This window comes from Callorhinus ursinus, unplaced genomic scaffold (genome assembly GCF_003265705.2).
Source record: "Callorhinus ursinus isolate GAN/ISIS: 27379988/994484 unplaced genomic scaffold, GSC_fseal_2.0 scaffold2, whole genome shotgun sequence".
Classification (NCBI taxonomy): Eukaryota; Metazoa; Chordata; class Mammalia; order Carnivora; family Otariidae; genus Callorhinus; species Callorhinus ursinus.
The window spans coordinates 31755166-31826897 of record NW_027397064.1 but is presented as its reverse complement, the minus strand read 5'-3'; the positions used below and the strand labels follow the sequence as shown (position 1 = coordinate 31826897).

The following is a 71732-nucleotide window of genomic DNA, read 5'->3' as shown; positions in this document are numbered from 1 at the left end:
AGGGCAAGCTGAAAAACTAAGGCCAAAATCTCCTGGAGGCCAAGTAGCAGGGTGAGCAGCATTCTTTTTACAGCATAGACGGTCTTCTTGCTATATTTCTACACACATCTTACTACCTTGGAGAAATGTTGTCCTCTAAGCTCCTTCTGGGAAAGAGGTCTTATTTGGACCCAAAGAATGAATTCTCAGTGTGAAGAGACTGTCCATCGTTGGCTGGCAGATCTTTGCACTGTCACTCTAGCCTACCCATTGAACCATGCCTTCCGCACGATTATTACAAACATTTGGAGAATTCGACGGAAGTGGTTTTTTTTTTTAGGTTTCAGGTTTCTCCAATTGGATCAACCTAGAGGTGTCCGAGTAAGATTTACAAAGAAAATGTGGTCTGGCTGGCTGTCATTCAGTTGCTGCCTTTGAATTGAGGACAACGACAAGGCCTTTCCAGGCTTTCCTGAGCGCACAGCCTGTAGCTAAGACTTCGCGGGGAACCTCTCAGGGTGCGCCTCACACGGATATTAAATGGCCCCGCTGATTGATGAAAATAGTCGCAGTCTCTTCATAGGGAACAGGAAGGTTGTTTTAGAGGTAATTTTCAGGGCGAAATGCCCTGTAAGACTGAAGACATGAAGGCAACAGTGGCCTCCGAGGGGTTGTTGCTTTGTGCTTGAGCATAAAGTAATTAAGAATGTGAATAAAGGACAAGCTACTGCCAAAACCTCCAAACACCATCAAGCAAATGTTCAGCTGAAGCATTACAACTGCTATCTCTGAGGAAGGCCTTTATTTCACCCCGTTTATTTCCAACTCTGAGGCCCCCATTCCCATTCACATAGACTGCTCACTTCCCCAAAGGTCCCTGCAGCTCCCAAACCCCATAGCTGGAGGAAAGGAGCACCAGGCTTCTCTCAAGGACTCCAGACTTCTGCAAAGTCTCCCTGCACAAATCTCCTTGAGCCTTGTCTCTGGGCTGCACATTTGAACATCTTATCTCTTCAATTAGGAAAAAGGAGACTTAAATGCCATTCATGCACACAACGAATATACATGGATCACCTGTCATGCTTCAGGCACTGTTCTAGATGTTGGGGATGCAGCAAAGAACGTGAACGACCCGTCCCCGCCCTGGGAAAGACAGAAGAATAAACAGAAAATTGGGAGCACATTCAGGAGGGCTCCCTACCCCAGTCTTGATGCATTGACAAGAGCCTCCCAGAAAGCAATGGTTCAGGTGTGACCTAAAGAGGAAGTAGGAAATACCTAGATCAGGGTTTGGCAACGTTTTTCTGTAAAGTTCCCTATGGCACCACGACAGTACAACAGCCCGACTGTAAATATTTTAGGCTTTGTGGGCTTTATGGCATCTGTCGTAACTTTCAGTTCTGTGTGGCAGCAGAGAAGCAGCAGCCACAGGCAAAGTGGAAACGAATACGCCTGGCTGTGTTCCAATAAAACTTTATTTATGGGTGTGCTGGAATGTAAATTTCACATTATGCTCAGGGTCACAAAAATAATCTTCTTGCTTCGACTTTTTGTCTACCATTTTAAAAAATGTAAAAATCATCCTCAGTTCCTGGGCCAGATTTGGGCCCTGGGCATTTGCTTGCTCATCCCTGATGTGGATGAAGGGTATTGGTGATTGGTGCAGATGTGAAGGGTGGGGTTCAGGGTTTTCCAGCTGAGGGAAGGCTGACGAAGGGCGGAGAAGGCAGCGGGTGAGCCTCAGTGGGACCCTGTGAGCCCTGGAAAAGAATTTGGACTTTATCTATAGCTCAGTCATAGATTTTCAGTAGAAGAGCCATGTATTAAACAAATATTTATTGAGTGCCTACTGAATGCTAGGCACTATCTAGGGGGCTACTTTAGAATGAACAGCAAGGAAAGGTTTTCTAGGAGTTGGCATTTGAACTGAGACCTGAACTACAGGACTGGTTTATGGGGTGATATAACCCTTAATTCTTACAATTAACTGTGTGGAAGGAGCAACTGATGCTCATTTTACAAGTGAGAAAATGGAGACTCGGCAAGGCTTACTAGGTTACCCAAGGTCACAGAGCTAAGAGGTGGCAGACAGCCAGGATTTCAACTGCTCTGGGTTCAAACCCTATCTCTGGCATTGATTGACTACATAATACTGACTAGTGACCATCTCAAGAGTCCCCATACACTGATTATGAGTTCCCTCTTTTTTTTTCCCATCAAGAAGCATGTCTAGTGAAGTTTGTACATTCAAAAAATATGTACTCAGGGACTTCTATGTGCCAGGACTGTTCTAAGTGCTTGGAACGATGAACAAAAAAGAGCCCTACACCCTCAGAAGGTAGGGAGAGGGAGCTGGAATTTTTAGATAGTGTGGTCAGAGCAAACCTCACTGAGGAAGTGACATTTGAATGGACTCAAAAGAGATGAGGGAGTTAGCTATGTATTTCAGAAAAGAGTTCCAGGCAAAGGGAATCAGCCAGTGCAAAGACCCTGAGGTTGGAAGCCTGTCGGGATGTTCAAGGAACAGCTAGGCAGTCAGTGTGGCTGGAGGAAAATAAGAGATGTGGAAAGCGGTGGAAGATGATGCCTGAGAGGTGATATGGGGATGGTTGGGAGGGGGTCAAGAAAGCTCATTTTGGTTTTACTCTGAAGTTCACTGTCTCGAGCCTCAAGATGTAGATTCCAATTAGGAGTCCTTGAAGCACTGTGAGTCTGTGGTTCTATGACAGAGAGAGCAACATCCATGCCCACCGCCATGCACTGTTACCGTCAGCCAGGTTTGCCCCAGCAATGAGCTGTCACTCAAAGAGGAAGACTGGCATTGGGAAAAGACTGGGAGAGACACTTCATCAGATCCCAGACTGGAGAATATTAAATAATGGGATGGTCATCTGCAGCATGAGTTGGCCTAGGTTACACAAATCTCCCTAGATCCGAAAACTCCCTGGCTCTTAGAAAGTGGGATACATTACTAGGACATGTGGGGTTCAGGAATTATGAAGGAAAGTTTCAAAGGCTTCTTTTCTTGGCCTTCTATAAGACTCACCTGGTTCTAGCCCAATCCCAGGATGATAAGAATACAGAGAGGCAGGCTAGTGTCTGGGCTGCTCTAGAAAAACCCTAAAGATACCTTCCCCCCTTTAGTTCTTGGTTGAGAAGTTCTGGGGAGGGGGCCAGAGATGGGGTGGGGAGGTGCTTCCAAACCACTCTGGACAGGCATAATGTTCCTTCCCCACTCCTATTATGAATCTAGTTGACTCTGTGCCCAAGCCTTCTGGGTGTTTCATTTGGGGAATTTGTTTTTATTTTCTTCTACATCTGTTTCTAAATTTAGCTCCTTTGCCTTTAATAGATCAGTAATGGCCTCAAACTGGGTCTAGGGCTGGGACTCAGACCACTGGGATTTCTAATGGCCTCCCTCAGGCTCCATCTGTCTCCTGTTGCCATGAGGGAAGTAGCAGACAGCCCAGGAGCATGCGACTGCAGAAAGAGGAGGTATCCCTCATGGAGCTGGTCTTGAGACAAATATAGTGACAGATCTTCTTGACTATCCAACAGAAACAGACTTTTATGTGAGTCCCAGGGAATTTCTTCTGTCCTTAAGGAATCTGAACATTGAAACTAGACCGGTTCCGCTTCTGCCAAGAAATCCACTTTTCTATTCAAGGAAAATTCTTGGAGCCAAAAGCATGCTCCACCACCCCACCCCAACATGCACTACAGGGCACCTGTAAATAAATCCACTGTCTTGTCTGAGCTCAGTGTAAATTCCTCAGCGGTTAAAAACGTTGGTTTGTTTTTTCCTGCTCTTTACGGACTGGTATAATTTCATTAGATACATATCCTTCATTCCTCCCTTGCTACTCCCAACCAAGAATCCCTTTACCTTTTGACATCCTCCTTTTTTGCATCTCTGAGATCCTTACAGGGCATTGTCCTAAGTTATTCCCCCACAGAGAATTGTCACATAACCAAGTAGCTGGTCCACTTACTGTTCCATTTACCCCTTAACACTCTAGGAATGCACTCATTTAACTGAGGTTTTCTGAAGACACATCTAAGAGGGTGTGGAGATGCACAAAGAGACAAAGATAGCTTTTTTTTTCTTGAAAAATTTTATTTTTAATGGCATAAGTCTTTTCTTTCAACATTCAGGATGCAAAGAAATTGAGTCCTGGGGAGAAAGATGACTATTCCCGAGCCAGCAGGGAAAGACTGTGGCCTTTTACCTCCTTTGTCTTCTATCTGGGGCTCTACTAGACCATCTTCCCTAAGTCTTTGAAAGAAAAGGCTCTTGTTGCAAACACCAGAGACCAGCAGGCTGAGAAATGGATTTTTCAACCCTGCGAGGGAAACTCTGGTCTAAATAAAAGCCATCTGAAGCCTTTATTACCTTAGCCATGAAGCCTCACCAGCCTCAAGGATCTCAAGACCTATAAGAAGGGGAGATACAGCTGCCTGCCCTGGGGACAAGAGTCAGAGTGGCCTGTCGCTACACCTGGTATAATGAGGCCAGACAATCTAGGAGTTAAGAGCAAGGATGCAGGTTTATAAAGCATGTGCCTGGTTTACAGAGCCTGCCTCAACTTCTTTCTGTGTTAGCTTGGGTAGGTTACTTAATGTCTCTGTGCCTCAGGCTCTTTGTTTATAAAATGGGGATAATCAAAGGAGCTACCCCTTAGGGTTGTTACAAGGATTAAGTTAGATAATATATGTAGAGTAATTAAAACAGTGCCTGGTGCATCGTAAGCATTATATAAGCATTAGCTATTTTTAATTATCTTTGCCGTAATATCTGATAATAGATAAAAAGCATATGTCTCTCCAGTGGGCTCTACAAAGCAAGGTTTGGGCAAATCCTTCATGTCTTCAGATATTTATATGCACAGAGCACAGCCCCAAGCGCCAAGTCTTTATAAATCCATCAGCCCACGCCGCGATGCTCGGACCCCAAGTTGTCACTGCAAGGCTGTCCTCTTGCTTCCTGGCACTGAGCTGGCAGCCAGTCCTAGCGCCACATCAAGGTCAGAGAGGAAAGCAATGGAAGGGCAGCTGCTTCATCTCCTTCAGCCTGGCGGGGGGCGGGGGGGGGGGGACGTGGCAGCAGGGAGCAGCAACAGTTGGGACTCTGGCAGGAGGAGTGAAGTCCCCAGCCAAGGAGTGACCAGCCAAGCATGACACAGAGTCTTGCTCTCCTCCTGTCACATACAACCCCCAGCACACACACTCACAACACTATACAACTCAACAGACACACACCATCCCCAGCACACAGAACACCACCACACCCCCAATACTATACGACACCACACCACACACTGGCAACACCCTCAATACTACATAATATATCAATACACATAACATCCCAGCACACTCCCAATACTATACAATACCCGACACACACAATACCCCCAAGAGTAGGTAATACCTCAACACACGTACATCACCTCAACACTACACAACACCCAACATACAGAAACACTGACAAAGCTGTCCTGTTCTCTTTGCCATTTTCTCTAGGACAGACCTGAACAGGGAGGCACTCTTTTTTTTTTTTTTTTTAAGATTTTATTTTGAAGCAATTTCTACATCCAACATGGCGCTTGAACTCACAATCCTGAGATTCAGAGTAGCATGCTCTACCACCTGAGGCAGTTAGGCGCCCCCAGGGAAGCGCTCTTAACTCTCATCTGTGATGTAGGACTAAAGCAGAGGGTGAAGGAAGGCGGCAGGAGGGTACACAGCCCCCGGAGTTACAGGGACCACGTGAATCTGGGCTCATCTGTGTACTAGCTGTGGAAAAGGGAGTTCATCTCCCTGCACTTCATAATAATGCCTTGTCTACAAAGTCATAATAATGCCTACATTCGAAGAGTATTGTTGGGATTAGCTTAGAAAATAACGGGAATACGTTCGACCCAGGGGCCTGGTCTGCAGTCCTTCCCCTGTAAACGAAATGGTTGTGGTTGTCACTATTGCTGAGAATAGGGCAGGCGCAGGGAAAGAAAAGGGGATGCTGAGGGGCTCCAGTGAACCATCGAGGGAGGGAAATCTCCCCACCCCGGGAAGAAACCAGCACCCTTTGTCCTCTCAGTAAGTGTCCACAGCATCCCAGAAACCCACATCTGTCGTGATCCCCACCTTGAGTCCTCAAAGGGGACAAGCCACTAGTAAATGTACTAATTAGTGTCATATTATTGACCCAAACCAGTTATTTGACCAGAAGAATCCTTGCTTTGTTGTCCCAACTGCCTGTCAGCAGGAGACAATGTGGTTGTTTTACGTGGTCAGAGAGCACCGGCCCCCATCGTGCTCTCACACAAGACATTCCCCACAGCTGAGCCCTGGGCGGGACCCCAATTTACTCATTAATGGCCAGCCCATGTTGGGACATTCACCCAGGTTCTTGTTCTCAGCTATGGCTTTCCCACTGTCCCCTCTGACAATGGCTCTGCCCCTTTTAGGGCCCCCGACCTCTCTGAGAATCTGGTGAAAGAGACCAACTCTTCCTTGCGATTCTGTCCTGCCTGGCTCCTGGCACCACCCTCGCCAAGACCCCTGTTGCGGGAGACGCGGGGCATCGGCACCTGCTTCCTGTTCCCTGCAGAGCAGCCTGGAGTTTGGCTTCCCTGGGGGTCAGAGAGCTCTTCCACCTGGAGGCCTGTTTAGAGCCAGCTTGGTCAAGTGAGCTCTGGATTCTGGCAGTGAACCCCAAGAGGGCCAAGCAGGGTGCACACATCCCTTCTCTTCCTCCAGAAGCAGGGAGGGAGCTGCAGAAGCTTGGGTGTCTGTCTGCACAATTTTCAGATTTGCTTAACTAGCCCACATTTCCAAGGGAAAAAAAAAAAAAAAAAGACTAGGGGGGAAAAAAAAAAAGGATAGGCCAATTCCCCAGCATTCTACAGCCAGAGAGAAGTATTTGGCCCTGACCAGGTGCTGGGGGGAAGGCACGCTCTCACCTCCGCCGTAGCCCAAGTGGGAGCTCACAGTAAGAACCAACATAAACAGGTGCTCCTTCTCTGCTGCAAGCCATGGTAATCATTTAGCTGAATTCCCTCAACAACCTATGTGGTCGAAACCATGATTATCCTCATTTTATAGATAAGAAAAAAGAAACACTGAAGTAAAAATAACCTGCCAAAACCCCAGCACGCAAGAGCTAGGATTTGGCCCCAGGGAGTCTAACTCTTAAGCTCAAACTGCTAACCTCTACTACGTTCTAGCACCTCGGCTATCCTTTGCCTCATCACTGTTATTATAGAAGCAGTGAAGGGAAAACAGGGAAAAAAATAAACTTTCCCACAGTGCTCACCTCTGGTCCTCACCATGACGTCACGCTCCCAGCGGATTTGAATCTAGACAAGTGAAGGAACTGTGGAGCAGGGTAGGTTCCCTGATGCCCTCTGGTCTCTCCCACCCAGAAACAGAAGACACAAGAGAGGGACAGGTGTTGAGCTCAATCTCAAAGGGCTCACGTCTCTACCAAACTGGGGCATCCAGGTTTTTCACATGTGGACCAGAGGACCTCAGCCCCGCATTTCTCCACCCAGACCCATTCCTTAGGAAAGGACTTTATCACGACTGCAGGCCAATCTCTACGCTACCTCCACATTCGCCAGTATAATGGTAGGGATCAAGACTCTTGGGCGCCTGGGTGGCTCAGTTGGTTAAGCGACTGCCTTTGGCTCAGGTCATGATCCTGGAGTCCCGGGATCGAGTCCCGCATCGGGCTCCCTGCTCAGCGGGGGGTCTGCTTCTCCCTCTGACCCTCTTCCGTCTCGTGCTCTCTATCTCTCATTCTCTCTCTCTCAAATAAATAAATAAAATCTTAAAAAAAAAAAGACTCTTAAACACATATCCTGGTGGTCATCAGAAAAGTCACCAGAACACTTTCATCTGAGTTATGGAAATTGCTTTCCACCCAAGAACTAAAAAAGAAGATGCTCTAAGCCTAGGCATTATTATGTCCTAAGTCACCTGTCACTCACAAAGGACCTAATTATAATTCCTGCCCCAAATTCCTGCTGTGAGTACATTCCCTAAAGTCCAGTAGGTACAGAAGGCCAATAGTATACTTCACCATCACATCTCTACCAACAATATCATGGTGTTGTAAACAAGACTATATTTTTTACCAAAATCACATATTTTTAGACACCTGATAATGCTAGCAGCAGCTTCTACATCCAAAAATGCCAGAGGGGGTGCCTGACTGGCTCAGTCTGTAGAGCATGGGACTCTTGATCTTGGGGTCTTGATCTTGGGGATCTTACAGCTTGTGTTCAAGCCCCACATTAAGCACAGAACTTACTTAAAAAAAAAGAAAAGAAAAGAAAAGCTAGAGGGCTCCTATGGAGATAGTCCAGATTGATTTTTTGATTTTATAACCATTCTGATTGGCGTTTGAGAATAACATGGAAAACCCATCTTTGTCACCATGTTGGGGACTTCACATAAAGCCCTAGAAGCTACTGAGATATACAACTTGATTTCTTTCCATGCTCCTGACACCCCTTTGACTGACTTTGTCTTGTGAAGGACCAAAATGAGAGAACAATTGAGAAGATCCGAATGGAAGCTTGAGAATAGCCTTCTTCTGCAGATTTGGAAACTGAGACCCAGAGGAGTTAAATCATATCACTTAGAATATCTATTGGGAAGGTCCCTGTGTTTGGAGACAGAAACTTGGATTAGAGTCGTAGGTCTGCCTCTCTGACCTTGGTGCAGTTATGTATAAGCCTCAGTTTTCCTGTCTGTAAAAGGGGGCCATAAGCCCCATCTCACAGAACAGATGCAGGGATCACACGGGATACTGTAGCCTGTGGAAGGGCTTTCTAACCTGAAACAGGTTGTGCAAACAGTGAATTATGAAAGGCATGCCCCACCACACCACTCTTGTTCCTTTCTCTATTGAAAAGATCAGAGGAGCAACGGTGGATGATGGGAATGTTTGTGCTGGCTTTACACACGTTGGGTTCTCTTTTAATTAAGATCCTATCTTTTCTTTTCCTCAGGATGGGGGAGAGCCTGGCCCAGCCTTAACAGCCTCCAGACCTGCATATGTCACTGCTGTCAGCAGAGGACAAAACCCAAAAGGAGAAGGAGGAAAAATAAATCTTTTGTTTTTGAAGCTAAATAGCCCAAAATGCAGCTCGAAAAGTTCCATAAAGGTTGGGCTTTCACCAACACAGAGTGGAAACAAAGCTGACCCCTCCCCTGGCCATGCCCTCTGACCCCTCTGCCGGGATGACTTGTGCTCTCTCAGCCTGTGGGTTTTCCTTGGGGGCTGTTTGCCTTTGAGGGTTGGGGAGGGAGCAGTTGAGCACCAGTTCCGGTTTCCCAGCGGCTGGAGGAGTTCACAGATTAACATTCACAAAGGGTACTTACCGCTGTGGTTTCTCCTGCAATGTGTTACAGAAATGATCCTCCTGCCACCACTTTTGGAAATTCAGGGCTCAAATTGTACATACTTAACAGGGTGAACCCCCTTTCCTTCTGTTTTCTCCCCCCAACCCTGTATATATTAAACTCATCTTCCTGTGTAACAGGGGTCACTGTGTTTCCTCTGGGCTCCGTTCAGTGCGGGTTTATATCCATAGATTCTCAGAAAACATCCATAAGTCCCTTTAGCTGCTTTAACACAATTGATAGTAATTCTTTGTTTGCTGTGAAAGTTGCCACTGGCCACAAATGTGCAGCTGGGAAGAACATGGTACCCTTCCTTCAGACACAGCCCTCTGGCCAGGAAGCCCCAGGCCCCAAGGATGAACTCAGGAGCAACCAGAAAGTGATTCCCATTCCTGGGGGCTGGGTATTCCCTCTTCCCCAAGGGCAGTGGAGTATTCTAGAGGCAGGGACATCCACCCTGGCAGCAGGTGAAGGCGGAACAAGCAGGGGGAGCTGGGAAGTAGAGGACTCGGTGTTGAGGCCCATCTGTGAAGTTTTCTCATTAGAAAAATGGAAGAAAGGAGAATTGCCTTCTCTACTTCCTAAGAAACGGGGAGGATAGAAGGTGGCGGTGATTCTGGAGGCATTCGGTAAACAGTCGTGTCGTGCCTGGGCTGCAAAGCCCTGGCTTCCAAAGTCTTCATGCTGTCGCGTTGCCAATGGCACAGCAACCATCGAGTGATAACACAGATTCGGGGACGGACATGAGCAGCGGCCCCATGACAAGCGCGTCTCTTGGATTATCTCATTTAACTCCCACATTAGCCTGTGGTTTGGGAACTTCTCTTATTCCCCCACCACGTGGTGAGGAAATAGGCCAGCAAGGGTGGGTAACTGGCTGAAGGCCACACAAGGCAGCGGTGGCGTCAGGTCTCGAACCCGGGCTTCCTGCGTGACCCCAAGCAAGCAACTTCTCCAAACCTCGGTGTTCTCACCTGCCAAAAATAAAGGAGCTGCGCAGGATGATCTACAAGACCCCTTCAGGCCTAAGGATACTGGACTGCCATTCTTGACGATTCTGAGACTGTATCAAAAGGCCAAGTCCACGTTCCAGTGGACTTCACGGAGGTCTGTGGGGTGGATGAATTGGTGGCAGGGTCAGTCCAGCTGCACATCCACACTCCCGCGTAGGCCCCTCGCCGGCTGCCTCTTCCAGGCTGGGCGGCTCCTGTTGGTGACAGCAGAGATTCGGCCTTGGGGGGGGGGGGTTCTATGTCGGTGACAGGAAAGCTCCTCAGTCAAGAGACCACGGGTGGCAGAGCAGGCCAGATGGATGCGGCTTTTCCCCAACAGAGGAAATACTCTCCTGGCACCCAGCCTCCCTGGCTCTGTGAGCAAACCCTGAAGAAAAGCCACCCTGTAGCCTGCTGACAGGCATTGTGATGGCAGCCAGCCAGCTGGTGCCCACATCCCTCCATCGGCCCATTCTCCTCACGTCTTCCCTGGGGCGCTGCTCCGCTCCTCTCACAGGGTCCCAAGAAAGGAAGCGGGGCTGGAGCAGATTGAGGCAATCCTGCTCCCGGGCCAGTCTCTCCACAGGGCGATTTCAAAGGCTTGACTCTGTGGGAGTTGCTGGGGAGGCTCCAAAACTGGAATGGCTTCAGAGCCTCCAGAAAGATTTCCTGTCTCACCTTCACCCCCGCCGCCTGCTCTTCCCAGAATATGAGACGCATGTATTCCGGAAAGCTCATGCTGACATGAGATTACCTTCTGAGGTGCCATAAACATACCAGAAGGGAGAGTCATGTTGCACTTAGAGGAAAGGAACTTAGCCTCAACTGACTCCCTTGGCCCAACCTTCCGTGGAGACTCAACAACTCTTGGCCTCAGTTTCCCCCAGGGTAAAAATGAGGCCCAGTCCACTCTGTGGCCAGCCTGACTGTGGGGGTAGCTCTGAGACTTCAGTTTGTATAACCAGATACAACATGACCCTCGATATGAAGACCTGAATTTTTCTTTTTTCAACTTTACTGGGATGATTGACACATAACATTGTGTAAGTTTAAAGTATACAATATGTTGATTTGATACATTTATAAATTACAAAATAATTACTACCATAGTAGTAGCTACCACCTCCATCCTATTACATAGTTATTTCTTTTTTGTGGTGAGAACATTTAAGATCTCCTCTTGTAGCAACTTTCAAGTGTATGATACAGTATTATTAACTATAATCACGATGCTGTCTATTAGATCCCCAGAACTTATTATCTTACAACTCGAAGTTTGTATCCTTTGACCAATATCTTCCCCCATTTGCCCCTCCTCCAAACCCTGGTAACCACCACTCTACTCTCTGTTTCTCTGTCTTTTTTATTTTTTCTTATTTTTGTTTAAAGATTTTATTTATTTGCGGGCGCCTGGGTGGCTCAGTTGGTTAAGCGACTGCCTTCGGCTCAGGTCATGATCTTGGAGTCCCTGGATCAAGTCCCGCATCGGGCTCCCTGCTTGGTGGGGAGTCTGCTTCTCCCTCTGACCCTCCCCCTTCTCATGTGCTCTCTCTCTCTCATTCTCTCTCTCTCTCTCAAATAAATAAATAAAATCTTTAAAAAAAAAAGATTTTATTTATTTGACAGAGAGAGACACAGCGAGAGAGGGAACACAAGCAGGGGCAGTGGGAGAGGGAGAAGAAGGCTTCCCGCCGAGCAGGGAGCCCAACGTGGGACTCGATCCCAGGACCCTGGGATCATGACCTGAGCTGAAGGCAGTTGCTTAATGACTGAGCCACCCAGGCACCCCTGAGTTTGTCTTTTTTAGATTCCACATATAAGTGGTATCATCCTGTATTTATCTTTCTCTCTCTGACTTACTTCTATTAGCATAAAGCCTTCAGAGTCTATCCAACTGGCCACAAATGGCAGGATTTCCTTCTAGATCTAATTACAGGATAATACAGGATAATAAAACTTTTTTTCTATTTATCAGTTCTTGTGTGATGCTGATCTCATGGCCTATGAATATCCTGACCAAGTCCCTGAGATTCAGGATAGAGAAGGCCTTAGTTAACATTTTATTAGGCCTGATCCAACTTAGAGGAATTAATTTTTCTTTTCTTTAACCTCAACAGAACAACCTGTTCCCTGCAGCAGCTGGGAAATGAACGGCATGTGAGAGGTGTTGATCAGTGTGGAACCCCACCATCCAGTTATAAAGTACAGGGGAAACTCCAAGTCTTCATGGACTACCCCAGAGACCAGTTAGCCACAGGCTGAGCTAGGGCTTCTCCTCAATCCCCTTCTTCCTTCTACATGATGCAGAATATTCTCTACAAAGACAAAGAAAAAAAACAGGCCCTAGAATGTTTTTCAGGTTCCTCCCAATCTCACCTTCTTGCTTCTAAGCAATCCCTATTTTCTCCATTGGCCAATAGCAAGGAACATGTATTACCAGGCGGGGTCCAAGGATTTAAAGGCACTATTTAGATAAAAAAGCATCTCTGTGGGCATGAGGAGAGCCAGGCTGATAACCATAGATAAGCAAGTGATTCATGTGGCTGTCCCTGCTTCATTTTTCTCCATCTGTAAAAAAGGGAGATGTGCTTCCTTAGCTCTTTGGGACGATAGAGAAGCACATGAAATACCAGGGTAAGACAGATTAAATCCTACTTGAGGATTTTAGGGATATTTTAAAGCTGCTTTCCTTTGATAAATTCAGGAGAGAAAATGACGATTTTGTGCCCAAATTTGCCTGGACATCCATTGTTATATGGATTTGGTAAAAGTCAGTTGGGTAGTTTTCCTTTCCAGGGGGCTTCACAGATCAAATTCTGCTACCACAAAACCATCACCCTGCACCCCATCCCTATGCAATCACACTCCCCACCTCCGCCATGACTATGTGATCTTCAGATAAAGCAGCTGGCTTTGAAACAACTTCAAGCAGGGGTTCTAGGCCCGTTGATGGTTCTGTGCAAACCCATTCATCTCAAGTGGTCTCCTTGGAGGCCATAGTCAGGTTTGGCCAGGCGAGGCTGGTCAGGACGAGAGCCCAGAGCTGGAGTTGTGGCAAGAACAAAGCTGACAGGGGCGCCTGGGTGGCTCAGTTGTTAAGCGTCTGCCTTCAGCTCAGGTCATGATCCCAGGGTCCTGGGATCGAGCCCCGAGTCTGCCTCCCTGTTCCGCGGGAAGCCTTCTTCTCCCTCTCCCACTCCCCCTGCTTGTGTTCCCTCTCTTGCTGTGTGTCTCTCTGTCAAATAAATAAATAAAATCTTAAAAAAAAAAAAAAGAACAAAGCTGACAGATTCACGTGGGGCAGGAACCTGTGACCTCAGGCACAGCTGCCAGTAATCAACTAGGCTGAGTCAGCCATTCCCCAGGGTAAAGACTAACAAGTCCCAAGGCAGACTTAACCACAGCTTAAGCCCTTAGATAAGGCCACTTGACCACCCAGACCTGAAACTACAGCTCTTTATTTATTTTACAGATTTTGGCATCTCTCTATAAATGTGTTTTCCAGAGTTTTTTCTTTTGCAATCTAAAAAACTTTTTTTTTTTTTTTTTTGCTGGTATACATTAGAAGCCCATGACCAATGCCCAACACATGAGTAGGTATGTAACAAATACTTATTTAAAAAATAAATTCATTCAGGGGCACCTGGGTGGCTCAGTTGGTTGGGCATCTGACTCTTGGTTTTGGCTCAGGTCATGATCTCAGGGTGGTGGGATTGAGCCCCATGATGGGCTCCGCGCTCCATGGGGAGTCTGCTTCTCTCCCTCTGCCCCCCGCCCCCAACACGTGGTCCCAGGCTTTCTCTCTCCTCTCTCTCTCAAATAAATAAATAAATCTTTTTTAAAAATTAAAAATAAAAATAAATTCATTCATTGATTCAACAGATATTTACTGTGTACCTACTATGTACCAGGCATTATTCTAAGCTTTAGGGGACACTACAGTGAATAACACAGACAACAGTTCATGGCATCCGAGAGCAATAAACAAATAAATATATAAAGTCATATAGGAATATGTGCTATGAAGATAAATTAGACAAGGTAAACTTGTGAAGTGGTGATAGAATCATAAGGGAAACTGAAAACATTTGAGTGAGGAACTGAATGACATGAGGAAGGAAGCTACAAATGTATCTGAGAAAGAGCATTCCAGGAAGATGAAACAGCAAGAGCAAAGGCCCTGAGGAAAGAAAGTGCTTGGCGTATCTGAAGAACAGCGAGGTGGCCAGTGGCTGGAAGAAAAGAGGAGTAAAAGGGGATGACACCGAAGAGGCTGCCACCAGCCAGAACAGGGTGGGTCTTGAAGGCCCCAGTAAGGCTGTAGGGTTTTATACTGGGTATGGTGGGAAATCACGGGAGGGTTTTGAGCAGGGATGTGGTATGTGGTTACAGTATGGACAATATACTGCAGGAGAGGGGCGCCTGGGTGGCTCAGTCTGTTAAGCGTCTGCCTTCAGCTCAGATCCTGATCTCAGGGTCCTGGGGTTGAGCCCTGCTGGGCTCCCTGCTCAGAGGGGAGTCTGCGTCTCCCTCTCCTTCCGTTCCTCCCACCCCAGGCTCGTGTGCTCTCTCTCAAGTAAATAAATAAAAAAAATCTTAAAAAATAAAAAAAATAAATAAATAATAAAAATCAGGGCGCCTGGGTGGCTCAGTTGGTTAAGCGACTGCCTTCAGCTCAGGTCATGATCCTGGAGTCCCGGGATCGAGTCCCGCATCGGGCTCCCTGCTCAGTGGGGAGTCTGCTTCTCCCCCTGACCCTCTTCCCTCTCGTACTCTCTATCTCTCATTCTCTCTCTCTAATAAATAAATAAAATCTTAAAAAAATAAAAATAAATTTAAAAAAATAAATAAACTGAAGGAGAGTAAGAATAGAAGATGGGAGACTATGGCAGAGTCCAGATGAGAAATAATGGTGCCTTGGGCCAAGCTGGAAGCTTGGAGGGTAAGAAGTGGTTATATATGGGACATACTCTTAAGGTAAAGCCAATAGAATTTGCCAATAAATTGGAATGAATGAATCGAAACTACTAAAAAAAAAAAAATCACTCAACAAGTCAACTGGGCCCCTTTGAGCTAAGAGGCTCTTTATTTATATATTCACTTTCCTTAATTTTATTCAGTTCCTCAGTCATGGGCTATTAGATTTACTACAGCAGTAAGTGGAGTTTAGTTATATACCCAAATCAGGCTCCCCTTGACCATGTTTCTCATATGCCAGGCCCAAGACGTTAGGACCACACAAATTCATTCATTAGAAATTCCAGTACTAATTTGCTTATTCTGTAGGCTACCCTAAGATAAGTAGGACTAGAAATATTTAACTTCTCTAGAAAAACATCCTGCTAAACTTGAAGACATCCATGAAAAGTATTAATGGGAATTGTGGTGCAAAGGCTGTGTGATTTTTCTAGCAATAAGAACTATGGGAAAACACTTGTTTTTTAAAAGAAAACATTTTAAAAGTTTATAGTCGTGAAGGGAAAAATCTATTCTGTTTCAGAATCTAGGCAAAACAAGCAAAAGTAAAACAAAATCAAAAAAAAACCTCATAACTTGATTCCTGATGTCACTGTGAATTATCCTCTTCGGCATTCCTACCCATAGCATCATGACAGACAAATCACATGCTGGAGGTCACAGTCCAGGCTGAGGCCTAGACCTCCCAGTTCCCTTTTTCCTAAATGAGACATAACTGAAGCAAGACGAAAGGATCTAAAGGAGACCTGGTGAGGATAAAAATAATGTATCGGGAGCATAAATATGCTACTGATTGGTTTTAATACAAGATGCTTCATCTTGTTCTTTATACAAGGTGTACTTGTATAGCAGAGATTATATCAGAATAGCAGAGATTATAAAAAGGTGAGGGTGAGATTTTTCCTGCCTAGAATTATAGAATCACAGATATACAAGAATGTTGAGATTATCTGGTCCAGATTTAAGACATCTGACAACTGGAACGTCAGACCGGAAGACGGCTGGCCCCCTGGACTGGTGCATACTGGTTCAACATCAGCCTTGAACCCTGGAGGAGCTTGACGTCTGGGGACGTGTAATGACCTGACCGTGATCACGAACCAGGCTAACAGACGAGCTTGTCCAAAAACCAGTGCTTTTTTCATCATAATACGCTGTCCCTTATTTAAAATTAAACATCAAATATCAATACCAAATTTTGAGGAGAAGGGGAAGCAGAAGATAGAATGAATGCTCTGCCAAAATATCCAGGAGGCTGTATGGTGATTAACATAACAATAAAAAAATTAAAAAAAAATATCCAGGAGGCTGGATAATGTTGGCAGGGCCTGAGGATTTAGGGACCCTTGTCCATGCTGTTGGAAGTGTGGGCTGTCACGATAGTTCTGGAGAGCAACGCGGCATATTTGGTGAAATTAAGTAGAGGTAAACCTTATAACACAGAAATTCCACTTCTGGGTCTAAATCCCAAATACATTTTCTAACTTTTCACACTGATTGCAGCCTCATTCATGGCAGTGGGAAATGGGAAGCAATTGGAATGTCCATACTGGGAGAGTGAAAAAGTAAGGGTGGGAAACACACACCATGGAATATTCTGCAGCACATAAAATCTTGGTGCTAAGCAAAAAAGAGCAAAAAGCAAAAGGCAACATGAGATATGTAGTAATACCATTTATAGAAATAAGAAATAGATGCTGAGAAAATTTAACACTGCAACTTTCACAGCCCCTGATCCCTCTGATTCCCCTTTTCTGGATTATTTTTCCCATAGCACTTAACACCTTCTAACATACTGATAATTTATTTATTTTTATGCATATAGATTATTGTCTCTTATCTCCAGTTAGCATGTACAGTCCTTGAAGGCAGGAATCCCTTACGGTTTTGTTCACTAATATATCCCCAAACGCTGGGCACACGGTCGGTAATCAACAAATGCTTGAATGAATCGATGAAAAAGACAACAATATACATTTTGCAAGAATGCCATATAAACCAAAAGTTCCACTTTAAGCACATGAGAATAGTGCTTAGATAAGAGCTCAGGCAGGAGGAGCATGAGGGATGAGACAGAGACTAGAGGGGCCATGCTGTGGAGAACATTCTGGACTAAGAAGCAGATCAGTGTTTTCTTAGTTACATTCTCTCCCACCTCCCGGTGGCTGGCCTGGACTTGAGCTCAACCATGCCTAACTTTCCCAAGACATCAGTCTTGAAAACATAAGCCTAATGATCATACAGAGTCCTGTCCTGGGAGACTAGAATTCTGAAGGATTCCAAGTGAATGGCTCTCCCCAACCCTATTTTAGAAAAGGTGTGAGCTGCAGGAGTCTGTCCTGGGGTCTGCTCAGGCCCCTTAGAAGTGGGGCCAATTTTTGGATTTGGAATTCCCAACTGGTTCACGTGCATTAGCAGGTTTAAAACAAAACAAAGACTGTATTCATCCTAGAAGGTACCTTATAAGTCATCAGTTTCCTCACCGGTAGCATGAGAAATATCTGGGGAGCTTTGGAAAACAAATTCTCAAACTTAATCCCCACAGAGATTTGAATTCAAAAGATCTTAGGGGGCCCAGGAATTTGTTATGTTTTGTTTTAACTCCCCAGGTGACTGTGGCCCAGCCAGGACCAGAGCTACACCCCCCCCCAACCTGCCCCCCCACCTCCCCAGGCCGGCAGTCAGAATCCCTGTCACTCCCCCACAGCCAACCTTGCTCTCCCCGGGGAGGCAGGAAATCTGTGCTTTCCTCCATCCCCCTCAGGAATGCTAGAGGGGGCTTCAGGAGGGAAGCAGTCAGAACTCCGGGTGGAGGTGGGCAGATAATGTGCCAAAACACCCCCTCAGCCCGGCTCTAGTATCAGCATTCCAGGCCCACCCACCCGGGCCCTTGGTCACCAGGAGACCTCACGCGCACACACAGGCCCTAACCTGCCCCTGCGCCCAGATCCGGCACTTCCCAAACAGCTCCCTCAGCCTGCTTTGAACAAAGGTGATTGTTCTCCCAGGAAAGGACTGCGGAGAGAGGTCTGTCCACCCCTTCCCTTTCTCCCCATCCCTCCCGATTCTGCCCCCACCTTGAATCCCTGGGAGGGAAGGTCGCACAACGTGACTCTGGGCTACTTTTTTCTCTCCAACTGGGGAGTCAGTCACATGCTCTCCTGTGCGGTTATTTGTGTATGAATCCCTCCCAAGGGAACACCCTCCAGGCAATCAGAGGCACATTTTTCCACACTGGAGGATGCAGTGTGGGTAGATGAGGGATTTATAAAAATACACATTTGGAGTTGCCAACCTTCCTGTGGGAATCATCCTATTATTTAAAGGATGGATTGTGCCTGTCCCTGCCCCCACCTGATGAAGCAGTAAATTGTAACAAGAGAATCTGGCTAAACAAGTTTCCGATTCAAATGTTATCTTGTGGACAAAGAACTCTTTGAATACGGTTTCTGTGTTTGGCTTCTTGTGACGAAGTAGAAAGTTATGTTTTCGCTGTTGCTAGAATTCTCTCCCTTCAGCAGTGTCTGGCTGCCGTTCATTGAGAGGGCAGTGTTGAGCTGGGTGGGGGCGAGAGGGGCCACGTGGCCAGGAGGGGGGGCATTTCCTGCTAATTAACACATGGATATTGATAATATTTCTCTCTCGGAAGCCGCCACTGATAAGAGAGTCGATCCCCTTGGGCCACACCACGTCATCAATAAGCAGAGGGCCCCTTTCTCGAAGAGTCCATAATCCAAACATGCTTGGGGTAGGTGATTGATAGAAAGCTCCCATTTTAAAAGGTTTCCAAATCCAAACAGAGTGTGTCTGGTCACTGACAAAATTAAATTACCCTCTGCAGGAGGAACTTCTCCTTCCAGTGAAGACAAAGTTATAGTTACAGATAAAATAGAAACTCGGGCGTAAATTCTTAGAGGCTTCTAACAGCAAGCAAGTGTGATTGTTAACTTTACGGGCTAATTTTATTTTATGTTTGTCCCGCTTTGATAGACTTCATAAATGAGAAGGTACGAGAGCTTCTTTGGGTAATATATGAAGGGTCAGAAGTCCAACAGACTCTCCTTGAAAGCACCTAGAGGCTCAGGGTTTACTGAAGCCTCTTCTCTTGGCTGCTCTGGGAAATACCTCTTCTCCCCAGGAGCCCAACAACTAGCTTGCCCAGGAAAGAAGGAAAAGGTAGAAACTTCCTGTGCTGCGTCCTGTCCTTCTCGGAGAAAGCTTACATTTGACACTGCGTTTGTGGACATTTCTCATCAGTCTTTCTCCTCACCTCTCCTCGCTTCCAGAAACGTAGCAAAACTGTAGCCCATGAGGATTTCAGTTTTTCTAACTGGCCAACAGGAGAGCTGTTCCAGTCAATCGTTTTACTTATCCGATGGGTCTTTGTTGAGTTTTTGCCTCAGGATGCCACAATTCCGGGCTCTGAGAGGGGTCTAGCAGTCTTCAAGGGATCTAATGTTTGTAAAGTACATTCCCGTGTACAACAAGCTTTCACTCGCACTCACTCACTCAGCCGGATGCCAAGAGAGGGAGGAAAATGTCCTCTGGATTTAAAATGCTTAGTTAGGGAAGGGGGGTCGGATTGCAGAAAAGAAACCTCCAGAGAACGGTACAAGGCCTCGCTTAATCCAGGTCTGACCCGGGAGAGACTTTTCAAAAGTGCTGCAGCCCCAAGAAGAGAATTCAGTGAGACCCGGGCCCCCAGGTGCTCTCTCATCCAGAGTCTAGAATTTCCAATTCTCTGGGTTTGGTGTGTTAAGTGTTTCAGCTGGAAAGATGTCTTCCTCTGAGACCCAAACCTCACCAATAACGCCCCTCTCTTTCCTTTGAAGCCAGTTTCAGATCTCTTCCCTGACAGAGAAACTCTATCTCCTACATCCTCTGCACTCTTCTTGGTTACATCCATGGACGTGAAGCCGGCGGGTCCAGCTGGACCCTGCCACGGTTCTGTTCTGAAGAGAGACATGTCATCGGCGTGGGTGTATGTTTGGGGGAAATTTGCTTTTATTTTGTTTTTGATTAATGTGCTAAGCTGTTACATTAGGGAAGGCGCCCCTCCCTCCCCTCCGTTTGTGGGCCCCACGAAGCTGGTCGGGTTGTCGGGAGAGCAGCTGAAGCAAATGTGAACATGAGCGTTCGTTCCCAAAGCTTGGCAGGGCTGCACGTTTCGAGGCAATGGCTCTTCCATCACACTGTCATCGCATTGGAGGAAACACCCCGAACAGAGAGCTGACCATGGGAGGGAAAGGCACCCAGCTGAGCCCTGCTGTCCTTCACAGCCTCCCTGCGATGCCAGTGGGAGGTGGCGGGTTCTTCACTGGCCACAGGACCACCGACCCATCACTGGGCTGGATCAGTACTCAGATGCCATGCTGAGCAGTCTTGTGAGGACTTCAGTGCGCCCCAAGTTACCATCTCTACCATTTATTACCACGGTGACTGAAACCACCCATCCCTTGATGTGCTCCAAGACAGTCCACCTGGGCCCCTTTTCAACCAGATGGTCATTCCTTAAACTCCCCCTGTGTTGAAATTGCAGAGCCTTGACTGTTGGTGTGGCGGGGGTTTTAAAATTCAATTCAATGCAGAACAATTGAATGAGCATCTATGATCTCAATTCATTTCACCTTTATTGATCACCTACATGGCTGCCAGTACCTCAGTGAATGAGGCTGGCCTTCAAAGTTTAGCAAAGGAATGGCCAGAGCAGTGCTAGTCATTTATTCTTCAATCTTCCTGAGAAATTCCCAGATGCTCTCTCCACATTTATTTGGCTCCCCATACAAAGGTAAATAGCCCTAACACTTGGCTAGAGTACTAAAACACAAGAGTATAAACGAGTGCTTATAGTTAATAATACTGTATTGTTTATTTGAAAGTTGCTAAGAGTAAACTTAAAAGTTCTCATCACAAGAAAAAAATTGTAACTATGCATAGTGACAGATGGTATCTAGACTAACTGTGGTGATCATCTTGCAAAATATACAAATATCAAATCATTATGTTGTATACCTGAAACTAACACTATGTCAATTATACCTCAATAAAAAAAATTCTCTTAGAGTGTTCAAAGTCAGACATGGGTTAGGGTGCCTGGCTGGCTCAGTCAGTAGAGCATGCGACTTTTGATCTCAGGGTCATGAGTTTGATCCCCACTTAGGCATAGAGATTACTTAATTTTTTTTTAAAGATTTTATTTATTTATTTGAGAGAGAGAGCATGCATGCACCTGCGCATGCATTCGAGGAGGGGGGAGGGGCAGAGGGAGAGGGAGAAGCAGACTCCCTGCTAAGCAGGGAGCTCAATGTGGGGCTCGATCCCAGGACCCTGAGCTGAAGGCAGACACTTAACCAACTGAGCCACCCAGGCATTCCAAGCATGGAAATCTTGATCTCTGCCTTGCGAGTTCAAGCCCCACATTGGGCACAGAACTTACTTAAAAATAAATAAATAAGTAGGGGTGCCTGGGTGGCTCGGTCGTTAGGCATCTGCCTTCAGCTCAGGTCATGATCCTGGGGTCCTCGGGTTGAGCCCAGCATTGGGCTCCCTGCTCGGCGGGAAGCCTTCTTCTCCCTCTCCCACTCCCCCTGCTTGTGTTCCCTCTCTCGCTGTCTCTCTCTGTCAAATAAATAAACAAAATATTTAATGAATAATAAATAAATAAAAAATAAAGGGTTGGCAAATCATGATAAAAAAATCATCATCTAAAAATGCTTTATCTGTGAACAAGTATTGTTTCGTTTTTCATTTTTCCCTTTTTTTTTTAGCTTGGGGAAGTTAGTGCAACAAGGGAGAATTACAACTTTTCTCCTTCCTTCATCACCTTAGACAAGCAAAAAAATAACCCTCTGAGTTCACCCAGGAATCAGTGCATTCAAACCAGATCAACAGTTTATAGCTGAGCTTATAGTGGTCAGCACGCAAAAATATAGAAAAACTTATGTGTTGACCTGAGTTTTATTATACAAAAATGATTTTCAGTTTTAAAGATAATCTTTAGGGGTACCTGGGTGGCTCAATCAGTTGAGCCTCCGACTCTTGATTTCAGCTCAGGTCCTGATCTCAGGATTGTGAGATCAAGCCCCATGTCGGGCTCCACACTCAGTGTGGAGTCTGCTTGAGATTCTCTCTCTCCCTCTGCCCCTCCACACTCCCTCCCTCTCTAAAAAAAATAAATAAATAAAAACTTTAGTTTTGGCTTATTAGGCCCAAGAAGATAAACTAGACAGATACTCCACATGCATAAAACAATTTCCTTCAATCAACAAAATAACCATAAAGTGGTTTTCATGACATTCATTTTCAGATTTGGTATTGAGACCAATTCACAATTTGAGTAGAGTTTTCCTATTTTTATTGCCAATACATTCATATGTATATCTCTCACCGTTTAAATCAGAGGGAGAGGTTTCATCTAGGATTATTTTCACTCATTAATTTTAATTCATGTGCCTCTGGAGAATGTATCTTTTATATAATTTTATTTCCAAAAAGCCAAAGGAAAACAGAAGATGAGGAGCTATTGGTTAGTTCCTTTAAAAGGTTGTTTGGAGGGGTCTCTCCTGAGCTGCTTTTTTTTTTTTTTATAAGTCATATTTCAAGTCTTTGATCTTGACAGCCCTGAAATACTACCTTACCATTACATCATAACTATGAAATGGCTTTTGTTGGCCGGCGGAATGACTTTTCAAAAAGTTTCCAGTAAATAAACAAATATTACAGCGAAAAGATGTCAGATATTCCAAATGATTAGTGATGGTATTAAAATTGCCAGTATTGCTATATATTGTACCCCTAAGAATTTAGAATATTTATGGCAAGACCTTCACCTAAGTAGCCTATTGGGGTTTTTTTCTCCTTTTTACTTTTTTTTTCCTTTTTAAAATGATGAGTAATTTCTCCTTAGTCTTTTTCACATGCTTTACTATTTGAAAGACATTTAAACCATTTTTTTCAGCTGATATTCATACAAGAGTCAGTAGAGCCACTGAACCAAATAATATCTACTACCATCTCAAATATTTATTAATTCAATAAATATTTACTGTAGAATCATAACATATCATATGATACAAATTCAACTATGCACATTTGGCCCATCCCCCCCCAAGGAAAGAGAAAGAAAGATAACACTTTCAGCCACCCACCCACTCATTAGGTAACGGCCCAGCATGGGCCAGCTGTCAGCATGCTTGGTTTTACTTCCCTTGTACCTCTCAGAAGTAAGGCTGAATGTCAGGCTAGGGCTTGAAAGTGAAGTGTTCAGGGTACATCAGGGCCTCTAAATAAGAGCTAGCTGATTCATGTGGTTCCCAGCCAAAACCAAACAAAACAGTAGTCTGATCCATTGTTGGAGAAAAACCTGGCTCTGTTGGACCCAGCGAGGGCTGTCCTTATATTCTATTTCATAAGCCATTAAAGAGATTTTTCAAGAATAATCTTTCCTCCAAGGTACTCTTGCCCTACTCCTCGTGGTAGATACTCAATACAATGCAGTTAAGTAAGGTGCACCTGCTGTATACAAAGTTTTGTGCTCAAATTACAGGGGAAATTTCCTGGTTCGATTAATGGGCATTTTAGAGGCATAAGAACAAGTTTATTCATACACACACGCATATACATACACACATATAACTTGAGGATGAGTCACATTTTTTAGAGTGGGCCGATCTTGACATGTTCTTTCTAACCTAATAGTTTGTTTCACTAATCTTTACTTTCCTTATTAGGAACTGTGAACATGTCAAATGATATAAATTTAAGAGGTGAGATAATAATAAGAGGTGAGATAATAAAAAATATTTATTTTTAAATTTCTGTTTTTAGAACTAATTATTGATAGAGCTGGAGATTTTATGGTTGTTGGTGGTGACTTTTTAGAACAAGCTAGTGACTTAAAAACAGAAGCATGGGGCACCTGGCTGGCTCAGTCGTTGGAGCATGTGACTCTTGATCTCAAGGTCGTGAGTTCAAGCCCCATGCTGGGTGTAGAGATTGCTTAAATAAATGAACTTGAAATTATTTTTGAATTAAATCTTCAAAAAAGAAGTGTAAACACAGAGTTTTATTTATTTGCTGATCACTGAGACACATTAGCCATTGGGAAGGCTTTTATCAGTAACATATATAATATGTATATACTGTATACTCGTGTGCCGTAACATCAAACATTAGCTGATACCTACATGCTAGGTTCGGTAAATTGCCTCCTTGCCCCCAGTCTCAGTTGTACCAAATCTGAAAATCATCATGCCAAGAATTTCCCCCTAATTGTTTTAACGAAGGATCTTTTCAAGAAAAGTTAATCCACCTGTTTCTAATTCAGTTACAGCTTATTCCCTTAAGATGTTACCTTGCCTGAGCTAGCTCTATTAAAAAAAAAAAATCTTTTTACTCTCTTTTTTAAGGTTTCTTTGCAAACAGGTGGTCCTTCAAACGGCTGGAGGCCTCCCCAGCCCTCAACTCATGTTTGATTCAAGCTCAGAATGAGCCTTGTTTAATCAATTGGACTCCCCAAGAGGTTGGAAAACATACCACCCCATGATCGAGAGGGGAAAGCCGTGAAGCAAGCATTGAATTTTCTCACAACTTGAACCTAATCCTTTCCTCTCTCCTCATAAGATCAAATGGAAATTGCAAAGGTTACATGCAATACCTCATTCCAGCTGACCTTTTCAGTTCAAGAGAAACGAGGGTGTAAGATAGGGAATGTGACTTTTAGACAGATGGCCATCTTGTCTGGGGACAGAATCATTGTGAGGATTACATCAACAGATCTTGGTAGCTTTATTTTAGAACTAGAAAGGATGGCAGGAAAAGCAAAGAACGTCCTCATTAAAGCTGATTTACTGGAGAGGCTCAAAATCCTCCTTTCCCCTTTGGTATCACCCAGGTTACTCATGCCAATTTGTGGAGCTGCACATCATTATTTTAATTGTCTGCAGCCGTTGGGTGAGTTTTAATAATCTCACTAGTCTGGCTACAAGCAGGACTCTGGACACTACAGTTAAGTTTGCACAGAGATATTAGGTGGTCACCAAGTCAGGTGAAACTAAATGACTATATTCATTGACAAGCTTTGGAACAAGATTTGGGGTATTTTTTTTCCCTAATCTTATAACATTTGAGCTGATTGTCCTCTGATACAACAGATAAATTGGAATCAGGCGGGGCAAAGGTTTTATTTGATCAACAAAACACTGCACAAAAAATCATCCTACATTTCCCTGCTTTCTATAGCTCTCTCTTCTGTAAGTTCATCCCTCCAGAAAATGTTCCCTTTACTCAAACCTTCCCCCAATCATTCCTAGAGGAAAAAGCCCTAAACAAAAGCTCCCATTGCTCTAAGCATCAGGCAACACAGTGTCAGTGAGTTAGCTTCAGAGAAAGAAATATTTAGCCAGGGCAAAAAGGAAATCAGCCTATGCTGGAATCAGCTATACATATGTCCTTTCTATTCATTTCTCCTTATGTACCATCATACCTCTTTCGCCCTGGAGAACCCTCAGGAATGTATCTCAAATACCCTCCCAAGAACCCAGCTAGAGAGCTGATAACCCCCAGAGCCCAGTTGTAGATTCCACCCACAGCCTTGGGTGTGTCCTGCCTGAACTTCTGCTCTTTCCTCAAAGCCACTTGATGAATGGAAACTTCAAAACATTCTTTGGGTGCTCCTGATATTCGAATCTCTGTCAAAATGGGTTTGACATTAAAAAGTTTGGAAACATTTTTAAGAGAGAAAGGGAAGAAGGTAAGGTCAAAGAGGAGAACCATCTGTCCCAAAGTAGGTAAACATCCATTATCCCAGAGCAGAACCACACAGTCAGCCAGACAGCGTCTTTGGGAAAGAAAGTGTGGCGTGAGTCACAGGTGGATGGCCCCATCAGAGACCGTGATGACTGTTAATACTGTCGCCACCCTCTGTCTCTACATTTCTTGTAATATTCAGCACTGCTCCAGATTTGTGTGATTCTAATTCTCTGTGTCTACACAGAGAAAGATGAAGTCCAGCTGAAGTAGAAGTAAAAACATTTTTTAAAAATTTTATTTATTTATTTTTGAGAGCACGTGTGAGAGCATGGGGCGGCACAGAGGGAGAAGCAGACTCCCCACTGAGGGGAGAGCCTGTTGCAGGACTCCATCCCAGGACCCTGGGATCATGACCTGAGCCGAAGGCAGACGCTTTTTTAAAATTTTTTTTTAAGATTTTATTATTTATTTGAGAGAGAGAGGGATAGAGCACAAGCAGGGGGAGCAGCAGAGAGAGAGGGAGAAGCAGGCTCCCCGCTGAGCAGAGAGCCCGATGTGGGGCTCCATCCCAGGATCCTGGGATCATGACCTGAGCCGAAGGCAGACGCTTAACCGACTGAGCCACCCAGGTGCCCCCCTTTTTTTTTTTTTTTTGAAGGCAGACGCTTAACCAGCTGAGCCACCCAGGCGCCCCTGAAGCAGAATTAAAATTACCTTCTTGTAGTTTTGCCTTTAAGTGAGTACTGAAAAACAAGGAAGTTGAGAAGGTGAGCTGGGCTCTCTAGAGAATCTCTTGGACTGTCAGACAGGTGTAGTTAAGGGTAGCCCAACAGGAAGTTCTCCAAAGTAAAGGGCAAGATCTTCACTGCCCTCTGAAGTTGTCACAGAAACTGGCACAGAGGAAGTCATCCCAAAAGGGCCTTATTAATAAATACCTCAGATTTACTACCACACACAATGCCGGGGGATCAATGTGACATGGCAATGGATACAGAAAATGGGGTGAAGGCAAAGGGGGAAAGTGAAGTAACCAGAGTTACATGGACATAAAGATCCAACAAAGGACTGCAGAGTAAATGCTGAGGGGTGGTTATTGTGGAGATTCAGAAAAAAACAAAAAACAAAACAAAACAAAAAAAAACCCAACCTTTCTTTAAACAAATCAACAACATATTCCTGCCGTGAAGATAGGAAAAGTGGTGATGAACCAGCCCAAAATAATCTCCAAGGGCACCCATCTGTTTGATTTCCCAATACTCTCCCTTCTGTTCCTTACAGTGCAGACTGACGTTGATTTATTAAGCCTACATGAACCGAGGTTAATTTAATTTTGAGGATTTCTCAACAGGCTTCAGATCATTGGAGACATTCTAGGTTGTTGTGAAACTACAGCGGCAAGTCCCTGCCATCCCACAAATTGAGGCCCAGAGGTGCAGACTGATCACCTCAGGACAAACACAAGAGTAGAAACCCCCTTTCCCAGGTACAAGTAAATAAAATAAAAAGAAGCAATCCCTTTTTTTTTTTAAAGATTTTATTTATTCATTTGACAGAGAGAGAGAGAGAACATGAGTGGAGGGAGGGGCAGAAGGAGAGTGAGAGGCATACTCCCCGCAGAGCAGGGAGGCCCATGACATGGAGGCTCCATCCCAGGACTGATGCCAGGACCCTGGGATCATGAACTGAGCTGAAGGCAGACGCTTAACCGACTGAGCCACCTGGGAGCCCCAGGAAGAAGCATTCTTATTTAATAACAATCTCATGGCCTCTGAGATCTAGCCTTCCAGCCTCCCACTGGGGTGCTAGCCCCGCCCACCTGAGGCTAGGACTGCTGTGGGATCAGAGACAGCCAGTTAAAGGGCTGGCTAAGAGCCCTCAAAGGTAAGTCCAGCAAACTGGTAAGTTTCCCTAAACAAAGAGCACACACAGGCACAAGCACTTGACTGAGGACCAAATTCTATAAACGTTGCCTTCTGAGCAAAGTTCATGGCACAGGCTAGCCTTTCCCAGTAGAGGAGAGAGATGATGGAGACAGTGACACTGACTGGTTATCTTTGTGAGGTCATGATTTTTCATTATTTGCCAGAAGTAATAACGTACACACTGAGACAGATAAGCCATCTAACAGGAACACCACTGAGCTTACAGCCCAATCTCCTGTTAGGAAAGAAGTCTCTGAAATTCTTCCGCCCTGAAATCACTCCTTCCCATGCCTCCAGAGCAGGCTCTTCAGGGAACAGCAGGGGCTGTTTCAATGCTCTCCAGCTCCAGGCTACACCTAAAGGGGAGATAGAGAGGTTCAGCTTCATCTAGGAAAACCGGACAGCCAACTCCTTACTGAGTATCTGCCATCTGTGCGTCCGGTGGTAGGGGCAAACACAGAGGAGCGGTACCCAGTTCCTGCCCTTGAGAAGTCCATGGTTCAGTCAGGGAGCCAGGCCCGAGGCTCTACACATGATAGTTGCTCCCAAAGGGGCGCCATGGTTGCTAGGCAGCTGGTCCAGAATAGCTATTCAAGTTGGGAAGTCAAGTCCTGCTTTTAGCTCTGCCCTTTGACACGTGACATAAGTCAATGGTCTCAGGATCCTCTGCCTACAGTGTCATACATATAATTAGGAATTACTTAACATCTCTCCTATAATGAGCCATAGTTGCATTGCCCAGATATATTTTAATGATTCAAATTAAAAGGGAATATAATTCTGTTCCCAGGTCATCTTGAGTAAAATCCAAGCACCTTTTCCCACCAGTCTTACAGGTCATGATTATATTTCTTTGGTGTTCTCCGAAATGTCATTCACAAATTCAGTAAGTATTTGTGAGAGAATGAGCAAATGACACAAGGATCATTTGGATTTCTTTGAATCATTTGCTGGATCCTCAGGCTACAACATCTAGCACTTAGACAACTTTGTCCTTCACACTGTTGGGGACATCTGCCCAGTATCCATTTCCCATTTTTTCTAGTAATTTGGCTTTGGGAACTATCCCTCCTTATTAGATACAATCATGGTGATTCCTTTATACAAACCTAAGATAGGTGAGAAACATAACAATCGTGAATGTTCCTGAGGATGGTTGGAGTTCAACGGAGACTGAAGTATCCTGAAGAGATTATTCCTTAGTTCCTGTTGTCTGGACCCCAGGACCTGCCCTGGCTGTGCACTTATATTTTCTGCTTTCCATTTAGTTCTGTGACCTACCTTTATATTCTTAATAAATACCTTTCGTGCTTAAATTAACTAGAGTTGCTTTCTGTTGCTTGTAACTGAAGTAGTCTAACTGCTGTACAAACCTACAGAAAAGGTCCACGTAATTAAACTGGGATACCAAAACAGAAAAAGAGAACTTTCAGAGCTAAGAGAAGTCTTCAAAATCTAGTCCAACTCTTTTATTTTGCAGACGGTTTAACCCAGAGAAGTTCAGTGACTTGATCAAAATCCTAACATTGGTTAGTAAGAGTCAAGTCCAGAACCCAGAAGACCTGGCTCCCTGTCTAGGAGTCTTTCTACTTTTTCACCATTTCCTGTCCTCAGGTCTCTTCTAAGGGTATTGTCTATGGCTGTTTTCACTGACTAGTTACAACACAGGACATGTAATTCACAAAGCCTAAAATATTCACTATGTAGTGCTTTACAGAAAAAGTTTACCTGTACCTGACATACACAATATATAAATGAGTGAATGTGGATATGTTCTAATAAAACTTTATTTACAGACACTGAAATTTGAGTTTCATATCATTTTCATGTGTCTCAAAATATTCTCTTTTTTTTAAGATTTTTTATTTGTTTATTTGACCGAGAGAGAGAGAGAAAGTACAAGCAGGGTGAGCAGGAAGCAGAGGGAGAGCGAGAAGCAGACTCCGGGCTGAGTGGGGAGCCCCATGTGGGGCTCAATCCCAGGACCCTGGGATCATGACCTGATCCAAAGGTAGACGTTCAACCAACTGAGCCACCCAGGCACCCCAAAATATTCTTCTTTTGATTTTTTTTCAAACATTTAAAAATGTAAAAACCATCTTAGTTAATGGACTGTGCAAAAACAGGCAGTAGGCCAGATTTGACCCACAGACTATAATTCATCAGTTAAGCCAGTTTGAATTAGGGTTTCTGCTACTTGCAGTTAAGTACAATCCAGTTGGTACAATAAAGTCATCATACATTTAGTGATTGTCTACTATGCACTAGGCATACAATAAAGGATACGATATAATCCCTTCCCCCAAGGATTCAAGGCCTTCCATAATGATAGCCACCATTATTGAGAACTTATTATAATGTGCTAATTGCCTTGCCCTTTACATGAATTATCTCATTTAATCTTCATTAACAATGCCACAAGATGGCTTACAGTATTGTTCCTACTTTATAGATGAGGAAAGGGAGGCTCAGAGGTACCATGTCCAAGGTCACCTAGCTCGTGGGTAGTAGAGCACGACCTGAACCGAGGTTGTAGGACTTTGAAGTCTGGGGACCTAACCACTGTGCTAAATGAACACTCCATAGGGTGCCTCCAACCCACACTGTGATTCCCACTGTCCACCTCTGCCTTCTCTCAGACTGCAGGGCTCACCATGACCCACACCCGTCCTGCGGTTCAGCTCTCCATCCCAGTCTTTTGACCACCCCAACCGCCAGTTCTTAGTAACCACTCCTTCTGAACACCCATACCAGTTGATGTCTAGATCACTCATCTTACACCTGTAGAGGGCTCTGATTGTCATTTCACTCTCTCTGTGTTTGCTCTCTCCCTCCTAGCTGTATACTACCCGTGTCAGGGGGCGGGAACTTCCCTTTGCCTCTTCAGGTAACCTCAGGGACAAGTGCACAGTGAGCTCCAAGTTGGGGGGAAAAAACAGCATAAGAATGAGATAAAAGGATAGATTGGGCTGCTAAAGAAACCATTAAAAACCAAAACATCATCATCTTCTATAAATAGGAAAAAAAAGGCATAAAAAAGACTAGTACCGCCCCCCCCCCCAAAAAGAAGGAAGAAAACCAAACACGTTTGGGAAATACTTGAGGAATAAAGGATAAAGCAGAGGGACAACTCAAGGATAAAGACAACTATAGAGAAAGGGATAAAGGGGCGCCCGGCTGGCTCAGTCCGTAAAGCACGCAACTCTTGGTCTCGAGGTTGTGAGTCCGAGCCCCACAAGGGGTGTAGAGACCACTTACAAATAAAATCTTAAAAGAATAAAAAAAGGAAGGGGCACCTGGGTGGCTCAGAGTCAGTTAAGCATCTACCTTCAGCTCAGGTCAGGATTACAGGATTCCGGCTCCCGGCTTCTCCCTCTGCCTGCCACTCTCCCTGCTCGTGCTCTCTCTCTCTCTGACAAATAAAGAAATACAATCTTTAAAAATAAATAAATAAATAAAATCTTAAAAAAAAACAAGGCATCAAGGATAGGGAAAGAGTTCTTCAAGCATATCCAAGCAGAAAGTCTAAGGGATCTCCAAGGGGAAGATGATAAGCCTGGCCTCACCCTTCTAAATAGCAACATTCAATGCCAGAAGGTAATGGAACACTGCCTACAACGTTCTGAGGGAAAGAAAAGGTGACTCAGGAATATCACACTCAGCAAGCCGTCATTCACATATAGAAGGGGAGCAGTCAGACATTCCCCAAAATGAACGAATTCAGGGACTACCAATGAGTCCTTCTGCAAGGGGAAGTGGGGGGAAAGGCTCCTTGACAATGAAATGCAGCCATTCAAGAAACTGATCAAATTAGAGAATTAGTCATGCAAAATTTTGATTAAAAGACTAGCAGTAAACACTGAATCCAGAGAACTCAACCTCTGGAAAAATAAATGGACACAAATCAGAATGTAGGTGCTATAAACCCAAACAAATTAAAAATAATAGGAGCATCAAAATCTGGGAGACAGGAGGAAGCACGAGAGCACTAATACATCTAATCATCTGATCATCAACCAAAGATACCCACCCAACTTTTCAATTGATTTTCATCATCTATTCTTTTTTTCTTAGTCTTGGAGTCATTTTTTAGGAACTAATGTAACTCGTCATTCAGGAACTAACATTCGAAGTTTACCAATTTCACCTGAGTTTCTTCTATCTGTTAAGTTCAGGTAAAACCAAACCTAAAGTTTTAAATTATTTTTAAAAGCATGCATAATGGGATCCTGTTACTATAAAATTATTTCTTTTTTCTTAAGATTTTATTTATTTATTTATTTGACAGAGAGAGAGAGACAGAGACAGAGAGAGAGGGAACACAGCAGGTGGGGTGGGAGAGGGAGAAGCAGGCCTCCCGTGGAGCAGGGAGCCTGGTGGGGCTCGATCCCAGGAGCCTGGGATCATGACCTGAGCCGAAGGCAGACGCTTAACGACTGAGCCACCCAGGCGCCCCTAAAATTATTTCTGTCCTATATATGCATACAATGAAGTCTGGAATATATCTCCTAAGTGTTATTTATTTGTTATTTTTGAATAGTAATAGTAACAATAGCTAATGCTTACTATGGACTATACAATGCGTCAAGCACTATCCTAAGTGCTTTACCCGCATCTACATGTTTAATCCTCAGAAGATTCTTAAAGGATATATCCTTTCATCACCCCTACTTCACAGGTGAGGCATGGGGTTGCTTCCTCTGGCGACACAGATAGTGACTGGGAGAGCTGAGTCAAGTCCAGAGCTTCAGGCTCCAGTCTGTGCTCATCACCATCACCCTACAATGCTTCCTGACAAATGGATAGGTAAGTCATTTGTTTTTCTGAACTTGAATTTTTAACTGATGATTATGGATCATTAAAAAAATGTCATCCCCAAACTTTAAAAGAGCTTCTACATGAAAAAACAGGATGAATACGCCCAGGTTTAATACAGGCCAACTGAGCAGAGCCTAAAATACCTCCCCTCCTACCTGTCCCTGCCAGGACACCCCACATCCCTCTCTCCTGACCACTGACCTATCTAGCCTTACCTTGGAGGGAGAAGGCAGCATCTAGAGGATAAACTCCTCAACAAACTAGCACAGACTCTGGAACAATAGGGGGTCTGAAACTTTAATGGTAATCACTGCAACGGGGTGAATCAAAATTCAAAACAGCATACCTGTATTTTACTGGCTTTGGGCAGATTAGCTGGAGGAAATAAGCATCCTTAAGGGATCACCTCTGAGAGAGAAGAAAATGTGTAATAAACAAAAGGTCTAAAAAGCCCCTGGTGTACACAGTCACGCGTCCAGGTTACTGGATCTCTGAACAATTTGCTGGACTGACACGACTTCATTTTAAATGACATACCGTAACCAGCATGCTGCATTCTGCTGTCCAAGAGCTACATAATAAGGGTGGTAATGGGGAGCAGCTCCCAGGAGGGCGGAGGAACAGCTGTTTCTGTCACCGGGGAATGGCGCCCACATACAAATCTCATCTCTTTGACGATTCTAAAGTCCCCCTGTCACTGTCACTCACCCACAAAATTAATGACTAAAGGGGAGAAGGAGAGGAAATGCCTAGCCCCTGAAACAGAGAAAGACTGAGAGAGGGACAGAGCAAGTTAATAAATAAAACAAGAGCCTGAAGGGAAGAGCTGCTTTGTCAGAATATAAATATTTCCCTTCCCCTTTTATCTCTAATGTAGTGTGAGAAGCTTATTAAAGGGAAATGCATCTCTGTCCCTGGAGCCCTCGCACAAGCCTTGCGGGGAGCTGCCTGCAGAACGGGCTCGCCTACCCCATGCTTATAAACTCTTCCCTGCTAGAAGGGAGCGTAAAATGCAGAGCAATAAAGAAGGGCTGAGGGAAGAAAGGGAAGCCATTGTGGCCATTAGGGTCCTTATCTTGATGGGCCTGGTGTCATGTTATGTTAATCGCTGGGAGATGCTGAGAGACTGAAGATGGGGAATACCTGTCTGCTCAAAGACTTGGCTTGAGATTCCAAGGGAAGCTGGCATTGCCAGACTTATGCTCCACTCCATGAGAGGGAACAATATCCAAATTTAGACAAAGGGGAATTTGTCTCCAAGAGTAAGACAGACTTAGAAGCCGATGGGGGCAGGGGTGGGGGGCTCTGTGAGTATTCCTCCTTCCAGCTGCCTCTCTCAAAGACCTTGGTTCTGATCAGGATTTGGGTTCCACCGAGCTCTGGGGCTAACACATCCTTTCTGACCATTTAGAGATATTCAGCCATGTGGTTACACAAGGATAAGCCACCCACTCATCAGGTGCTGTGGTCTAGCCAAACGTGGGGGTGGGAGTCGGGGCAGAGATAGCTAAAAATGGCTGTCAAAAGGTGCCTCTCCTTCATTCTTCTCGACTGAGCTTTCCAGAGGAGCTGGCCCCAGTTGCTTTACTGCTATACCCATTCCACAACATACCCAAGCATTTTTGTTTCTACAGTGTAATTGATGGAGAGGACATAAAATTTTTTTAATCGGCCTTTCTGGCTCTCTTGCCAGGGTATTCATTTATCTCCTTGCACTTAGCAAGGGTTTGCTGCTATTTCAAACCCATCACGGACCACATAATCACTCCTGCCGCAGAACCTACTTTGTATCCCCAGGCAGGCTCCTCCCCATTACAATGTCTTTTTCAGTCTCATCCTCGCTAATTTTGTGCATCTGATTCTCTTTCCCGATGAACCTCACCTAGGTTGAAAATAGACTCAGCTATTGCTCAGTCATTGCTATTCCACTGCGACTACCACTTTCAGGACCAATTAGGTCTCATGGCAATGTCTGTGTTACCAGGAAGTACGTAATTCAGGCACAGGGAGCCATCCTCAGCTGGACCCTAGGGAATCCCCCCCCCCATTCTAAACATTGCCTGGGAGCTATTGACAACACGTACCTAATTTAACTAACATTCCACCTCCTGCATAAGCCCTGTCTCACCTCCCTGAAGCCTCAGCTGGCTGCTTTGGGGGCCTGGAATCTTGAGAGGGTCCATTTCCAGTGTTCCCACAAATAGTCTGGAGGAGCAGGAGGTGTGGGGGGAGGGTGGCTCACACTTACCTGAGGGGCAGCTGTACGGAAGAGGGATTAAATTTGTACTGTGAAGATCAATGGAAGCCTTGGAGAGGCAGATTTCAGTTCAATATCATGAAGGACTTTCTAACAATTAAAGCTGTCCAAAAAATGGGAACCCTTGAAAGACACCCTTCTCTCCCTGGAGTTCAGGCAGAGGGGAGATCTCTCCAGCCTGAACAGCGCAATGGCCAGCGACACACACCCCCGATGTTTGCCAGTGTGACCAACAGTGCCTCTATTTCCTGAGCCAGACTACCTGGGTTCAATTCGCAGCCTAAAACCTACTAGCTCTATGATCTTGGGCAAGTTATTTAGCCTCTCTACAAAATGCAGATAAAAACACATTAGTCTTTCTGGGCAGTTGTGAGGGGTTTCTTTTGTTTTGTTTTGTTTTGTGTTGTTGTGTTATCAAATGAATCTGTGGTTTTTGAAGAGTAAGATAGTGTTCTAAGCCTTTGTGTGCTCAAAGCTCTTACTGATTTATAGAAGTCATAAAGAGAGGCCACCATTTATCAGCAACTACAACATAAAACAGCATTTGGTAATTGCTATTTTACATACGTACATAAACACAATGTTAGTGTTGAAGCTTTCAGAAATTGTGATGAGGAAAATTCTCTTAAAGCAACAAATTGAACTGCATAAGGTAAAGAAAGGTAAGAAACAATAGCTCATTTATTCAGCAGGTATTTATTATGTACCCACCTAGTGCAAAGCCTCTTGGGAAATGCCAGTGCAGCTTAAATACAGCAGCTGCCCTGCTGGGGGCTGGCCAGGTAGCAAATAATTGCTTCTGACCCCCCCCTTACAAAAATGGGCCGCGTTCCACCGGCTCTGAAAATTTTAAGTGCTCTGTAGGACCTTTTGAATTGGTTTGTATTCCAAATGAAATGGGCAGGGCAATATTATAAAATAATAGTAGAAAGCGTGGTGGGAAATGGACCGCTTAAATTTTCTCCCTGTTTTCCATTAGACATTCAGTTTTTCTAAAGATTGTGATCACGCTGATAAACTGTATGTGCATATTGCCTAAGAATGAAAAATAACTTTTTCTTTCATTTGCACTTAGCACAGTTCTTGGTTCTGAAAGCCCAATGCCTAAAAAGGACATTGGTAGGAAGAAACATGAGATGCCCAAAATATCTCTTTCCTATGGGTTGTAGGCATCCAGATTTGGAAAAGAAAGCTTTCGCTTCAGTAGCTCCTGTAGCCTGTAGCAACTGTCAAATATCCATTTCTCCAGCTTATTATTTTTTAAAAGATTTTATTTATTTATTTATTTATTTGGGAAAGAGAAGGGGTGCTAGCGCGGAGGTGGGGGCAGAGGGAGAGCATCTCTGCACTGAGCAAGGACCCCTGAGCAGGGCTCAATCCCATGACCCTAGCTGAAACTGAGAGTCGGACGTTTAACCAACTGAGCCAGCCAGGCGCCCCTCAAGCTTATTAATTCACTGGAAATATGCAGACAGAAACATGACTTTCCCTGGCCCTGCCATTTCTACAATATTTTCATTCTCAACTGAACGTAGAGGACGCTGGTGGCTTTCTGAGAAACCAGAAGTTTCAGCACTCATCTGCCTAGACCAAACTGTCTCTTTAAACCACTAAAGAACAGTAATAATTATCCTTTATTGAGCATTTACAACATTCTAGGTACTAAGTTCATTGCATTATCTCATTTGTACTTCACAGTCCTATGAGGCAGGTGCTGATATGCTCACCATTTTACAGATGAGAAAACTGAGGCCCAGAGAAGGAATTGGTCTAAAGCCACATAACAAGCAACCAAACAAGGATTCAAATCCACAATACCTGTGCTCTCAACCATTATACCAAACTGCATCTCCAAAGAAAGGGGAGAGGAATCCCCACTACAAAAATAAGAGCTTTTCAAACAATTAATGGAAAAATGACTTTATCACTCCCAGCAGACTGAGAAACAGGAGATGGCTACCCAGGGATGCCCAGCATCCCATGGAGGTCTGTTCCAGCTTTGGGACATTCTCTTCGACAACTGGCCACAGAGGAGGTGGATAGAAACTCATCCTCATAGAGGTTTCCATAGAAAACACAAGCCCACCCCGTCTGTTTGCTCTCCCGGGGGCTTTCTCCAGGCCAGACATACTTAGGGGCTTAGGACACTCACACTCCTAGGAGCAGACTCAACTTCCCTTTTCTTCTTTCCTTCCCACAAGCTTCTTTTTTTTTTCTCCTAAGTGAAACCTGGGTTCTTTTATTCACTATCTGCGTAATTTTGGACCTGTCTATACCTTGGTTTCCCCGTCTGCAAAAACGGGTCCAATAAGTAGTAGCCACTCAAAGGGTTGTTGTGAGGATAAAGATTCAAGGAGAGAGTGCAGGTCAAGGTCTTAGCACAATGCCTGGCTAAGGGAAGCACTCAGTAAATGTGAATTGTTAGCAAAAACAGCAATGATACAACTAATAGCAGATGTTGGAGTCAGTCAGCTGGCTTTCTCTTCACTGCTCCCCTGGCATCTATGTCAGGCTATCATCGGCCCCGGGTGCTAAGAAACAGCAAGACCAATATGGCCCTCAGAACGAAGGCCTTAAAATAATGGCTAATCTCTGAGTGCCAAGGACTAGCTTTATAAGTTTTAGGCGAGGGGAAGAGGAGGAGTGAAGTTTCACAGGTAAACCAAAGCCCCTTTTGCTAGAGTGAGAAGTCTGTCGCCTATTTTGTTGATCTCTTCTCTAAATGTTTCCTCTCCCGCCTCCTGGGCTGTCTTCAAAACTCCTCCGTTTTGGTAGCAGCTCTTCACAAGTCTGCTGGAGGCCACAGGAACAGGCCAACAGGCCTCTCCCCAGCTCAAAGGGCCGGCGGGAACAGCCGCAAGTGCCTCCCCCTGCCTGGGTCCGAGGCCCCACTGAGGTTTCTGCAACTCCCCTTTCAGCTGTTTCCTGACAAAGCACAGCTGGGGAGAGAGGGTCAGCTCCGCCTGGGGCCCCGCGGAGCCAAGCGCGCGCGGAGTTGAGAGCGCAGAGCCGCCGCACTCACCTGCTTCCCGGAGATCTCCCGGGCACCAGCCCACCCGAGGCCCCTCGCTCAACCCCGCACTCCCATTTTTCACTCCGGAGCTCACACAAGCCATTTCCAGAGTGAGGTGAGCAGGAAGCAGAGATAAATAAATAGATAGATAGATAGATAGATAGATAGATAGATAGATAGATAGACAGATAGATAAAGTTGGGCCATGATGTGCAAAGCTCTTGGACAAAGCACAGCTCTAGGAACCAAAAATGCGGATTCTTGTTCCAGTTCTTTCTGGGAACTCTTGGACAATTCCGTCCACCATCTTGGGCTTTGGTGTTCTCACCTGAAAAGTGAGGGGAAAGAATTACTGAACTTGGATGTCCTTTCTGAAAAATCCCCAAACCATCGGAGAGTGGTTTTTTAATTACAGGGTGGGCGGGCTCCCAGCTCTGGGCCAAACTCCCATTACAATTTTGAGACAGACTCAAGGTCATCACAGAAAACCAGGTTCGTTTGTTCAATAAGACTGCAAGTTCCATAAAGGCAGGGACACAGTATATTCCCAGGACCCTGCCCGGTGCCTGGCCCATGGTAATGTCTAAAGACATTTAAAAAAATAATAAATGCAGGCCATGTGCTTTTACTTCATCCGTTTCAACTTAAAATGTACCTTATTCATTCCTGCACTCATTCATTCATTTACTGAGCACCCATAACGTGCCTACCACTGCATCCCACTGTGGTGTAACTACCTGGGATTTGAATAAACTTCTGTGACTACTTATAAACAAAACTGGTGACTAAGGAGGGGAATTAAAAGCAAGGAGAAATTCCTCAATATACTAATGAGTTAGCTAAGAAAGAAAGGACGTCTCTGTTCCCACCCAGAGACTTCTGATAGCCAACATTCTAATAAAAGTTGCTTGAACCAGCTTCACACTTTCAAAGCCAAAATTAATGCATACAACGAAAGGCCCCAAACAAATTCAGAAGGTAAGACCTGAGCCAGGGAGGGTGTCCTATTTACTAAAGAAGAGGAAACCTCAAAGCCCTCTCTAGTCTCAACCCAGCTCCCCTGCCCTCTTTTAACCACCTCATCAACCTGCCACCTCCCTTGGGGACCCAGCCAGGTGGCTCGGGCCCAGCCAAGCCTTGGCTCCTCCCTCAGGTGAGGCCATTCTCAAATTAAATCACAAAGAGGAGCAGCCAGTCTGCAATGATCTGTGTTTATTTAGTAAATGGGTTGATTGCCCTCATTTATGGAGATTAAGAGTTAATTTCCCAACGCAAAGAGAACAGATTTCTCGAAGGGCAGCCCCAGATAATTAGGAGGAAAAAACAAAAATTCAAATACCCCCCCAACCCCGCCCCTTCCCACCTAGTTTTGGCCTCTCCTTGGCCTCTCCAGCCAGGTAGCCCCAGGCCCCCGCCTCACTGAAGTTCTGACTGAGGGGAGGGGGATTTGGTCAACAAAGGCTTAGGAATTCTTTAGGCTCCTTTTTAAACTGACATCTGGCAAATTCTCTGGCAAATTTGGGATCACATAACAGTTTCTCTCTCCCCACCCCCCATACCCCGCTCCCCCGGGCTTTGAAAGGCAAATGTTTTGAGGTTTGTGTTCTGTCCCATTCGCAGAGTTTTTAATCAAGTGGAGTCAAACCACTTTGTCTACACCTTAATTGAAGAGCCTGGCTCTAGAGTTGAAAGTACTATTTTACAATAATGAGGCAGGAGAGGGAGAGGGGACTAAGTGGAAATGTGAAAGGGAAGAAAAGCAATGGGCAAGTGGCCCTTAAGGGCACACTCAGTGTATTGCCTGCCTGGCCTCCGCGGCACCCGCGGGACACAGACAGTTAACTCAGGTCGTGAGCCCCAACTGTGCCAGTCACCCAGAACTGGGATGAGACCGGCTCAGTTTTGTTGGGTAACTTCCACATAACACAGGAAAAAGTCCCTAGTGTGGGAAATCTTGGTCCAGGTGAGGAACCCCCAAAGAGAGCCATACGTTCTCGCGGGCCAGACGGGGCGGAGTGGGGGGGAAGGTGGCAGATCACAAAGCCCAGCTGCCTCACTTCACAGATGGAGAAACAGACCAACTTGCCTGAGGCCAAGAGGCTTGTGGCAGGACCAAGACCCTCAGAATTCTTCTCTTTTCCCTGGCTGTAACGGAGCCCTTTCCTCTGTTTGATCCTTGAAAAGAGAAACGCGCCACATCCATCTCAAAACAAACTTTCATACACCTGGGAAGACAGTTAAATGACTTCATAGATAATTCCTACATTGCAACACTTTACAATCACTCACTCACAGCTCTCTGGGTCAACTGCAGTCCTAGGAGGTATATTTTCAAATTCTTTATCCAGGCCATTGAGCAAGATGAAGGTGGCTGCAACACAGTGCTGTTAGCCAACCCTGAATGGATCCCTCCCCTGGGCTGGTGATGGTCCTTGGAGGTCAGCCTTCTGCTTCTGTGGGCCCATCCCCCAGGACAAAGTCAGAAGAGTTTTCAGCCTTTCCCAGGCCCCTGGCACTAGAGTTAATGAGATTCTCTCTAGTGATTAGGAATAGACAAGCAGTCAGGTGGCTTCATTAATGGGAATGGTAGGATTCCAAGGCAAGGAGCTAGGAAATGGCTCTTGTAAACTTGTCTTCTCCTTTTGAAACAGGTGTTCTTTCTTCCCTTCCCTCCTGTTGCTACCGTCAAACTTTGCTCATGGCTCTGGTTTCCTCCAAGTTTCCACTGCTTCCTGTTTTCTGCTTGTTCCTTTTTCAATGAGTCTCTCAGCCTCTGCCACTCTATGTTACACCTAGACTCCTCAAATGAAAGGATCTGATTGGGTACCACTCTATATCCAGTGGCCACACCAGCTGGATGAGGTCTCATGCAGACAACACCATGGCTGGGTCAGATGCTCGCCTAGTCCTGGCTCAGTCATCTGTGGTACAAGCTCAGAGGATGGCAATGTGGGTCTGAGGAAATGCCTGTGGGAGAAATGAACTGTGGGAGTAGCAGGTATTACATTTTACAGTGGCCACCGCAAACTTCTTGAGACTCATAAATAAAGTCCCAGACCCAACATCACATCATCCAACCACCCCTCTCTCTCTTTCCCTCTCTTATTTTCTCTTACACACACACACACACACCCCTCACACACTCCATCCTCCCTTACGCTTCTCATTATTCCATCCCTCCGTTCAAAACATAATCAAGTAAAGCGAGGACTTTGCACAACACCAGAGATCTTCTATAAGGCATCGATGGCACAAGACCCTGCTTTGGAATATGAGTTTGGGTCAGTGGTTCTGAAACCTGTCTAATTAAAAAAAATCACCTAATGAGCTTTTAAAACTTAAACCCCCAAGTCCAATGCCAGAGATTCTGGTTCAACATGTCCGAGGTGGGGCACACGCTTCTGATTTTTTTTGTTTTTAATTCCTTAGGTGATTCTGATAACCACCCTTCCGGCCACTGCTCCAGCTCCATCCTCTCTTTTCTTGAAGGTTCCCTTGGAGGCTGTCATGAATACTGTGAGTCTTGTTCCCGCAGCTTCTCCTCCTAGTGCTCTGCTGACTTTCACGGCCCGCTGAGATGCTGTGATGGGAAGGGCCTGACACACTCATCCTAGTGCAACAGGAAAAGTGTCCCCCACATCTCCTAATCTAGATCCCTACTGGCTCAGTTTCAGCAATGGAAATTAAACTGTTCCTTGAAAAATTAGGAAAAAAAATAGTAAGCATTACCAAGTGGTTTTGAAAGCTGTACAGGAATGATACTCTGGGGGGTCATAACCAATCTGGGGCTTGGTATCTCAAGTCTAGAAATTCTGGGGCTTCTCTAAATTTTAGAAGGGCTTTTGATAAGACAAATAAAAGGACAAAAATTAGTGATGTTTACCAAGAAGACATCAAGTAGCAGTTCAGTGCAAAGTGAAAAATGTTATATAAATCTAGGTTTTAGTCCAGACACTGCTACTATAAAAAGGAGTTTCTATCTAGAAACTTGAAGAATTGTTATAAACTTAGGAATATTGTACCTAAATCTCCCGGTACTTTACAAATGATAATCATTCTACTAAAAATATAATGGTTTTAATGCTCAAAATAATCTGAAGAGAATAAGTTCTGTAAACCCAATGGTGTGCTAAAAGCCAGCTATTCAGGGCTTGTGAGAGCTGATTACCTGCATCTTTTCCAAAATTCAAGCTTAGTAACATAGTGTTGCCTTGAAATAAGCCATGGTAGCAGTATTTACACCATGGAAATGGGCAAATGTACAGGTCAGGGCTTTTTTCTTGGAGAGCTGGTGATTAAACATTTACCAGCATACTACTGAAAAAAAAAAATCACAACATTAGCAAAGAGCCAGAGCCCCAAAATATGCACCTAACTTGGTCTTTTATTTCTATGATTTGCATCCATACAACCGAACTAGGATTCTGTCATCATGATTTTTTGCCCATAGATCACAAAGCATTGCATAAATACTATCTCATTAATTCTCACAGCACACTGAGGGAGCCAGAGAGGTTAAGTTACTTGCCCGAGGCATGACAGGAAATCAATGGTGAAAAGCAGAACCTAGCCAGTCTGTGCTAACCACCTCTGCCAGCCTTCCTCCACATCTGTACTGGGCAGACTGGTGTTAAACACATAGGTAGCAATTACCAACAGTGCCTCTACCTCATAACCTAAATCGCCAAAGTCTTGTTCTAGAGACTATGGTCCAAATGTTCTGTCCTTGAGTACAGATTTGACTCCCCAGAATGGCCCACCCTCTCCACCTGGAGGTTTTCCCCTAGGATTGCTGATGGCCTTTCATTAATCAGCTTCCTCCACATTCTTTCTCCTTCAAGTCCAATGGCATGTATTTGAAAAAATGGCTGGCCACAATTAGGTTTCTGTTCTAACAGACGCAAGTGGCATTATAACCAGTCAATATGTGTTTTTATTTGTGATCCTTTCCCTGGACACCACAAGGCAGGGACCTAACGGTTGTTTCTCTCTGTGGCCTCCTCTCCATATACTTTGGGAATGAATGAATAATCCTTATGATAAACTGACTCTAAAATGGCTCCTTGTGATCCTCACCCTCCAATGTGTTTTCATGCCCTATAGTAATCCCTGCTACCCCTTGAGTGTGGTATATGGGTAGACCTAGCGAATTGCTTCTAATGAGTAGAATATGGCAAAAGTGACAGGATGGCCAAGATTATAGAAAGACTGTGACTTGATTGCCATTTTCTGTGTTTTTTCTATCTCTCTGTCTTTCTCTCTCTCTGTGTCTCTCTCCTTCTCTCAGCACTTGCTCTGGGATAGCAGGTACCATGTTATAAGTGGCTTTATGAGAGGCCTACAGGCAAGGAACTGAGGTCTTCAGCCAACAGCTAGTGAGAACCTGAGGCCTGCCAACAGCCATGTGATGACCTTGGAAATGGATAGTCTGAGACCTGCCAATAACCACATGAGTTTGGAAGTGGATCCTCCTCCACTTGAACCTTGAGGTAACTGCAGCCCCAACCAACACCCTGGTTGCAGTTTCATGAACAACCCCAAGCCAGGGGACCCAGCTAAGCTCATCCAGATTCCCAATATACAAAAACTATGAAATATTAAATGTCTATTGTTTTAAGCTGCTAAGTTTGGGGGGTAATTTGTTATACAACAATAGATAACTAATGCAACCCTCAAGCAACAAGAGAAATGGTCAAAGGGTTTGAATGATATAAATCACCTCTACTGCGTGGGGCCTAGCACGCCTATCAGGACTTCAGCATGGCCCTCTTTTTTAATCTAGACATCTCTAACTTTCATGACACTGGAAAGTCTGTTTAGGGATACGAATGTTCCCATTCTGGGAATGATCCAACACCCCAAACTAAAATTAAAGGACTTCAACGGCAACTTGGCAACTTGAAATTCCAAGTCCTTAATGTTATAAAGTCAAAAAACTGTCTGGTAAAAGAGAGGCCAAAAAAGGGAAGTATATACTAAAAGCTGCCCTTTCTCATCTTGCGTGAGTAATTCTTGCAGCTGGAGTTTTCACTACAGCCACAGAATTGTGGCACCACGAAGGTGGCCATTTTCAAATCTGGCCTGACATCAGAATGTAATTCAACTAGATAAACCTGGGACTTGGCCAAAATAAGTAGCATTTAAATAACTGGAGCCAATGAATACCATCACTTTTCTGTGAGACCATATGACTGTGATGTGAAGAAATAAAAGCCTTTGTTGTTTTAAAGGGCAGGGACAATTGGAAGTTTTGCAGCAGACAGTTACAAAATTTTCCACCCTTAGCTCTCCAAAGAAGATACCAGTTAGTGGCTTTGGGAGTTGGGTGTGGAAAGAATTGCTTGGAAAAGAAAATTAAATTGATCCTGGACAGAATGTGAACCAGTGTTACTACATTTATCATAGAGCCTAAAACAGACTATTTAGCCCCCTACATTGTGAACTCGCTTTTCTGATCTACTCCCATTTATTACTTAGCTCCTTGAAATCAGAGCATTCTGTATCAGGCAAGGCATAGAAGGCTGCCACACTCCTCTCACGAAGAGCAAATTCTTATTTTTCAAAATAATTTTCAAGTGGGTTTTGAAAAATCCTTTTAAAAAACAAAACACTCCAAAAAAGTAGTCTTTGCTTTTATGCTTTTTGCATTTGTCTGCCTGGGACAGTGCAATAGGACTCAGGACTCACATCTGCGATACTTTCCATCTGAGATGGGTTTCCTGCATCTTATGCATAGACTGTTTTAAAAATATTTCATTCACCCCTTGTATTTTCTTAAAGGGTTCTCCTTTTTCCTTTCTAAATAATTACCCCTATTACTTATCATCAGCGAGCTGTCTGGGGCTATAATATGGGGAGTAAAACTAGCTCATCAACTAAACTGGTTTTAGCTTTATTTGAAACACAGTATTTTATCCTGTCGGTTTTCATTTTATTTGATGACAGTGCTTGCAATTTCTCCCTCAATAAGCAAAGATGACTTAGATCTGTGGCCTGATGAATAAGCATGAAAATTTGATTTAGAAAAGGAGGATATCCAGAAGCTCACGGAGAGAAAAAAGGATTTCCAACCCCCTACCACACACACTTTAAATGACAAAGCAAAGCAGCAGCATTGTCTTTAAACAACATCTTTCAAGCAATATCAATGCTCCCCAATGTTAGGTAGTAAGAATAATAATCTAGAAAGAAAAAGAGGAGCCTTTAAAAAATATATAAGGAAGGAATAAAATATTTTTAAAGCAAATGTCATTAATCCTTTGTATGGTACCTTGCAGCAGATAACCCAAAAGAAAACAAATAAGGTCCTGGGTGTGAGGGGGAAGCTGATGCTTTGGAAGAAAAACAGTATGAGGACTCCTGTTGAGGGGCGGATGGAGAATGTGAGCAGTCTGACACCCTACCTTGGCCCAAATGATTCAGCTCTCTAGATCCATTAACAAGAGTGGAAAAGGACAAAGAACTGTGAAGTGGAAGGTAAGATGCTCAGTAAACTTCAGCAACAGAAAATAAATAAAAGAGAAACAGAGGAAGCCAAAGTCTCCCATGGAAGGGAACCCAATTAATTGTCTTACATTTCAGAACCAGTTTTTTCTTGCTGGAGAAGCTCACCAGGGGCAGCAGAGGCAGCAACTTCTGCAAACACGCAACCTGATCAGAAATCCCTCAGGGTCCAGCGCCCGGAACTGAGCCTGGCAGAAGGAAGGGCTCAGCCAGGAGTAACGTTTTCTTAAACATAGTATTTGTGCGTGTGTGTGTGTGTGTGTGTTTGTGTGTGACAGAGACAGAATGAGAGACAGATTTAGCCTTTCTCAAATTGTCACTACCCTGCATGGGAATTCATGGTATTCTTTGCTGCCCAGAGAGAGGGGAGAGGCCCCCGGGTGAATTCTGACCTCGCCGGGAGTAACCGGAGAGCTCACGGGAGCGCCCAGTGCCGCGAGCAGGGCCAAGATTTGACCGGGAACAAAAGACCGCTTGCCAATCAGAAAACGCCACTGGAGAACACGGATCACCTCTCTTTGTGTTTTGAAAACTCCTTAATTAGCAAATGCCCTGGTTTCTAATACGCATTGAAACTTCTCTACGCAACACTTCAACTACAGGATCAAGTCATTGCTTCTCAAACGAAGAGGGGATCCCGAATGGCCACACGCCGAAGAACTAAGGAAAGCGCCGCAATCGAAGACGCACTTTAAACCGTAGAGTGTTCCCGGGCATTCGGTCTCAGGTACTTTTATACCGCCCCCCCCAACACTGTCTTAGTTTTCTTATAACCGCTCTAAAGCCACACCAGATATCTAGACTCTGGGCCGTGCTCGCGGGCGGGGTGGCCTGGGGGCCCGGGTCCCCCGAGCTCGCCGCTCCCTAGCCCTCTCCCCTCGGAGGGGTCTGTACTTCCTCCCGCCTTAAGTCGGCCCCCTCCTCCCGACTCCAATTTCTCCTCGGACGCGGGCCCCTCCTCCTTTCTACAACCCGGAGAGAGGGTGTGAGGGATTGTGGCCTCACGTGGTCTGTTTGGGTCTGGGGAGAAAAAGTCGATCTGAGAGGCGCACCCCTTCTCTCTCGGTACCGAACCCCACATTTAGGATCCAGCTATCCAAAAGCCCCCTGCCAAACCCAGCATTTTCAGCTCAGACAGGGCTAACGTGACTCCGGGTCACGTCTCTCCGCTGAGGCGCTGCGCTATTCTCCCAGCAAAAGCCTCTGTCTTTTCGCCCTCCCGTTCGAGATGTGTGTTTTTGCGTACCCGGAAGAGGAGCAAACCTCTGAGGCAAATTCCCTTTCTGGTGCGTTTACCCCCCACCCCCCAACCCTCGAGCGAATCCACCGTAAAAGTTTTTCTTAACTTTTCCGTCCCGAACCCCTGCCCCTCCCCTCAGGAATCCGCCCAGAGCGCTTCAGACTCCGCCTCTCCAGTTCCCTCGCCCGGCCTTTCCGACTTCCACCCAATCCGGAGGCCGCCACACAGAACACAAAGGCTACTATTGGGCCGCCCTAGAGCTCTAGGGTCCGCCCCCGGAGTGGTTTGTGAATGGGGGGAGGGGAGGGGGCGGGGCGGCCCGGAACCTTGCGAGCCCGACGCTTCTTCTGGCGAGTTGCGCGACTCCGAGGCGTTACTCTGCGCTCGCTCCCTCCCGGCGGGCGGCGGCGGCGGCGGCGGTGGCGGGCGCCGGGACTCACGGGCCAGGGCTTCGCGAGGCTGGAGAGGCCAGGCCCAGGCCGCGGGCACCGGGCCCTCGCAGCTTCGGACGCAGTGTAACTGGATTTCCAAAAAGAACTCGCTGAGCTCTTGGCTTCAAGGCGCCGATCGGACTCAGAGCGAGAATCACCCGTTTGGCAGAAACTTGGGGGCCGAGCTTTTGGGGCTGAAGAAGGAGCGGGGGAGTAGAAAAGGAGGCGAAGGAGGAGGAGGCGGCGGCGGCGAGAGAGCCTCGAGGCGAGGAGGCGGAGCAGCACGGCCGAGGCGGCGGCCGAGGCTAGCAGGCGGCGGCGCCGGGCTCTCGCCTGCCGGGGGCCGGACTTGGTGTGGGGGGCGCGTGCGTTACTGTGCGCTGTGGGTCGATAGACTTTGGGCAAACTTTGAAGGGTAACCGGAGACGCTTGTTGCTCCTCGCCGCAGAAAAAGCCGCACCGTTACGTCGCAGCGGGAGAAGAAGGCGGCCCCCCTCAGCGCCCCCGACCCAAACAGACGAGTTAGGGCTCCCCGCGGCTGCTCGAGTGCTGGGCGGAGACGGCAGCGGCGCCCCCGCGGCGCGGGCACCCCAGCTGCAGCGCCCTCAGCGCCGCGCCGCCCACGGCCCGGCCCCGGCGCCGGGAGGACTCTCATGCGCCGGGCGCGACCGCGCCTCCTCGGATCCAAGCCTCTCCCGGCTGCCTCGTCGCGCTCCTCCGGCTGAGAGCGCCGCTGCACCCGTGGCCGGCGATGTGGGGTCCCGGCGCGGCCGCGTCGCGCTCGCCCCTGGGCCTGTGCACTCTGGTGCTTGCGCTGCTGGGCGCGCTGCCCGCCGGCGCCGGGGCGCAGCCTTACCACGGCGAGAAGGGGATCTCGGTGCCGGACCACGGCTTCTGCCAGCCCATCTCCATCCCGCTGTGCACGGACATTGCCTACAACCAGACCATCCTGCCCAACCTGCTAGGCCACACGAATCAAGAGGACGCGGGCCTCGAGGTACACCAGTTCTACCCGCTGGTGAAGGTGCAGTGTTCTCCCGAACTGCGCTTCTTCCTGTGCTCTATGTACGCACCCGTGTGTACCGTGCTGGATCAGGCCATCCCGCCGTGCCGCTCTCTGTGCGAGCGTGCCCGCCAGGGCTGTGAAGCGCTCATGAACAAGTTCGGCTTCCAGTGGCCCGAGCGGTTGCGCTGTGAGAACTTCCCGGTGCACGGCGCGGGCGAGATCTGCGTGGGCCAGAACACGTCCGACGGCTCCGGGGGCCCGGGCGGCGGCCCCACAGCCTACCCCACCGCGCCCTACATGCCGGACCTGCCCTACTCGGCGCTGCCCCCGGGGGCCGCTGACGGCAGGGGCCGCTCTGCCTTCCCCTTTTCGTGCCCCCGCCAGCTCAAGGTGCCCCCCTACCTGGGCTATCGCTTCCTGGGCGAGCGCGACTGCGGCGCCCCGTGCGAGCCAGGCCGTGCCAACGGCCTAATGTACTTTAAGGAGGAGGAGAGGCGCTTTGCCCGTCTCTGGGTGGGCGTGTGGTCGGTGCTGTGCTGCGCCTCGACGCTGTTCACCGTGCTCACCTATTTAGTGGACATGCGGCGCTTCAGCTATCCCGAGCGGCCCATCATCTTTCTGTCCGGCTGCTACTTCATGGTGGCCGTGGCGCACGTGGCCGGCTTCCTGCTGGAGGACCGCGCCGTGTGCGTGGAGCGCTTCTCAGACGATGGCTACCGCACGGTGGCGCAGGGCACCAAGAAGGAGGGTTGCACTATCCTCTTCATGGTGCTGTACTTCTTCGGCATGGCCAGTTCCATCTGGTGGGTCATCCTGTCGCTCACTTGGTTCCTGGCAGCCGGCATGAAGTGGGGCCATGAGGCCATCGAAGCCAACTCGCAGTACTTCCACCTGGCCGCGTGGGCCGTGCCCGCTGTCAAGACCATCACCATCTTGGCCATGGGCCAGGTGGATGGGGACTTGCTCAGTGGGGTGTGCTACGTGGGCCTGTCCAGCGTGGATGCGCTGCGGGGCTTCGTGCTGGCGCCTCTGTTCGTCTACCTCTTCATTGGCACGTCCTTCCTGCTGGCCGGCTTCGTGTCGCTCTTCCGCATCCGCACCATCATGAAGCACGACGGAACCAAGACCGAAAAACTGGAGAAGCTCATGGTGCGCATCGGCGTCTTCAGCGTGCTCTACACGGTGCCCGCGACCATCGTCCTGGCCTGCTACTTCTATGAGCAGGCCTTCCGCGAACACTGGGAGCGCACCTGGCTCCTGCAGACGTGCAAGAGCTACGCGGTGCCCTGCCCGCCTGGCCATTTCCCGCCCATGAGCCCCGACTTCACTGTCTTCATGATCAAGTACCTGATGACCATGATCGTGGGCATCACCACCGGCTTCTGGATCTGGTCCGGCAAGACTCTGCAGTCGTGGCGCCGCTTCTACCACAGACTCAGCCACAGCAGCAAGGGGGAAACTGCGGTATGAGCCCCAGCCCCTCCCCCACCCTCCCTTCCCCCATCCCCCTAGCAGGGGGAGAGGCGTGGGAAGGAGAGAACTGCTGTGGGGGGAGGGGTGTCCTGTAACCTCCACCCCCTCCAATGAGAAGTGACCTGGAAGAGAGATGATATTTGTAGATTTGGGGCGAGGGGTGGGTTTGGAAAAGGAGGCCTGGGTGAAAAGACGGTTTGGATGGAAAGACTTATGGCAAAGACTTGCGGGAAGATAATGATGATGGTGATGATAACGTTGATGTTAATCGTGTACGGTACCGCCCGACCTGGGCCTATCGAGATTGAGCCCAGCAGAGATGGCTCTGAGTTCTTCCCGGCTCCAGGGCCGAACTGGGACTGTGAGCGATTCCCCTGCTGCAAGACAAGTGGCCTGTCCTCACTCCTGTGAGGCCCGGGTGAAAGGTACAGCTCTGTCTGCGGCGGCGGCTTTGTTGGGAAAAGGGAGGACTCCCTGCGGTGTCCTTGTCAAGCGGTGGTCAAACCATAATCTCTTTTCACTGGGGCCAAACTGGAGCCCAGATGGGTTAATTTCCAGGGTCAGACATTACAGTCTCTCCTCCCCTGGCCCCTCCCGCCTGTTTTTCCTCTCCTGGTCCTTTCAAGTCTTGTAAAATAAGCATTTGGAAGTCTTGGGGGGCCCGCCTCCTAGAATATGAGGATGCGAAAGAAATGAAGATAACATTTCGAGAGGAGGCAAAGGAGATGAGTAGTAGGTATTTCTGCTACTTTTTTATTTTCTGGGGAAGGCAGAAGGAAGAAGGTATTTTATTTGGTTTAATACTCTGAAAAGAAGTGATGACTTGTTGCTTTTCAAAACAGGAGTGCATTTTTTCCCTTGTCTTTGTTGTAAGAGACAAAAGAGGAAACAAAAGTGTCTCCCCTGTGGAAAGGCATAACTGTGAAGACAGCAACTTTTATAGGCAAAGTAGCACAAATCAGAGGTTTCCCTTTGGATGTTAATTTGGCTGAGATAAACATTCCTTTTTAAGGATAAGTGAACGGCAGCGTGCTTCCATACCCCCAGTCAGTCAGAGGTTCTGACTTGGCTAAAGGAAATGCAAGGGGTTTTGTTCTATTTGTTTTAAATAAATTTAATTCAGAACACACAATCCTATCTACAGACTCTGTTCAAATGTTCAGGGAAATCTCTCCCTTTATTATTTTTTTCTTCCTATAAACCTGCATTTGGGTTTTCTATTTTCTTCCAATTTGAATCCTTCAAGGTAAAAGGAAAAGCATGATGCCGTCAGCCTCCATAATAAAGAAGTTAAATTTTTTTAAAAAGTAAAGAGCCATTTTGTCCTGTTTTCTTAGTTCCATAAATCCGTTTATAAGACATCATGTGTATGCTGACCCTGTCTTTGTGTGGCTGGATGGGGAGGTGACCTACAGAAATGACAGTGAATGAAGTGGACAGTTCAAACCATGGGTCCCCTTTTTTAAGGAAAGTCATTAAAAGAAGGTAAACTTCAAAGTAATTCTGGAGTTCTTTGAAATGTGCTGCATGACTTAAATTTATTAATCTTAAATCATGTATTTTTTTTTCTATAATAGAACTGATTATTTTGCATAATGCTCTAAAGCTGAGCAGAGAATCATGGGAGCTAACCTTTACTCCACCTTTGACACCACCCTCCAATCTTGCAACACTATCCTGTTTCTCAAAACAATTTTTTAATGCTGTTTTAAATAGTTTTTAAATCATAGAGGGTACTGTCAGGAGTACAAGTTACTTTATATATGTAATGTTCAGTTGAGTGGAGCTGCTTTTTATATTAAAGTTAACATCGACGTTGTGTTTCTTAAACTTCCAAAATGGTCTCATTTGTCAGATTTAAAACTCCCACTACACAGTTTCTGGCATCTTTTGTGTTGTATCTCTTGCATGTGAAATTTGTAAAATAGAGACAAGTGCAGTATGTATATTTTGTAAATCTCCCATTTTTGTAAGAAAATATATATTGTATTTATACATTTTTACTTTTGGGTTTTTGTTTTGTTTTGCCTTTAAAAGTCTACAAGGAAGCCCCACTTTATCACATGTACAGATCACAAAATAAATTTTTTTAATACAAAGCGAACATTTATTTAGTTGACAATTCCTATAGATCTTTAAGCCAAAGAACAGAACTCTGTGTTATGAAAAGAAGGTGTGGAGGGACACCATTGGATCTGTCCCTCATGTAGATGTTCTATATTACTGAAGTGTTCTCCTTGCCTTTTAAAATACAGTGTAATGAATGCCTTATCTGTCCTTTAGTTTTGTTTTTTTTTTTCTGTTGTTGCTGCTTCCTGCCTACCACCCCACTACCTTTCCCACACACCTAAGCCTTTTCACATCCTGCTTTGGATAACTTATGGAAGGGGCTGGAATAGGCATCTCTTTAAGAGAGGGGCTATCTGATCCATGTTTTTACCACCCTTCCAAGATGCAGACCATATTTGAAAGAGGACCAGAAGATATTTTTGGTCTGCTTTTCTGGTGATGTTTTCCTTGGGAAGAAATCACTGAGTTTGTTTTGTTTGTCTGTGTGTGTTTCTTTTCTTAACTGATGTTTTTGTATTCTAATGCACCTTACCTTATTTGTTCATTCTTAAATCTTTGGGTTCACGCGGCTGGGAAGTCAGTGGAGGGTTCCAGTTAATAGCAAGGGCCTTTCGAATGGAGCCTTCTCGGCTGTAGGCTTCACTCTACCTTCTAGGTCAACTGAACCAGAGGTCAAGTGATTTCCTGAGGTGGCAGTGACTCAGCAGCTCCGGCAGGAATAGACTCCAGCCTGACCCCAGGATGGCCTCAAGCCACTGAAGCTATTCTTTCTCTCTTTTCGGAGAGGCTAACTTTGGAATCAGATTAGACTGAGAAGCCTTCCTATCCAGCCACTTTGATATTAAACAGTCCCTCAGGGAAATGATAAAGGCATTCTAAATACTTCCAATTCCAAGTCTCACTCGCTCCCCCCCCCCCGCCCCCCACTCGTTTCTCTTTAATTCAGGTGCCTGTTTCCTGGCTTTTCCTAACCATTGCTTCATTCTTAGGCAGCCATCAAGACCCAGCAGCTGACTGGACACTGCTGTTTCCTTCCCGGCTTCGGCTCTAAGCTTCTGTACTTCGAAAGCTCCACAGAAACAGTTGTGTTTTTGTTTTAATTAACAGGCGTGCTCCCATGGCTGGTGTGTTTTGCAAACACGCAGAAGGAACAGCGGTGAGAGTCCTCACCGGGAGGAGGAGGCCTCACCACTGCACTCTGTGCAGAGCATCTTTTAAGATCCTCCTGGGTTTGGAACATCACAGTGGGTGTGAGGTCATCTTAACCTGTGAAGATCTGGGCATCAGGGAAGGAAAAAAATAGCGACTTAAAGTCTCTTTAGGTTTATCCAGTTTTTGCTCATAAAATGACACCTTTTAGGTGAAAGCATGCCTCTTTTAACACCACACTAATACCGCCTGTTAAGAATGTTTGCTTTTAGAGTAGGTGGAAGGCTCCCAATGGGGTTTTTTGCTCACAAATTAACTGCTAAAGGCACTTAGACCCTTGTGTGGGGACAGCTGCGTGACTGCTCCTATAAATGTGTCCCCTTCCTCTCGTTGTCAGAGCTGCCTCATCCTTCAGGGCGCTCAAAGATTGAAGAGCATTGGTCTTTAGTGAGGGAACAGCGTTGGTCTTTAGTGAGGGAACAAAGACTGGGTATGAACAAATACTACCTGCTTTTTTGTAAGCAAAGATAAAAGTGTTCGGTTTAATTCCTTTCACGTTGGGGTGCATCCTTACGCAGTTGATTCTTACCTAAGAATTTTAGAAGCTCACAGATTTTTAAAGAGGCACATCTTAGCAGAAAATATGAGGGAGACTGTGAAAGGGCCTGTGTAGAGTTTAAGAAAAACATTGGCAGCAGTTTGGTGTTAATCCCTAGATAAGGAGCAGAAACACTTGTGAAAATTTTCTGTAGTTGATAAAACAAAATTATTTACACAATAACCCGATGCAACACCTTAGCTTTTTGAGTAGGTATGTGAGAAATCATGGCAATAAATAAATGTCCCGTTGACAACATTTTGCCATTAAAGAAATTTTTAAGCGTGCTTGATAAAAAAAAATGTGATATTAGAAATTCTCTGGGTAGAACACTAGGGGTATGGCATCTGTAGGTTTGAGCCCTGTAATTATACTGGGAAATTCTCTTCTAACTCTCTCATCTTTAATTTCACTGAAAAGGCAGGTGGCTATTTACAGTTGGTATATTTTTATATATGTGTATGTGGGTGGTGAGTAAGAGTCTGTAGGGCTCCAGGAAATCCTAGAAGGGACCACAAGCACACCAATGTGGACTTCAACAATCCATAGTTCTATTCCCTTTTTCTCTTATTTCACCCTTAGTGGCATTAAACAGATTTCATAAAACTTGCATCTTCAGCTGTTTCTAGTTTGTGACATTTCTTACATCCGAATCTGTATTCCTCACATTTATACAAAAATGTGGCACCATTACAATGTCAAGTCTTTGGTAACCACACATTGTGCATCTTAGTCTGTCTGGTTGGAAAAAAGAAAAAAGTTCAGTCACTTGAAATTTTCTCAATCAGTAAAAAACAGTGGTTGAAAAAAGGAAGTTTGTCCAAGACAATATTTGTAGTTTAAGTGATCCAGTTCAAGAAGGACTCCTCAAGGAGTCCCTATATCAAAGGAACTCTGACAGGGACTGGAGGGAAACAGATAAAAGTAAGAAAGGCAGTCCCCCTGCAGTAAGTTGTGACGTAGTTCAGGGTGAGGAGGGCATCCCCCAAGGAGGAATAAGCAACTAATTATATTTCTAGACAGAAATTGGCAAGTGTCATTATAGAGGCCCAAGTGCTGTTTGGAATAATATTACTTAACAAGTGGTGGCATTTACTGTTTTTAAAACCTGCTTTCAGATTCATTATTTGACTATCCTCATAATCATTATACCAACCCCATGATGTATAATAATTCCTATTTTTAAAAAAGATGTATTTATTTATTTTAGAAAGAGAGAGAATGTGGGGTGGGACAGAGAAGAAAATCTTTTTTTTTTTTAAGATTTATTCGTTTGAGAGAGAGAAAGAGAGCAGGGGGAGGGTCAGAGAATCCCAAGCAGACCCTGCGCTTAGTGAGGAGCCCTGCGTGGGGCTCCACCTGGGGCTCCAAGTGCGGCTTGATCTCACAACCCTGAGATCACAACCTGAGCAAAACCAAGAGTCAGAGTCTTAACCGACTGCACCACCCAGAAGCCCCAAGGGAGAAGAAAAGCTAAAGCAGATTCCATGTGCTGAGCATGGAGCTGTGGAGCCCAACATGGGGCTGGATCTCACAACCCTGAGCTGAAACCAAGAGTCCTAGGCTTAACTATAAGCCACCCAAGTGCCCCCCAGTTCCTAAATATGAAGAAGCTGAGAAGTTCAGTGAGGGAAGTGACAGAGGGGGTAAGAAGGAATCAGTCCCATGTCCTCAGATCCTGAACTCAGTGTACTTCCCATAATATGCCACACAACCTGTCTTGAAAAGTGCTGTGGTAGGAGTGACCATTTAATTGCAGGGGCAGGATGGCATCCAGCAAGAACAATTTTCCCAAGAACCCGGATTATCCTACATAGTTTGTGTGCTCTTAGATTGGTTTCTTCACCTCCGTGGGCCTTGCTTTCCTCATCTGGCGAGGGTAATGTCTGCAACAAAGGTCTTCCTCCAGCATCCTGTGATTCCAAGCAGTCATTAGGAAATATAAACTGTCCTACCCACCGATTTGTGGATCATCCATAGCTAGTTTGAAATCCCTGACTGGTTTTTTGGGGTTTTTTTTTTTTTTCTTTTTCCTGCAGGCCAGCATGTCCTACTTTTTAGCCAACCAAGCCAGGGTGCACTCAGTGAAGGAAAATGAGCTTTACATTGACCTTCACAAGCCCAGTTAAAAAAGTAAAATCGTTACTGTGTTACGATATACTGAAGCCAGAATATAAGTTTTGGAGTTGTCTAGTTTCTTGAACTGGCTACCATGTCATTCCTTGCTCCTCCTCATTAGCAATTGGGTTCTGCCATCTGTTAATTCATCTTCCTCAGTACCAGAGGGGTGTTAGCACATGGGTCTTGATTTCTCTCAAAAACCATGTCTTTATCACAACCAGGTTGGCTGCAGTCATGTTATCTTGGAATTCCTGTTGCTGGGTATTTCAGTGCCAAATCAACATTTTATATGGCTGAAATAATAGGACAGAGGCTTTTGATTTGAATTAGTTATACCCAGCCAAAAACTTCAATGCTTCTCTAGGTCATTGTCCCTAAAATCTTTTTCGGAAGACTTCAAACTAACAAAATTAAATGGAATCTATCACGAGGAACTCAAATATACTTTAGCTGGGGGTCTACTGCACTTTCCAAAGTCCTTTTAGGAGCTCAGCTCCACCTCTTTTGCATTTAGCTTCCTTTAATGCTTCACACCTGCAAATCTCTTTCTGTGGCTTGACCCCAGCATCAGATTCAGCTTGGACAGTCAGAAGTGGTCTCTTAGAGATGGGCATTTCAGGATCAAGAAAGGGCATTTAGGAGGCAGAAACAAAGGCAGGGGGAGATTAAGTTCCATATAGTCCACGAATGAAAAGAAGCTTCTCAGATGATCTAGGGAAGACAACACCCTGATACTGCTTACCTTTAGAAAACTTGTTCCCCAAACTTCAACTTGGCCCTAAAGATTCTAGAGGACAATTCAAGCAGTGGGAAAAGTATCTGGGGGAGGGGGCGCCCGGGTGGCTCAGTAGTTAAGCGTCTGCCTTCAGCTCAGGTCATGATCTCAGGGTCCAGGTCATGATCTCAGGGTCCTGGGATCGAGCCCCGCATCGGGCTCCCCGCTCAGCAGGAAGCCTGCCTCTCCCTCTCCCATTCCCCCCGCCTGTATTCCCTCACTCGCTGTGTCTCTCTCTGTCAAATAAATAAATAAAATCTTTAAAAAAAAAAGTATCTTGGGGAGGGTATGGCAGGTCAGGGAATAGGAAATACAGTACCAACAATGAAAGCTTGTGAGGCGTAGCTCTGCACCAGTAATATATATATTTTTTAAATTTTTTAAAGATTTTATTTATTTGAGGGGCGCCTGGGTGGCTCAGTCGTTAAGCGTCTCCCTTCGGCTCAGGTCATGATCCCAGGGTCCTGGGATCGAGCCCCGCATTGGGCTCCCTGCTCCGCCGGAAGCCTGCTTCTCCCTCTCCCACTCCCCCTGCTTGTGTTCCCTCTCTCGCTGTGTCCTTCTCTGTCAAACAAATAAATAAAATCTTTAAAAAAAAAAAAAAGATTTTATTTATTTGAGAGAGAGAGAATGAGAGAGAGAGAGAGAGAGAGCACATGAGAGGGGGGAGGGCCAGAGCAGGCTCCTCGCTGAGCAGGGAGCCCGATGTGGGACTCGATCCCGGGACTCCAGGATCATGACCTGAACCGAAGGCAGTCACTCAACCAACTGAGCCACCCAGGTGCCCTATATTTTTAATTTCTAAAGGAAAACAAATGACATGTAGCCTTTAGTTCCAGTTTCCAGATGTGGGAGAGCTGGAAGGAGAGGTAGGTGGCAGCTGGCCCCTGAGGTACAACAGACATAGAGAACAAGTCCTTGAGCTAAAATCATGAGTTTCTTTAGCGCCAGCAAATTGTTTCTTGAGGACCTAGGACATGCCAGGTGCAATGCAGGCCCTGGGTTTAGTGCACAGACTTCTGGAAGGTACTGTCCTGACTTAGCCAGAGCTAAGCACACACTCCTCACCTCACTTATTTCCCACACCAGCCTCTCAAGTGGGGACTGAACCAAAAACACCATCCTTTGTGTTTACAAATTATCTTTCTCCCTGCAGTCCTAAAGTACTAAGAACAAATGAGTAGCAGTATCTTTCTTTTTTCTTTTCTTTTTTTTTTTGAGTAGCAGTATCTTGATCACTTTTGGAAGATGGGAAATCAGTGAGTCTAAAAGCAGCCTGTTCCATGTCATGAGTAATCACAGGAGGCCAGGGCTGCAGGTTCCACCCAGATGTCCCAAAGACTCTGAATCTGGTCATCTTTCCCATAAAGCGGTGTGCTTTGAAGATGTTGTATGGCCAGAAGGCGAGGGGCCTAAGAGGGAAAGGGGAGTGACCAGGGATTTAGACCAGCTTTGTGAAAGGGAGCACGATTGTTTTTTTGTTTTGTTTTGTTTTAAAGGGAGCACAATTGTACAAATAGGTTGCCAACAGCGGTAAACACTGGCTCTTCCTACTTTTTAAAAAAAAAAAATTATTTATTTCTTTGACGGAGAGAGAGCGCAAGCACAAGCAAGGGGAACGACAGGCAGAGGGAGAGGGAGAAGCAGGCTCCACACAGAGCAGGGAGCCCAATGCGGGGCTCTCTCTGAGGACCCTGGGATCATGACCTGAGCCGAAAGCAGATGCTTAACCGACTGAGCCACCAAGGCACCCGCTCTTCCTACTTTGTTAATAATGATCATTATCTTTATAATTGCTAACATTTATTAAGCATTGACATGCTGAGCTCTGGGTATGACATGGTTATAGTAGTTAAGATAATCTACACAAAGCCTTAACCATGGTACTTGGCATCTAACAAATGTCAATACGTGTCAGCATTATTATTATTAATGTATAATCATCTCATTTATTCTTCACAACAACCCTACGAGGCGGGTATTATTGTTCCCCATTTTACATACCAGGAAACTGAGACTCTGAAAGGTGAGCCACAGAGCAGCAAAATTGGCTGTAGCCTGTGCCCCTAATCACCATGCTATAAATATTCACTGAGACCCTAATGTCTTCTGTTCTCTATTACTCTTTTTAATTTAATCAAGAATTGAAGCAAGAATAAGTGAGGAAAATATTTCACATGAGGACTGAATGGAATTGACGAGGGCATTTTCAGGGCTAGTTCCCAGGAAATGGGTTTTTTTCTTAATTATTTTTAAAGATTTTATTTATTTATTTGACAGCGAGAGACACAGCGAGAGAGGGAACACAGGCAGGGGGAGTGGGAGAGGGAGAAGCAGGCTTCCCACGGAGCAGGGAGCCCGATGTAAGGCTCGATCCCAGGACCCTGGGATCACGACCCGAGCCGAAGGCAGACGTTTAATGACTGAGCCACCCAGGCAACCCTATAAATGCTGTTTAAATTCTAGAGGGCTGGGTGTTCCCCATTCTTGCATGCATTTCTACACTGGGGTTCAAGGACCTGGCAGCAAGAATGAGCCTGGAGAAGTGCTTCCCAGAAACCACCAGGAGCTGCTTGGAAAGTTGGTTTAAGAGTCCCTCCAGAGATTTCCTCCATTGCTATGGCTTCTGTCCCTACCCATTCCAGCCTGAGGATCGGGACATGGACTTAGTGGGAAAGCTCGTGCTGCTTGCAAACCAGGAGCCGATGAACGTGAGCATGAGGACAACAAACCCTAGCACCATGGAAACCCTCTTCGTAAAGGTCTATTGAGAGAATCACAAGAACCTTCACAGTATTCTTATCATATGTATCATAGTGGTATTCTCATAATGAGATGATAATATAATAGGTGTCCTTTAGTAAGTGCTTACTATGTGCAAGTTCTGTGTTAAGCCCTTACATCAACTCACTTTATCCGTACAACTTTAGAAGGTGGAAATTATTTTCCTTCTCATTTTACAGGCTCTCAGTATGGAATTCTGGACTCATTCTGAGCATTAGCATTGAACATGAGCTCAAGAGAGAGCATGTGCAAGCACCCTACTCTAAATACCCTTTTATTACCCCCATATCCCCACTTTACAGAAGGAACAATTGAGGCACAGAGAGTTTATATGGGCCTTAATGGTGTAGAATGGGGAATATTTTAGGTCTACCTCCCATTGCAGTGCTCTTTACAAATAGGAAATGACTTTGGGGGAAAAGTGAAAACAATTCCAGAGAACACAGTTAAGTTTCTCTTCTTTCCACCCCTGGCTCCAGGAAGTGTGAATTCTGAAGCCAACACTCTTTTTGTTGTTGTTCTTTAATAAAAATTTAAAAATTTAAAAATTAAAAAAAACACACTCAAAGAATTTCACAAGTTCTAACAACAGCAAATCCAGTGCATTTGCAGATAAAGAAGTGTGATATTGCCTTTCTCCTGATGCTGAATGTCTGGGTACCAGAGCCCAGGGCACCTTCCCCTTCCCCATTTCTGCAGGCTTGCAACATTTGCCAGCAAGATCACTGGATTTCCAACAGAGGGAAGGGGCCAATCAAAGGAGATTTTATAGCAGAAACTGGTAAATAAGCAACCCAAAAGGTTTCACCCAGCACAACTATTTGCTAATCTGCTAATTAAGGTCTGTTAGTTAGCTATGATGGGGATCTAGAGTCCATTCTTTAGTGTATGGGCCTCGGTGAGCTTACATTGCTTAGAAATTCTGGATTTTCACAGAAGGTCAAGTCATGCATAAAAGAAATGAAAGGTTGGTGGTGGCGGTGGCGGCGATGATGTGTGTGTGCGTGCGTGTGTGTGTGCGTGCGTGTGTGCAGACTATTATAAATAAAAGGGGTCTTGTGTACGAGAGACAGTTCAAACTGAACTTTGATGATCTATAGGGAGGCAGCCTTCAGGAGAGAAAATCTAAATGTTAAGGTAAGATCTTTTTCATTTAATCTGTTATTAAAAGACTGTATCTTACATGTGTGTCCCCCCCCCCTTTGTCTCTCTCTTCTTTCCTTCATGACTAAGACTGAAATTCCATAGTTATGGCTGCATTTCTCATTGTTAACTTCTGGATTTCATTCCATGAGTGTTGACATGGATGTCAAATGGATGTCATTTGACACCCTTGCAAAAAGACACATACCAGCCTAAAAGGAGACGAGTTAATTTTTAGCAAAAATGAATTCATTCTAAGGACGATTTGTTGCCATTTTCATCACCATTTGCACTCAGCCTTTCCAAGGAATTAAATTCGTAAATAACGCACGTTTTAAGGGGAAAGTCAAGGCCATATTAATTGGCCACCCGTACTTCCAGCCTCCAGCATAGGCTGCATCTGCCAGTGCTTCTTACAGCATTCTTCAAAAGCCAAATGGCTTGATAAAGTCAAAAGAACCCCAGAAAATGAGAACAAATGTTCCAAACCAAATGATCCTCTCAAGTCACAAAGAAGTTTCATTTTACTGTTAGGACAAGTGGCTGACAAAAAAGAAGGCTAAAAAATAAACTTTCCCGTTCTCCATTCAGGCTCCACTTAGGGGAGCTCCCTCTACAAAAGTGGATTCATCTTTCATGTAAGGTGGGAATCTATTTCACCGTAAGAGTTAAGTGGAACAGCGAGGAAATTCAGTTAGTTCATCTCTGATGAGAGGAAGGCGACATACAATTCCTCTATTCACTAAGTGGCTTTTGGTCTACGAGTTGTACAAAATGTTTACTTCAGATAACTAAGTCTCCTTTCAGTGCACACCACCACTATTATGTATTTATAACTGCTCTGTGTTTGTCTCTCAGGATTGCTCCAATCTGTCCCAGCAGTTCAAGCGGCTACCAAAAAAAATCTAAATGAGCTCTTTGCTGTCCAATCAGAATGCTACCTCAGTTGCTTTTTCTTATTTTTAAGTTATAAAACACAATTTTTTGCCACTCAGAACACCAGGATTGGACTCTGGCTTATGAATAGAAATACTCAACAGTTTCCACCTCCAAAGCAGTTACAGTGTGTATAGAGGTAAACATTATTATGCCTCTTACTCCTGGCCACTTGATTTAAAAAAATGAAGGTGTTAGCCTTTTGCATAGGATCAGCCTTCAAGAAAAATTAGAATGGAGCTAACCTCATTCTCCTCAGGGACACTTCTTTTAACCCAGAGATCTTTCTTACCTGTCACTCTGAACCAAGAAAAAGGAAGCACAAAGATAGAATGCATTTAAAAAAAAAAAGAAAAAGAAAAGAAAAAGAAGAAAGAAAAAAGAAAAAGATCAAAGGGAAAACCCAGCAAGGAAAGAGAGAGAGCAAGATAGCAAGAGAAAATTCTGAACGCAGCCCTGCTTCTGAGCCCCTGACACCTTGATTCAGTCATTCCTTTGACAAATATTAGTTGACTTTCCATTGTTACTCTCATTCCCTGTATCCCAGAGTTATAATAAAGCGGTAACATTAATTGAGGATTTTGATGCACCAGGCACATATGTAGAAGGTGCTAAGCACTGTACACTTACCTGATTCTCTCCAAACTCTCTGAGATAGATACTATTATCCCGCATTTCCCTAAAGCTGAGATACCAGGAAGTTAAGTAACTTGCGTAAGACCCCTTCATTTCTATACTACACTGCATACCTCTTTCTGCTTTTTTTTTTCCAACCCTGACTAAAGAATTGTGGGTATCCATAGAATCAACTGTTTCTTCTTTTTTTTTTTTTTGAGATTTTATTTATTTATTTGACAGAGAGAGACACAGAGAGAGAGGGGGGAGTGGGAGAGGGAGAAGCCGGCTTCCCGCCGAGCAGGGAGCCCGACGTGGGGCTTGATCCCAGGACCCTGGGATCATGCCCTGAGCCGAAGGCAGACGCTTAACGACTGAGCTACCCAGGAGCCCCAAACCAACTGTTTCTTTGAAATATCACTGAAACTGTGATTAACTTCTCTTGGGATTGTGAAATACATATATTCCAAGTCATGTGTTCTTTGTTAGCGGGGAATTAGACCCTGCTTTTCCATGACCTATGTTTAATGACTTCACCTCACATGACAGGGTATCACAGGAGGATCACGGTCACCAGTGGGGAAGCTTATAGACTTGTGGAGCCAAAATGGGTTTGAATTTAACTGATCTCATTGTGTTCTTACATAAAAGGGGTTGCAGAGAAGCCCAATAAGAATCCCCCTGGGGCAAAGTGACTCAAGGTCAACATCCAAGTCCAGATGACTCACTGCATGTGCTCCTCAAGTATTCACCCTGTATCCAGTCTCCCCCTGAAGATAAGAGATTTGAGAAATAATGACAGATTCTCTAAGTTTGGAGTTGTTTGGAAAAGATGAGTTAATGGCTCTCTCCAAGCATGAAAAAAGCCACCACTGTTATTCTGATTTAGGGAAATAACTTTGGCTCAGTTGTTGAGTGCAAGGTGCTAAAATGGTCAAGGGACACAAGAATGTCTCACAGCCAACCTAGGCTCTGTCACTTCCCAGCCTGAGATGTCCCTTTTCCCAACCATGGCATCCTGGGATGTTGAAAAGCCCACCTATCAACACTGTTGGAAGAATAAGGCAAAGCAGGCATCTCTCTCTCTCTGAGAGCCAGTTAGTTGTAGCTCCCTCTATGAGACTTGCCTCGGAGAAGAGGGGGTGGTTACAAGGGAAATCCTGCTCTCCCTGCAGTCCAGCCTTCCCCTGTAGTCCAGCAGGCTCTGAGTGTGCAAGAGGTATAGTGGACCCCTTAGACAAGGTCAGTGGTTTGAGATCCAACAGCTGGTGCTATATATTTTACTCTGCCAGCAACTGCAATTTATCCTTGGCCCTGTCCTCTCCCTTAACCCCTACAGTTGGCCAACTAACTTGGATTCTAGTTCCTCCCCATGACTACCATCTCTTGCTTAGATCATGATAATGGCCCCCTAACTGGTCTCCTTGCCTGCATTTTGGTCCCTCCTTCAATTCATCTCCACCCTGTGCCAGAGAGAATCGCAGTAAATGTAATTATGACTATGTCTCTTCTTTGTTTAAAACCATAAGTGAAGGGGCACCTGGGTGGCTCAGTTGGTTAAGCGTCTGCCTTCGGCTCAGGTCATGATCCCAGGATCCTGGGATCGAGCCCCACATCAAGCTCCCTGCTTAGAAGGGAATCTGCTTCTCCCTCTCCCTCAGGCGCTCCCCCAACTTGTGCGCTCTCTTGCTCTCTCTCTCATTCTTTCTCAGATAAATAAATGCCTTAAAAAAAAAAATAAGTGAAGCATGCAAGTCCTTCCATGATTTCTGCCTAGCTCTCCAGCCTCATCTCCCACCATTCCTGCTCTTTGGAGAGTACTCTGGTAATGATCTATTCACAGTTACCCTACATACTCATGTATCACACAAATGCATTTTTTGATGAAAAGGAGAATTTGTAGCTATTTTGACCACAGAAAGTTAATCAAGCTCTGTATTGGATGCACTCCAGCTCTGTTGCTTCCTACAAAAATAGACAGGAATGTGGATTCAGAAGAAAATGAGAGTGAAGGCTTAGATACCTCCATCATCACCCTGGGACATTCCTACATCACCCTGGCACAACTAAGGAAACCCCAAAAAGAAGGAACACTACTGGACTAAAAAAAAAAAAATCAAGTATTAAGTATTATGAGAGCCTAGGCAGTGATTTGTTTTACATTTAACTTCTAGTGCCCAGCACAATATCTAGTACATAGAGATGCTCAGTATACTGGTTGGTAGTGCCCCCCCTCCCAAAGTTCATGTCCTTCCCGGAACCTCAGAATGTGAACTTATTTGGAAATAGGGTCAGTGCAGATATAGTCAATTAAGTTAAAATGAGGTCATATGAGAATAGGGTGGGTTCTTAATCCAATAAGATTGTTATCCTTATAAAAAGAGGTAAAAAGACACAGCAGGAGAATGTCATGTGATGACAGAGGCAGAAATTGGACTGATGTGTGTACAAGGCAAAGAACTCCAAGGATTGTTGGCAACCACCAGAAGCTAGAGAAGGCAAGGGAGGGTCCTCCTCTAGAAAATTCAGAAAGAGCATGGTCTTATTGGTATCTTATTTCAGACTACTAGCCTCTAGAACTGAGAGAGAATACATTTCTGTTGTTCTAAGCCACCTCGTTTGTGATAATTTGTTACAGGAACCCTAGGAAAATAGTACACTCAGTGTCTATTGGATAAATAAATACAAGAATAAATGAATGGATCACACCCTTAGAGGTATGATTTGTAAGTTATCAGCCAAAACCTATTTTCATTGCCCCATGGGCCTGTAATTAGATTAGAGCTGAATGTATAGTTGAAACTCCAAATACTAGTCTTTCTGTAAATCGGCTTCAATACCTCACTATAGCTAGAGAACAAAACTAAGAACCCAGAGGTTCTTCTCAAGGAATCATAGATCCTTTTGAAAATCTGATGGAAACGATGGGCTCAGTCCCCAGAAAAACATAAGTACAGTCATATGTGCCCAAGATTGCAGACAATTTCCTCCTACCTCCCCAGACTCATTGAACCCCAAGATTGAGACCTCCTAAATTAGAAGATACATGTAGAATATTTAGGATTTTTTACCAATTCTTTGAACACATGGAAAACAGAGAAAAGCAACAGAATTGTTTCTCCTTTTTAAAATATCTTTTTTTAAAGATTTATTTTTTTAATATTTTATTTTATTTATTTTAGAGAGAGAGAGCGTGAGAGCATAGGGCATAGAGACAGAGAGAAATCCTCAAGCAGACTCCTTGCTGAGCGTGGAGCCTGACACTAGGGCTCCATCCCACAATCCTGAGGTCAGACCTGAGCCAAAACCAAGAGTCTGACACTCAACCAACTATGACACCCAGGCGCCCCCGTTTCTCCTTTTTAAATTAGGCCATGCCAAATCATGACGCTCCCATCACTTGGAATGGGCTTCGATGGATCATCTAAGAGTGATAATGGACCACAGGACAGCAATGTGTAGAGATCTGAATTCCAAATCCAGCTTTGCCATTTAATTCTTTTGTTCTTTCTCTCTTCTAGTCACACCCAGCCCCACTAAAATATGGTTGCTTTTAGGGTCAGAGGACAAGTTAATGAGATAATGCTGGTAAAGCACTTTGCCCCAAGAAGATGTTCCTATGTAAACATGAGATATTATTAGACATTATCAAACTTCGGCCCAGCCAGCAGCAGCCCAGACAGTGGTGAGTCCTCTTTTTTATCTACTGTTTGGCCAAATTGGGTCCTTTCTCTAAGGCAGAGTGTGGGAGGTCTCCTGCTGTCTAGTGTAGGGACTCTGATAAGTGGACCCTATCACCACCCCTTGAACAGTGCAAACAGATCATTTGACTACATTTGATTAAAGTCTCCATCCTTTACTAACAGCCCCAAATCTCTTTGTGCATACATATTAAAGAAATAATCTTTAGGGATTCTTCCTTTTCTGTGTGGGTTAACTTCAAATTCACATGCGAATTATTCAAATATATCAACAAGAAAATAAGTCTTATTTCATGTTTGGTGGTTGTGATTTTTTAATTACTTCTTAGGAATGATTACATAGAACGTCTCCCTTTATTTCTGCTGTTCTTGGCCAATTTGAAAAAAGGAGAAAAACATGATGATCATTGGTTTCAAGGACATTGGTTTTAGAACTTATTAAAAGTAACAAAAAGAAAAGAGTAACTTCTACAATCAGTAAATTGCAGTCAAACTGAAATGTTTCAGACTAACATTTTCTAGCCTCCCAAAAAAGGCAAAAAAAAAAAAAAAAAGCAATTGCTTGAGTTCTATGGAAATTTGTTTTAAAAAAAATCTCAAGGGAGCTTTTTTCATCATCAGAATTGACAAGGACATAGTGAACTGAGAAAAACCTAAAATGACAGCAGTAATTTTCATCAACATGAAGATGACATAGAATCTTAACTCAGACCCTTAAGAAATCCCACTACAAAGGAAAAAGAGTTCACCCACAATTACTCACTCCTGCACACATACTAAGGGTACTTGACAGATGACATTAACCATTGCTCTGTATTTGGTCAAGTAGCATTTCACCAAATTTCACCAGTCATACTTATCAACCATAAGGATGAACTTGCAAAGAGATAGTTGAATCCTAACCGTAGAGAGTATGAGAATTTTCTCTTCTTCCATCTTTTTTCCCTCTCCATCTCCCTCCCTCCTTCCTGTTATGTACCAGGTGCTGTGCTAAGTAAAGGTGAATGACATACATTCTACTACCTATAACATCAGTATTTAAATCATTTAGGTTGCAGATCTCGCAATTTTTGGATGGACAGAGATGCACCTTGGGAAGAGGAAACTATTTGGTGTGTGGCGTGGGGGGAGTAGAGGGTAGAAGGATAATTTGTAAGAATGATTGCCCTTAGAAGGTCCTATTTCAGACAGTTTGAAAAGTGTAGTTATATTCTACTGCTAGTATAATATATGTAGGATATTTTCTACCTGTATTATAGAGAGAAAGGGGGAAGAAGTAAAATTTTTACTTTTAAATTTACTTTTAAAGTAAATTTTACTTTAGCAAAATTTAGTGGATCAAACATTTAACAGTTACTCAGAACCACCTTAAGTGACCCCCCGCCAACATATGATACATAATCTCTGTGTTTGTATCTGGGATACATGTATTCATATTACAGGCTGTGAAGGTACGGTAGTCTCCTAACTTTTCCTCTCAGAATACTGTGTCCTAGGAACATTCATGCCACATCAAAAAGGAAGAAGGATGAATGAAAGCGAACCCCAGTAGGTTTTGGAAAAAGTATACATGAAAGGTGTTTAAATACATATTTGACATTTACTAAAAATAGCTCTGATTGCAGGAGAAAATTAATTAAAGTCGACGAAAAGCTTCTAATCAGATTTATGCTATCTGATTGTGTAATTAGACCTGGCTTTTAGGCCATCCTAACAAGTTTATTTGAAAAGGAAGAGAGATCATTGTTTATTGGAATGGCAATAACTTGGGTTTCTTTCATTGACTCCGGCGTGAATACGTGGATGGCCGCTGTTCTCTAAGAGGCAGCCTGGAAAGTCTCCAGGAAAAGTTCGCATTCCAGGGGCAGCTTTGGAATCTGCTTTCCATTGCAACCCAAGTCTGCCATTGGGGCTTGATTTCATCCCAACTAAACACCAGCTTTCAAAGGCAGCCTCACCAGGCGGCAGTCCTCATGGCAGTGCCAGGGGGCCGGCTAAGGAGCCCAGTTTTGAGCTGGGCCATCAGGATAGTGGAGGGCATTTCCAAAATCTTACCTTCCCCATGTCCAAAGCACTAACAAGCACCAAGGGCGCCAAAGGCTGTGACTTCAGGGGCCAACAGCCAGGAATTGGAGACAGCATGAACATTCTGACATCGTCAGCCCAAAAAGAGCTGTGATGGAGGGGAAGAGGTGAGTACTAGATCTTTCTCTTCCCGGGGCTCTCAAATTCCCAAAAGCAGTGCTGCCAGTTGCCTGCTAAAAACGAGTACATTCCATAGGAATTTAATAAGGTGCAAAATAAAAATAATCCATAACCCACTTGAAAGCAGAGCACGTTTTCAAGTCCCTCACTACTCTAAGCTCCAGTAAATGGATGTATTCTTTATAGGGAGTTTCGGTAAGAAGGAATTTAGAGAAGAGAGAGGTCCTGAAACAGGAAGCAAGGATTTCAAACCCTGGTTTCACTCGGAAGGCCTAACAGATGAGCAGCTCTCTCCACGTGATCATAGTAGTAGCCCTCCTTCCTTCTGAGAACAGCCAGCATGCAACACAGTAAGCATGAACCCCACCATGTGGGTGTAGCACTAATCATGGTCCTTTTGCTGACCCCCTGAACAAACACAGTTATCATTGTGAGGGTAGGCAGCTGACCCAAGCTGGGTCAAGTGGAACTTTTCCCAAGGAATTAGAACTGGAGTTGAAAAAGAAGTCAGTCTTTCTTTGGGCCTCCTGCTCGGGGAGCCTGCTTCTCCTTCTCCCTCTGCCATTGCCCCCACTGGTGCTCTCTCTCTCTCCCTCTGTCAAATGAATAAATAAAAAAATCTAAAAAAAAAAAGATTTATTTGAGAGAGAGCGTGCAAGCGGGGGTGGGTTCGGGGAGGGGCAGAGAGAGAATCTCAAGCAGACTCCCTGCTGATTGTGAGCCCAATGCGGGCCTCGATCTCACAACCCTGAGATCATGACCTAAGCTGAAATCAGGAGTCCATGCTTAACTGACTGAGCCACCCAGGCCCCTCCCTCTCAGGATATCTTTCTAATCATCTTCTAGGTCTTCATCCTTTTTCTCCATGGGACTTTCCTACTTCTTACTGCCTAAAATGTCTCTTACCCTGGAGCATATCTGATAGTGCCAACTTCTAACACATAGTGGTCATTGGGAAAGGGGTAGGAAATAAAGTAAATGAAACAGTAGATTTGGAACGCATTGAGGACCCCTACCTGGCACCTCCACAAGGACTGGGTGTCTGTCCGAGTCCTCCAAGAAGCAGACACCAAGACAAGATTAGATGTGCCAGAGATTTATTAGGAAAAACACCTGTGAGGGAAAATGGGGAGGGAGCCAGGGGTACTGTCCCACTGGGGACAGGTCTGACCTTGTGAAGGAGAGCAGGAAAGGAGGAAAGTGAAGATGGAAGTATCTTAGACTGCTGCGCAGTTCTCAAAAATTCTTTAAAAGTTTGGCAGGGGGGGGGGGGCACCTGGCTGCCTCAGTTGATAAAGCATGGGACTCCTGATCTAGGGATCATGAGTTCAAGCCCCACATGGGGCATAAAGCCAACTTAAAAAAAAAAAAAAAAAAAGTCCAGCAAGGCAGCCTGGGAGTCCTTGAGACCAAGTCACCCACCAGAGGAGCCCCCCCAGCTGCAGGGTCCCCCAAGAACAAGCCTGCCTGCCACAGTCCTGCCGTCATACTCAGTCACCGGCTAGGAGCAGCCTGCAGGAAGGACAGCGGCAGGGCCACTGCGGGGATGGATTTCGGAGTGGGCAACTGGGGCCCTCCGTCAATTACGCGCCGCACAGTTGGAGACCCGAGAGGTACTTTTTCACGGTCACCACAGTCGGCCTCTTCTCTCCACAGGGTCCCATTCAGCACCTATTTCTTCCACGCCCGCTTGAATGCCACCTGTCCTCTGCCCGGATTTATCCAAGCGGAAGCATTCTAGCCCGTCCCTCTAGCGCCATCCTTCTCTCCCAAGACCCAGCCCTTTCTATCTTCTGTTACTTTCTTGCAGTGCTTTCTACTTCATACTGTCAGCGATCGATGCAGCCCACCCAGCTACGACTCAGCCCTGTAAGCCACGCTTCTGTAAGGGGGCTGATGTGGGCTGCTTACCTTATTCGCCTACTCTGGGCTCTGGAACTTTGACCTGAATCCTCAGAGTTTACCTCATTTAGGCAGTTGCTTTATTCCCTCTAGTGTCAGACTCTTATGTGTTCTCAGCTTAACATTTCTGAAATTGGGATGAAATTTAGAACTTACGTTAAAAGAAATTTGCCACCTGCAGGCAGGAGGGTAAGGGCAGACAGAGCTGTTACTGCCTGCCCCAGGGAGAACTTCGCCCGGGGTATTTACAGTAAGTGAAGCAATTGTTTATTGCTGAAGGCATGACTACACCTTCCTGTGTTCTAGCAAAACAATGGCCAATGGGGCACCTGGGTGGCTCAGTTGGTTAAGCGACTGCCTTCGGCTCGGGTCATGATCCCAGGGTCCTGGGATCGAGCCCCGCATCGGGCTCCCTGCTCGGCGGGAAGCCTGCTTCTCCCTCTCCCACTCCCCCTGCTTGTGTTCCCTCTCTCGCTGTCTCTCTCTCTCTCTCTCTGTCAATTAAATAAATAAAATTAAAAAAAAAAAAAAACAATGGCCAAGCACTCCAGAGGACACTAGAAGAAGATTGCCAATCTGCACAATGGGCATAGTACTTACATACAATAAAAGTTGACAGATATCTCAGGAGAAACAGCAGAACCTTTAAAGTTAAGGGAGGTTGGTGTGATTAACTCCTTTATCACAAAGTAATTCTCAGGCACCAAGTATATTTTAGAACCTTCTTTATGGGGCGCCTGGGTGGCTCGGTTGGTTAAGCATCTGCCTTCGGCTCAGGTCATGATCTCAGGGTCCTGGGATCGGGTCCCGCATCAGGCTCCCTGCTCAGCAGGGAGTCTGCTTCTGCCTCTGACCCTCCGCCTTCTCATGTGCTCTCTCTCTCTCTCTCATTCTTGCTCTCTCAAATAAATAAATAAATAAATAAATAAATAAATAAATAAAGTCTTAAAAAAAAAGAACCTTCTTTATAACTTTCAAGAGAAGCTGTTTACCTTCTAGAAAGGATTAATTTAATTAAAAGTAGAACAAATTATTAATTTAACCAAACAGGAAATATGAAAGAAACCCTGGCATTCAGTATGGCTAACAATTACACTGCCTAAGCCTACATTTGCTAAGAAGGTCAAGATCGTTAGGCCAGGGGCGCCTGGGTGGCTCAGTTGGTTAAGCGACTGCCTTCGGCTCAGGTCATGATCCTGGAGTCCTGGGATCGAGTCCCGCATCGGGCTCCCTGCTCAGCCAGAAGCCTGCTTCTCCCTCTGACCCTCTCCCCTCTCGTGCTCTCTCTCTCTCTCTCAAATAAATAAATAAAATTTTTAAAATAAAAGATCACTAGGCCAGGTGATAAAAAGCAGAGGACCCCCATAATGCTATGCACAACTGTCAACAGTCACAAACGATTCAGAAGAATCCATAGGCTGAATTTGAAAGACATTTATTCTTGGTGTGCCTGGCTGGCTCAGTTGGTAAAGCATGTGCCTCTTGGTCTCGGGGTTGTGAGTTCAAGCCCCATGTAGATGGGGAGATTACTTAAAAATAAAATCATAAAAAAAAAGAAGAGGTCTATTCTTAAACATTGAATGAGGTACTGAAAAAGAATACACAGATAAGTGTTATATTTATAGCAGTGTTTTTTCCCCTTAAAACCTGTTATTATATTATCAGTGTATCTAAAAATGTATGGCATCCCAGACTTGAGGAACTAGGGTTACTGTAATAGTAAGTGGAATAGTTCTTCAACTTTTTTTTTAACTTTTTTATTGTTATGTTAATCACCATACATTACATCATTAGTTTTTGATGTAGTGTTCCATGATTCATTGTTTGTGCATAACACCCAGTGCTCCACGCAGAACGTGCCCTCTTTAATACCCATCACTAGGCTAACCCATCCCCCACCCCCCTCCCCTCTAGAACCCTCAGTTTGTTTTTCAGAGTCCATCGTCTCTCATGGTTCGTCTCCCC

At 45.2% G+C, this 71732-nt stretch overlaps 1 protein-coding gene and 1 long non-coding RNA gene across 3 annotated transcripts; one reads left to right on the top strand and one right to left on the bottom strand.

Annotated features, from left to right (window-relative positions):
* Positions 1-27673: 27673 nt before the first annotated feature.
* LOC141370526 (uncharacterized) lies at positions 27674-48961 on the bottom strand. 2 transcript variants are annotated; one of them, XR_012374607.1, is made up of 3 exons: positions 48862-48961; positions 40202-40340; positions 27674-28383 (listed from the first exon to the last, which is right to left on the bottom strand). It is a non-coding gene; the product is annotated as an uncharacterized lncRNA (long non-coding RNA). The 2 variants fall into 2 exon arrangements; XR_012374608.1 differs by lacking the exon at positions 27674-28383 and adding an exon at positions 38280-38443.
* FZD7 (frizzled class receptor 7) lies at positions 46011-52012 on the top strand. Its single transcript, XM_025893218.2, has 2 exons — positions 46011-46345; positions 46998-52012. The coding sequence occupies exon 2, from the start codon at positions 48041-48043 to the stop codon at positions 49763-49765; it is 1725 nt and encodes a 574-aa protein (XP_025749003.1). The 5' UTR covers positions 46011-46345; positions 46998-48040; the 3' UTR covers positions 49766-52012.
* The last annotated feature ends 19720 nt before the right edge of the window (positions 52013-71732 follow it).

Coding starts and splice junctions, on each gene's coding strand:
- FZD7 (XM_025893218.2), top strand. CDS start 48,041: ATGTGGGGTCCCGGCGCGGCCGCGTCGCGCTCGCCCCTGGGCCTGTGC.